Source organism: Humulus lupulus, chromosome 9 (genome assembly GCF_963169125.1).
Source record: "Humulus lupulus chromosome 9, drHumLupu1.1, whole genome shotgun sequence".
In the NCBI taxonomy this organism is placed as follows: domain Eukaryota; kingdom Viridiplantae; phylum Streptophyta; class Magnoliopsida; order Rosales; family Cannabaceae; genus Humulus; species Humulus lupulus.
Window position 1 is genome coordinate 27707845 of NC_084801.1, and position 72089 is coordinate 27779933.

At 35.6% G+C, this 72089-nt stretch overlaps 2 long non-coding RNA genes across 3 annotated transcripts; both read left to right on the forward strand.

Annotated features, from left to right (window-relative positions):
• The first annotated feature begins 36632 nt into the window (after positions 1-36632).
• On the forward strand, positions 36633-44931 carry LOC133801757 (uncharacterized). The gene is made up of 3 exons (XR_009876950.1): positions 36633-36724; positions 44026-44066; positions 44659-44931. It is a non-coding gene; the product is annotated as an uncharacterized LOC133801757 (long non-coding RNA).
• On the forward strand, positions 39191-42317 carry LOC133800724 (uncharacterized). Of its 2 annotated transcripts, none has more exons than XR_009876583.1 (4): positions 39191-39370; positions 39852-40019; positions 41485-41915; positions 42002-42317. It is a non-coding gene; the product is annotated as an uncharacterized LOC133800724 (long non-coding RNA). The 2 variants fall into 2 exon arrangements; XR_009876584.1 differs by having other exon boundaries at positions 41691-41915.
• Positions 44932-72089: the final 27158 nt, after the last annotated feature.

Consider the following 72089-nt stretch of genomic DNA (forward strand, 5'->3'; position numbering starts at 1 on the left):
GAAGCAGTAACGCTTATTAGACAGCATATGCTTGCTGCTCAAAGCCATCAGAAAAGCTATGCGGATACCAAGCGACGCGATGTGGAGTTCCAAGTTGGAGATCAAGTCTTCTTGAAGATATCTCCTATGAAAAGTGTCAAGCGGTTCGGAAAGAAGGGCAAGCTTAGTCCCCGATTCATAGGTCCTTTTAGATATTGGACAAAGTGGGAACAGTTGCGTATAGACTAGGCCTACCGCCAGCACTAGCCGATAGTCACAACATCTTCCACATCTTGATGCTACGCAAATATGTGTCAGATCCATCTCATGTCCTCAAATACGATACCATAGCGCTCCAGAAAGACTTAAGTTACGAGGAACGACCGGTTAGCATCCTAGATAGAGGGATGAAGTAGTTACGGTCTAAGAGCCTTCCTATAGTCAAAGTCCTATGGAGCAATAGTTCTGAATGCGAGGCAACGTGGGAGTTAGAGGAGGACATGCAAGGCTGGTATCCGGAGTTATGTGATAAGTAAATTTCGAGGACGAAATTCTTTTTAGTAGGGGAGAATTGTAGAGTCCAAGAACTTTACTTAGCTAAGATAGATAGTAGTATGATAGTATTAATAGCATTATCTTTGTTACTATGGATTTTTGGTTCAGACCGGGAATTATTTTGACACTCATAGTAGTATTTATAGATTTTCTAAGTTTAATCTATAGTTTAAGAATATTAAGTATAACCTAAGGTTTGATTAAAGTGACTGATATTAAGGATTATATTTATTATATTATAAGGTTTAGACATCAACCAATAGGATTTTAAACACATGTTATGAATGGTGATTAAGGATTAAGTATTTTTGGGGATTAAATCTAATAAGGAGTAAAGTTTGAATGTTATAGGGTCAGTCAGCAGCTTTGAGTACGTTGAGGGCTTAGTCAAGACTGTTTACTCCATTCAAACTTAGCTAAAAATGTGTAATTTCGTGTTTAAATATTCAACGTGTGCCGATATATCGCAGCACATAGATACGGAAAACACGAATCGATGCACGGTCGCCTCGGGCATACTGGCCCAGGCGATATATCGCCTACAGGGGGCGATATATCGCCTCCTTCAGCATATGTTCAATTGTTTTTGAATTCTTTTCCTTTCAGCCATTCAAACTTCTTCATAAGTCCAGCATCTTTTGAACGAGTCTTCAGCCTCTGCTGAACGATTATTCAAATGATTTTCACCTAAAAAGCCATTATTTTTATTCAAGTAAAATCAAGATCTTTTCATCTCCAAACTCTATAAATAGGACCTAGTACCCAGCCATTATTCACCTTTTGCTCTAAGTTCAGAAGTTGCTAGTGTTAAGTGAGTGTGAGAGTGTAAACACCTGGTTTGGGAAAACTATAAGCTTAAACATCATAAGCTTATCAAACACTTTGGGAAGTGAGTTCTATAGTATTTTGGTGGAGGTTAGATTGATCTTGCAAATCTTTGAGGTAACCAAAACTCTAGTTCCTTTCTGTATTATGTTTCCTTTCTCTTAGTCTTCTATTCAATTTCCTAACCTCATTCTTATTTTGGTTAGGGAATCCAAGTTCTTAAGCACTTAAGTTGTGGTAAGCATATTTTCTTTTAATGGTTTAGTCTTCCTATTCTCATTCATTTCATCTCCTTTCTTTAGACTCACTCTTGTTCATTATGGTTTTAGGAGTGTTCCAAAAAGTCCCAACTCAGTCCATTTTATCCCGGTAACTTTGGTAAGGAAAATAGGCTAGAATCAATATGTTATATGCTTATGTTATCTATATGTTTTATGTTATTAATGTGTTATGATATATGTATGTATGTTTGTAGGCTTGGGCATATGACCCATATGACTAACAAGACCCCAAATGGATTATGGGCATATGACCTACTTAGCTAGTAGGACCCCATTAATCCCATGGGCATATGCTTGTTTAGTCTATGGGACTCCAAGTAGTAATGGCCATTATAATAAGTGTATGTTATATGTATTATGTTAAGTCTTTATGTTTTCTTATGAAATTATGTATATGACTATGTGTTAGATTTTCCTTGCTAGGCATTAGGCTCACTCCTTTCTGTTTATGTGCAGGAAAATAAGCTTAGAGGCAGTAAGATTTGTGATGCTTGGAGGATGCGTATCGATGGTGAATGGATTCAAGGAGTCGAGAGTTCGATCATTCGAGGATGTAGTTTTGTTTTATGTCTTTTTACATGTATTTTCCGCACTATTTATGTAATGTCTTTTTATTTTAAATTATGTTTTGTTTTGAAGACAATGGGTACCCATATCCTACTTATGAAAGTAACTTTTGTTTTATATGTTTTCTAATAAAATTATGGTATTTTCGCAAATGTAAGTTTTAGTAAGAATTTGTATGTATAGTTTCATTAATGGTCCAAAAGTCTAGAGTAGTGGGTCATTACACTTGTTTAGTCTATGGGACCCCAAGTAATAATGGCCATTATAGTATGTGTATGTAATAAGTGTTATGTTATGTCTTTATGTTTATTATGAAATTTATGTACATGATGTATGTGTTAGATTTTCCTTGCTGGGCATTAGGCTCATTCCTTTTGTTTTATGTGCAGGAAAATAGCTTTAGAGGCGGTATGGTTCGTGGATGCTTGGGATTGTGTATCGGTGGTGATTGGATTCAAGGAGTCGAGAGTTTGATTTTCGAGGATGTAGTCTTGTGTTTTTTTTTTATGATCTTTACATGTATTTTCCGCACTTCTTATGTAATTCCTTTCATTTTAAATCATGTTTTGTTTTTAAAGACAATGGGATCCCATATCCTACTTATTTTATGAGAGTAACTTTTATTTCTACAAGTCTCTAATAAATTTATTGTATTTTCGCAAATGTAAGCTTTATTAAGGATTGTATGCATAGTTTCATTAATGGTCCAAAAGACTAGAGTAGTTGTGTCATTACAATTGGTATCAGAGCAAACGGTTCCTTTGCATGAAGTTCTCCTCGATACACAGGCTCAAAGCTCCGAATCTAACTGCCAAGTAAGTATTTAGTTTACAAGTTATTTTGCTTATGTGTATAGCTAACAACTTTAGTGTTTATGTTTTCAGTTAAGTATGAACGGAGCTTTAACCTACCAAGATATCCGAGCCATTAAGGCCTTAAAAAGAATAAGGGAGCCAAGAAACACCGTAGGAGCACTAGAAAGGATCACTCGAAGATTGCTCTTGTTTCACCAAGAGATAGGTGGCCTTCAAGAGGCTAAGCAAATAATGTTAAGATCAACGGAACAATATGTACTAATAATTAGGCTATTTAAAGATTTCCATCCTGTAATAGCAGCCTTAGAAGAAATATGGGAAAACATGAATGATGAGGATGAACTACCATTAGCGATGAGATATTATTTCCTCTTAGTTAGGTTCACCGCAAAATTCGAGTTTCAGTTCACAAATGAGCAAAAACATAGAATTCTCACAAACCTTCCTAGAGGGCATTTTGATGCTCATGACAATGATGATTATGAGGAGATAGATGATGATATGCTAGATGATGGATCGGATGTAGAAGATCCCGATTTTTAGAATAGTAGTTTTCATTGTTTGTTTTATTGCTTTCTTTATTTTATGATTGTAATAAGTGAAAACTAATTTTCCAAATGAATAACATGCTATTTTATTACCATGTATGAGTTTGATTCTATTTTTGCAATCATAATAAATAATAAATAAAATGAATAATGACTAAGTTCGGTGAGGGTGGATACAAATCAATGAACCAAATTTCCTTATTGAGAGTTAGGAGGCCTTAGTAGTGGGAACGATTTTACTGATCCCAACCCTCCCTCAATATGGTTAACTTTGGAACAAAGATAAGTTTCGAGCCTGAGAATTAAGTCATATAGGATGATTAGAAACACACTTAGAAAATAAAGATGACTTGTTTTTCTAAGTATAGGAACCCACTCTAATGATAAATAAAGACCTATGTAATTTTTTCATAAGAAGTCATAATAAATAGGTCCGAGATATGTTTGTTTTAGAATAAGTCTTTGCCTTAGAGCCTATTAGGTAAAGTTCTAACATGTTTCTTTCAACTGTTAGAACTCTGTTACAATGCCGTTCCGAAGATCTGCACGCACCAACGGAAATGCCTCCAACGTCGTTCCAGCAACCAATGAAGTCCCTCCAGTTCGCCGAAGGGGAGTGTGTGATACTACCCGCTGCAACGCGCCGGTACCGCCAGCTAACAACACCACGGAGATCGCCAGACTGCGGCAACAAGTCGAGGAACTTCTGCAGCAACAACGCCAACAGGCTCAAACTCAGCCTCAGCCGCAGCCGTAGCCATAGCAAATGGCCCCAGCACCCCAACAAGTTGGTCCATATGGGGGATGGCCTATGAAGAATTACGCGTCATATCCAGTACAGCACATGGACCCAGTGTATGAGAGGTTCCGCAAGCACCATGCTCCAAACTTCGAAGGGACTACAGACCCCTTTGAGGCAGAAGAGTGGCTAAGGAATGTGGAGCCGATTCTGACGTACATGAACCTCAGTAATGCGGATCGCATATCCTGCATCTCATCTTTACTCAAGAAGGATGGCAGGATATGGTGGGACTTGGTCCAGCAATCCCATGATGCTGCCACTATGACATGGACCCGATTTGTGGAGCTCTTCCACAAAAAGTACTACAACTCAGCTGTACTCGCGTCAAGAGTTGAGGAGTTTTCCAACCTGAAGCAAGGAAATTTATCAGTGGAGGAATATGCTCGTCAGTTCGACCGCTTAGAAAAGTTCGCCTCAAAGATGGTCCCAACTGATTTTCTGAGGGTGAACAAGTTTGTTAGAGGAATTCGCCCGAAGATTGAGATGGGGGTTAAGCTAGCAAACCCGGGAAACACTACATATGCCGACGTTCTGGAAATGGCAATCGAAGTAGAAAGGTTGCAGGCCAATGTAAGCAAAGAAGAAGCCAGTAAGTCGGAACCCAGACAGCATAATCAACCGCAAACCAGTCGGAGCAACAACCATAATGGCAACAATCAGTCTAGCAATAGCGGCAACAATCAGTCCAGCAACAACGGCAACGTCCAGAAAAGGCGGCATCCTGATAACAAGAAGTTCGACAGCGATAAAAGGGCATGACGAATAATGGGGGAAATAGGCCGGGCTACGTGGAATACCCGCCATGTTCTAGGTGTCAGAAGAAGCATCCTGGAGAATGCCGCGCCAACACCAAGGAGTGTTTCAACTGTGGTCAAGAAGGGCATCGTAAAAGAGACTGTCCTCAGCAAAAGCCAGAAGGGAAGAAGGACGAAAAGATGGTTCCTGCTAGGGTTTTTGCTTTAACCCAAGGAGAGGCTGATGCTAGCAACAAGGTGGTCACAGGTCAGGTTTCTATCCTCAATAACTTATGTCATGTATTATTTGATTCGGGAGCCACTCACTCGTATATCTCGTTAGGAATGATAGAAAAACTAGACAAACCTAGTGAAAGATTTAGAACTAGGTTTGTAACCGAGTTGCCTTCGGGCAAAGTAGTTCTATCATCACGAATAGTACGAGGCGTACCGATCAAGATTGAGGACATAGAACTAGAAGGAGACCTGATAGAGCTAGTGATCAAGGACTTCGATGTAATACTAGGCATGGATCGGCTAGCACGGCATGGCGCAACGATCGACAGCAAACGCAAGAAGGTGATGTTCGAGACTCCTGACGGCCAGAAACTGTGCTTCATGGGACAAGCTTCAGGACTACGCACCCCGTTAGTATCATCTCTCAAAGCTCAACGAATGATGGAGAAAGGATGTCATGCGTTCCTAGCTAGCATCACGAATGTGGAGAGGGAGACACCACTTAAGGTTGGAGATGTTCGAGTTATACAAGAATTTCTAGAAGTATTTCCCGATGACATGCCAGGATTGCCGCCAAATCGAGAAATAGACTTCACGATAGAATTAGTACCAGGCACCGAGCCTATCTCTAAGGCACCATACCAGATGGCACCTACGGAACTCAAGTAGTTAATGACGCAGATACAAGAACTCCTAGACTTGGGTTTTATTAGGCCAAGCCATTCACCATGGGGCGCTCCAGTACTATTCGTGAAGAAGAAGGACGGAAGTATGCGGATGTGCATAGACTATCGTGAGCTGAACAAAGTAACGATTAAGAACAAGTACCCGCTACCTCGGATCGACGATTTGTTTGATCAACTCCAAGGTGCGACGGTATTCTCAAAGATTGATTTACGGTCCGGGTACCATCAGCTCAAGGTAAAGGGAGAAGATATTCCTAAGATGGCCTTTAGGACTCGTTATGGACATTACGAGTTCTTGGTTATGTCTTTTGGTCTTACTAACACACCAGCCGCGTTTTTGGACTTAATGAATAGGGTCTTCAAAGACTACTTGGATAAATTCGTCATTGTGTTCATCGACGACATTTTAATTTACTCCAAGGATGAAGTAGAGCACGAGGAACATTTTAGGATGATTTTGACGCGACTGAAGGAACATCAACTCTACGCAAAGTTCAAGAAATGCGAGTTTTGGCTTTCGCAAGTGGCGTTCCTCGGACACATTATATCGAAAGATGGAGTTGCAGTAGATCCATCAAAGGTAGAGGCCGTGAAGGATTGGCCCAGACCAAAGAACGCATTTGAAGTAAGAAGCTTCATAGGGTTAGCAGGTTATTATAGGATGTTTGTAGAGGGCTTTTCAAAGATAGCCACTCCGCTCACCAACCTGACCCGGAAACAACAAAAGTTTAACTGGAACGATAAGTGTGAAGAAAGCTTCCAGTTGCTTAAAGATAAGCTTTGCTCAACACCAGTACTCAGTGTACCAACACCCAACGATAAGTTCGTTGTCTACTGCGATGCATCAAAGCTAGGATTGGGATGTGTGCTGATGCAAAATGACAAGGTGATAGCCTACGCCTCACGACAGTTGAAGGAGTATGAGCAACGCTATCCAACTCACGATATGGAGTTGGTAGCAGTGGTCTTTGCGTTAAAAATCTGGCGCCATTATCTTTACGGAGAACGGTGCGAGATTTATACGGACCACAATAGTTTAAAATACTTAGTTACGCAGAAGGAGCTCAACATGAGGCAGCGAAGGTGATTACGACTGCGAAATCATATACCACCCAGGGAAGGCAAACGTAGTGGCCGGTGCGCTTACTAGGAAAAGTTATGGGAACTTAGCAGCCTTATCCGGAATAGAAAAGCCGCTACAGCAGGAGCTTATCAGTGCCGGAATAGAAGTGGTTGTAGGCAAGCTGGCTAACTTGTCTATCCAATCGAATCAGCTAGAGGACATACGGATTGGTCAGAGACATGATGACTCGCTAGCAGCACATATGGATGCAGTCAGAGAAAGCAAGACTACAGATTTTTCAATATCTAGCCAAGGCTTATTGAGATATAAAGATCGGGTATGCGTGCCAAATAATCAAAGTATTAAGAAGACGATTCTAGAAGAAGCGCACAGTACCCCGTACTCAGTTCATCCAGGGTCTACCAAGATGACTCATGACATCAAGGCAATCTATTGATGGCCAGGGATGAAGAAGGACATAGCGGAGTATGTATCTAAGTGTCTGGTATGCTAGCAAGTGAAAGCAGAGCATCAGCGCCCTGCAGGTTTATTGCAACCACTTAGCATACCAGAATGGAAGTGGGACGACATAGCCATGGACTTCGTGACGGGTTTGCCAAAGACGAATAAGCAGCATGATTCCGCTTGGATAGTAATAGATAGACTAACCAAGTCGGCTCATTTTCTTCCTGTTAGAACTTCATACACGACAGACCAATATGCAGACATCTACATCCAAGAGATTGTACGATTACATGGAGTCCCCAAGACGATAATGTCAGATAGAGGATCGGTGTTTACATCGAGATTTTGGGGAAGTTTACAGCAAGCTATGGGTACTAAGTTAAGTCTTAGTACAGCTTTCCATCCTCAAACAGATGGGCAGTCCGAGCGTACGATTCAGATTTTAAAAGATATGCTACGCGAGTGTATACTTGATTTCGGAGGATCATGGAACAAGTACTTGCTGCTGATCGAGTTCTCGTACAACAACAGCTACCAATCAATGATCGGGATGGCACCTTATGAGTTGCTGTATGGAAGAAGGTGCCGATCATCGTTGCACTGGGACGAGGTAGGAGAAAGGCAACTTCTAGGGCCCGAAGCTGTTAGACAAGCACAAGAAGCAGTAACGCTTATTAGACAGCGTATGCTTGCTGCTCAAAGCCGTCAGAAAAGCTATGCGGATGCCAAGCGACGCGATGTGGAGTTCCAAGTCGGAGATCAAGTCTTCCTAAAGATATCTCCTATGAAAGGTGTCAAGCGGTTCGGGAAGAAAGGCAAGCTTAGTCCCCGATTCATAGGTCCTTTTGAGATATTGGACAAAGTGGGACCAGTTGCGTATAGACTAGCCCTACCGCCAGCACTAGCCGATAGTCACAATGTGTTCTACATTTCGATGCTACGCAAATATGTGTCAGACCCATCTCACGTCCTCAAGTACGATACGATAGCACTCCAGAAAGACTTAAGTTACGAGGAACGACCGATTAGCATCCTAGATAGAGGGATGAAGCATTTACGGTCCAAGATCTTTCCTATAGTCAAAGTCCTATGGAGTAATAGTTCTGAACGAGAGGCAACGTGGGAGTTGGAGGAGGACATGCAAATCCGGTATCCAGAGTTATTTGGTAAGTAAATTTCGAGGACGAAATTCTTTTTAGTAGGGGAGAATTGTAGAGTCCAAGAACTTTACTTAGCTAATTATTTAGTAGTACTATAGTATGTATAGTATTATCCTTGTAACTGTGGATTTTTGGTTTAGACCGGGAATAATTTGGACACTCATAGTAGTACTTATAGATTTTCTAAGTTTAACCTATAGTTTAAGAATATTAATTTTAACCTAAGGTTTGATTATATGACTGATATCAAGGATAATATTTATTATACTATAAGGTTTAGAGAAGGACCAATAGGATTTTAAGCACATGTTATGAATGGGTGATTAAGGATTAAGTATATTGACGATTAAATTTAATAAGGGTAAAAGTTTGAATGCTATAAGGTCAGTCAGCAACGTTGAATACGTTAAGGGCTTAGTCAAGGTTGTTTACTCCATTCAAACTTAGCTAAAAATGTGTAATTTCGTGTTTAAATAATCAGCATGTGCCGATATATCGCAACTATAGGGGGCGATATATCGCAACACGTAGATACGGAAAACACGACACGATGCATGACAGCCTCGGGCATACTGGCCCAGGCGATATATCGCCTACAGGGGGTGATATATCGCCTCCTTCAGTGTATTTTGAAACGTTTTGAAATCATTTTCTATTCAGCCATTCAACCTCTTGATAAGTCCAGCATCTTTTTGAACGAGTCTTCAGCCTCTACTGAATGATTATTCAAATTATTTTCACCTAAAAAGCTATTATTTTTATTCAAGTAAAATCAAGATCCTTTCATTCCTAAACTCTATAAATAGGACCTAGTACCCAGCCATTATTCATCTTTTGCTCTAAGTTCAGAGGCTGCAAGTGCTAAGTGAGTGTGAGAGTATAAACACCTAGGTTTGGGAATCATAAGCTTGATCATCATAAGCTTATCAAACACTTTGGGAAGTAAGGTTTTATAGTATTTCGGTTTGAGTGTAGATTAGTCTTACAAGTCTTCAAGGTAACCCAAAACTCTAGTTCAATTTTTTATTTGTTCTTTTAAGTTCTCATAGTCTTCTACTCAGCCTCTAACCTTAATCTTTATTTTGGTTAGGAAATCTAAGTTCTTGAGCACATAAGTTTTGGTAAGTATGTTTCTCAATGGTTTAGTCTTCCCATTCCTTTTCATCTCTTTTTCTTCATTAGACTCACTCTTTTTCATAATGATTATTAGGAGTTTTCCAAAGTCCCAACACTGTCCACATATCCCGGTAACTTTGGTAAGGAAAATAGGATAGAATCTATATGTTTTATGCTTATGTTATCTTATGTTTTATGTTATGAAATATGTTATAAAATATGTTATGAATATGTATGTTTGTAGGCTTGGGCATATGACCCATATGACTAACAAGACCCCAAATGGATTATGGGCATATGACCTACTTAGCTAGTAGGACCCCACTAATCTCATGGGCATATGACTTGTTTAGTCTATGGGACCCCAAGTAATAATGGCCATTATAGTATGTGTATGTAATAAGTGTTATGTTATGTCTTTATGTTTATTATGAAATTTATGTACATGATGTATGTGTTAGATTTTCCTTGCTGGGCATTAGGCTCATTCCTTTTGTTTTATGTGCAGGAAAATAGCTTTAGAGGCGGTAAGGTTCGTGGATGCTTGGGATTGTGTATCGGTGGTGATTGGATTCAAGGAGTCGAGAGTTTGATTTTCGAGGATGTAGTCTTGTGTTTTTTTTTTTATGATCTTTACATGTATTTTCCGCACTTCTTATGTAATTCCTTTCATTTTAAATCATGTTTTGTTTTTAAAGACAATGGGATCCCATATCCTACTTATTTTATGAGAGTAACTTTTATTTCTACAAGTTTCTAATAAATTTATGGTATTTTCGCAAATGTAAGCTTTGTTAAGGATTGTATGCATAGTTTCATTAATGGTCCAAAAGTCTGGAGTAGTTAGGTCATTACAGTTATAATATTATAATTTCATATTTTAATATAGGGTAATAATTTCAGATTATAATATAGGGTAATAATATAATTTCAAGTTTTAATATACAAATAAATATACTTTTGATTTAAAAACTTAAAATATGATTAAAAAAATAAATACCAATACACATGTGTAATTTTCTAATTACAACTTAAATAAATGAGTGTTTCCTAATATTTCTTCATTTAAAATTTATAGGTTATCTTTTCTAAAAAAAAAAATAATACTATTTGTTATTTTATTGATATTTTAGGTAACTTAAAAGAGCTTCCAAAATTTTAAACACTTTAAATGAACTAGATTGGTCGGCTAATTCGTGGTTTAATAGCATGTGGTTGACCTTTATTATATACTTACGCTGACAAATTCTTAATATTGGATTGGTAGCTAATTGGAAGAGGTATGTTGTATTTGATTTAGTTTTAAAAAAATTCAATATTTTACAATTTTGAATGATAATTGTATTACTTTAGTGGAGTTATAATATCATAGATATTCATCCGTAGTGAAGTAGGTTCTGAGAATTTTATGTGTTGCGGTGATAACGGAAGATTGAGAACTTGCATGGCTTAGTGAAGTAGGTTCTGATAATTTTGTGTGATGCGGTGATATATGGATAAAAACCTGTGTGCTGTTTGATTTGTTTGATATGTTGGTGTTGATTGTGACAGATGGCTAGGCTAGTAAATTAGGGGATATGCTGTCCGATTTTCTATAGATTTTTTTGTACTTAATTTTGTGTGGAAATATGAAAAAGATGACTGCCACAATGATATATTTGTGATCCTGATACTTAAGATTTGACTGTCTAATTAATAATTAAGTTGAATTTAAATTTTTCTACTAATCACAAAATTTGCTTAATCCGAGTCTCAAAAGAGCCGATTTAGAGTAACTATGTGATCACAAATTTTTGCTTTCAAGATTATAAGTGTAGGATAGGTATTTCTAGAATTTGAATCAAAATCCTCATATTTTCTCTCCCAAAATAGTAAAACAGGTTGCTGAATAAACCATGTCCGTGAAATTTTAGAATCATACATATAATATAACATTCTGAAAATTAATCTTAGAAAGATCCTTCAACGGTGTTTGTTCTGCCACCTATTGCGAACCTTTAACAAAGCTTATGTTGGTGATTGTGGCCTATTTTCTTTTGCTAAAGTTCATTAACCATTTTACACAGAAATTGATTTCTGGACCAATAAAATACAAAGCCCTTTTGCCCAAATATGAAACAGTAGGGTGATGATGTTTACCGACCCTGTTAGTGGAAGCTAGCTCTACCTCTAGCGTCTCAAGTCAATCAAGAAGTAAAGAACGCCCTAAACTAATACTTATAAAACATTCAGATAACATTGTTTATAAGAGAATACCACTCATTATCAAGGTCTCAGTGGAGACTTGCATAAAACCATGCAAGTTGGCGCCATTAGTTTTAAAAGAAAACATAAATTTTTATGCAAAGTTCAAAAGAAACAAAAATTAAATAACTAAGTCTCACTGATAATTTGGAAAGTCTCTTAAAACATAACATAATTTAAATGGCATTCTAAGATGATCGTTTTTCCGTCCATAGGATGCCCCACGCCATACACCCCACGACGACAGAACTCCTCACGTCACCACGCGTGCCATAAAGAAATCCTATTTGCTACCTGGAAGGGAAAGTAAGGGGTGAGCTAAAAGCCCAGTAAGGAAGTATAAACAATAAGCAAGTAAGGATACAACAAATACAAACACTAGCGTTCATCTAAAACATCATGGCATATCATAACATTATCGTAACATATCATCATAGCATATCATAATGTTTTCGTAACATATCATCATATCATATCATAACGTAATCGTAACATATCATCATATCACATTCATACAGCATACATGATGAGCATGGCCCGCTAGTTGTCCATGTCACCCTATGAGGTAAACAAGAGTCTCTGGTCCTTGAATAACCTCGGCGCGTCCGCCCTAGGAGTTACGTCTTTATATCCGTAGTAACTCGTTTGATGTGTCGCGTTCATCACGCTAACATCCATAAACATATCATATTCATACAAGCCAACATATCATCACATTATGGCATTCATAATTCATAACAATTCATTCATACAACAGTCTTACCATTCATAGCATAAAATCATAGAATCTATCTAACTTCCTTACCTCGGGTCCGAGCTAAGAAATTTCACAACCTCTCAATGAGCCTATACCATAACCAAAACAACATTTCTTAGGTTCATAAAATTACTATTTTGCCCTTCCATACAACTCATGTGTGCATGGGCCATGCACACATAACAATAGTTACACATAACATGCAATTATTCTTAACTACACATAAAGCCATAAAAGAATAATGCTCATTGCACCTATTTTACATGCATGATCTTCCTATAAAAACCACATAGTTAAATAATAAACATAATTTTGGACGTAAAAGTGGATTTGCATGTAACATGCATACGTGGGAACATTGCGTAATTGAGACGTTTTAAAAACGATAATTCTATATTTCTTACTTTTATCGTTTAAAAATTAATAGACATATAACATGCTTTATTTTTCTTAAAATTTCTAGGTTGATTAAATTTCTCAAAACATTATTTTATTTTATAAAATAATTTGATTTAGCTTAAAAATATGTGACAATTTCATTTATTATTCCCAAATTACAAAGAAGTAACAAAAAGCCTGGAATTAATTAAAATATCTATGATTAATATGTTTCTTTAGAAAAATAAATTTTAACATTGGTTAATTGTGTTACATAAATGATGTGAGAAAAAAATATAATTCTAAGTGTAGGAAAAAATATATTTTTATTTAAATTATTTAAGACTTAGTTTTATGTAACATAAATCCATATGTGACAATTAAATAATCATTTTTAACCTTTAAACCAAACTTTCAGCCACTACTTAATTTCTTTAAAAATCACAAATAAATAGAATCTAAATATTTTTTCTCAATCAAAATAAAGAAAAATCATAACTTATCAAAATATGCATTCATACCATATTAAAATACCATTTTCAATATTACCATAACTTAGGATAATAATTTTGTTTCAAAAACTCATCAAATTTATTTTAGTGAAACACACTTCACATTTTTTTACAAAAATTTCAGCAACCATTTTTATCTTTAAAAATCACCCTATTCAATTTAAAACCTTATATTTTTCTAAAAATACAATAAAAATTCTGTAGGTATTTATTTGAGTAAAATATCATTTTATTGGGACTTAAAATATTCTTTTTAATTTCATAAAATTAACATAACATCAAGGACATTACTTATGCATGCAAATCATTTTTTTTATCAAACTTTTACCCAATTATTTACAAAAAAATAGCAAGCTTAATTTCTCATGAAATCCATCTTTTATCTCAAAATTTCACATAAAATCATACATGCCCAAAATCTCATCATGCTCTTATTATAAACATAATTCTAAGAATATTACTAACATATTCACATGCAATCTTATAAAATCCCATTTTTTTCTATTCCATTGAATCTACACATGAAATCCAACAAAACACTAACAATAACAATAACATACATTAATTTCATGAACACCATATTCACATATGCCTTTATATTAACCTAACATGTTTCTATCATTATTTTCATGCATCTTATAATTTATTCATTCACAAAATCACATGCATCCTATCAAAATTTCATGGATCCAAATATCAAGATTGCCAATTATCATTTTACCCATTTTACATCCTAAAACATGGATCTAATATATTGAAAATCATACAACATCAAACAAAATATCAAGATAATCCTTAGGTATGCCTAGGCCGAAACCCCATATTTGCATTCATAATTACCACTAATCATAATACATAGAAAATCAACATCAAAACCCTTTTATACATTAAACCATGATACCCTTCATGCAAATCAAACAACTTTTATCAACAAGATATCAAGAACACAAAATACCCATTTTTCCTACCCAAAACATAAATCCCCTTTAACCATAATCCCTCTAATAATTTATTCATCAAAACCAATAATCACAAAATTTAGGGAGGGATTTCAATACCTCTTCTTGATAGAAAATCAAGAATCCAATCCAATCAAAAGTCCAATAATCTCCTTGCTCAAACCCTAGGGGTTGTATATTTTGAATAAAAAGATGGAGAAGAAGATGAACAAGGTTAGAGACAACCCAAACAAAATACTAGATTAATCATAAGGAAAACAACCAAAAACCTTACCCTAGCTTGAACCCTTTTTCTTCTTCTTCTTCTTCCTTTCTTCTTCTTCTCTCTAGAAAATATGGCAACCCTTCCTTCTCTCTAGCACGCCTCTCACTCTCTCTCTCTCTCTCTCTATCTTCTCTCTAGCTCACGGCCAAATCGCCTATCTTCTCCATATCCCCTTTTTAATCCCCATTTTCCCCATAAAGCCATTACTAAAAAGATGGCAATTTCCCTAATTAACTCATCCAATAAAGCCTAAAATCCTCTATAATAAAGATTGATTTATTTGAATTAAAATGGTCAAATTCTCTTACCCATAATAGCTATCTTCTTCCAATTTAACTTTATTTACCTTAGAAAAATAATGGAAAAATATCACTCCATTTCCCACTACACCACACGTCCACTTACTTGCCCCTTTTGAATTTTATTTATTTATTTTCCTATCAATTAAAATAAAACTACGCAAAAATATCAAATAAATGGCAATTATAAAATGGGTAGAAAATCCACACATGTGCACCCTATTACCATATACTTGCACACACTAAAACACTAGGGTGCATCACTATCTATCATGCACCTTAGTGCATTCAACCAAATCTCACATAATCACATCAATTGTCACACTTATATAAAATGTAACACTAATAGTAAAATAAATATGTTACACAATTATTCACTTATTAAAATAATTAACCAAACAAACAATTAACAAATTTAAATTCAAAAGATTATACCAAACAATTCTATCAATTAAATCAAACAAATCAAATAAAACAAACAACAACTAAATAAAATAAACAACATTTAATTAAAACAATTCATCACACTTAACATTTAAATAAAATAAAACACAAAATTTAAATAATCTAAAAAAAAAATATTTGGTGCACTACACAAGAATAATGCAACTTAACAATTAAGGAAAAAATAAATAAAAAGTAGCTATGCACTGCGTAAAGAATCCAATACCTTTCTTCACCCACCACTGTTGGTTTATATGATAAACCAAGATCCGGATGATTAATTCTTCACTTGCTAATTATGATAAATTCAAATAACAACCCTACTATTTTTTTTTAATAAAGTAAAAGGCAATTTGATAATAAATGAATGAGAATTGTTCATAATACAATTAATATTATTATTCTTATTTTTTGGAAAGGTGGATTTGATTAGATTCATATAGGCAAGAAATGACAAATCTTGGTTTGAATTTGATGATATATTATGGGGCCTTATCCTATCATTATTTAATATTTGATCATAAGTTAAAAAAGTTTATTTTGATGTGTGTATATAAATATATTTTCCCACCTCCATAGCACGTGTGCCAAGCAACACTCAATCAAAATCAATATAAGGGTCCTTTTGATGGTACAATTTTAGACCTCTCTCATGTCCCCATCTCTTTTTCAAATTCCCAAAAATTCAAAAAAATATATATTTATATATATATATGTATAATTACTTGAAATCTCATATTTGCTGACTAAAATTATGATGATTTAACTTTAATCTTATTGGAAATTTTTATGGTAAGGGCTTCAAAAAGAGTCTCTATCAATAATAATAATAATAATAATTAAAATTTAATTTAATTTAATTTTTTATTATTATTTGAAAAACCAATAGTGACAAAGTCATGTCATGTGAGTTCCTTTATATTTGGTAGTAATTGGAGTAGCCATTGACAAAGATGAGATTCCAAATTCCAACCACACACATGGTTATGTGAATCTAAAAATAATAATAATGTTTTTATGACATGTTTCAGGTTAATTTTGGTTATACACTCAAAAACATACTTATATATATAAAGTGTATTTTGCTTATGCTTTAATGGTTTTATACTTGTGTTTCACTACTTGTTTTTGGTGTATTTTGTGACTTGGTTTTGTTGTATTTTGTGACTGGATTTTAGTGTGTTTATGGTCTATTTTGCTGATGCTTTTGGTGTAGTTTGCTATTGTGCAATTGAGACTAACTGAGGTCTGTCAAAGATTGGAGTATGATCTTGTGATCTAGAGTTTTAATGGTATATTTTTCTATTGTTTTAATGGTATATTTTCTGTATTGTGTTACTCATTTTTTTGGTGTATTTTATAACAGGGTTTTGGTGTATTTTATTAACTAAGTTGAATGGAATAATATGGTAGATTAATGATCTATTTTGTTGTTGATTTTGGTGTAATTTTCTACTGTTTTGAAATACCTCTATGTACTGGATGAATAACATTTTATGAAATAGTACTATCTAACAAGAAATTGTTTGCTGCTTGACTATATGAATACCTATATAGATAGCTTAATTCTCGCATCTATTATATATATATTTATAATTGTTGTGTGTGTCTAATTATTTATAAGTTTGAATTATTATATAGATCTCCAAATTAATTGGATATACATTATCCGTAGATCTAGAGATGTATACTGATCAATTATGTGTGGGCCTCTCTTGTTTTTTTTATTTCTAGTGGTCAACATTTTAAGAACTTTTTATTTCCAGTGGAGAAACTTTTTATTAATTTAAGAACTTTTTTATAATGTGCAGATCTATATTGAGATGCATTTCTTTGGCGCAATACTAGACAACATTGGTTGTTGAAGTTTTTAAAATAAAGATATATTTCACTAACATTGTATGCATTTCTTGTTTAATATTTGGTGATGATAGAATTTGATTGTAGTATAAACTATTATGTAATATGATTTTGTAAGCCGAGTAGACTAAATATTGAAATTATATTTTTGAGTAATTAATAAACAATTATTTTGTTGTATTTTCTTTTGAAATTTTAGAAATCTAACATATATAATATATTTTGGACACTCAAAGGGATATATTTTTTCTAAATCAAAATGAAAATTGTAGCTGCATTTTAAAAAAAAAATACTTTTAAGGGCATGCAAAGCGAGTCCTAAAAAATTACTTAAATGCACTCTACCCGATTTTTTAGGACTCTGCGAGTCCTAAAAAATTACTTAAAGGCACTCAACCAGATTTTTTAGGACTCGCGCCCCGCGAGTCCTAAAAATTTTATTAGGACTCGTAATGCTACTCCTAAAACACCTTTTTTGAAGTAGTGTTAATTTGTTTAATATAAGATGTACATGAAAATAAACAAGATCATGTATACGTTTTCCCACCACTTACCTCTTTTGAGACACTGGAGGAGAGAGTAAGAGGGAGGACTGGAGGAGAGAGTGAGATGTGAAAGAGAGAGATATTGTAACGACCCAAATTCACTAATAAGGCTTAAGAGCCTTGATTAGTGTGCCGGGAGGGCATGATGAGAATTATGTGTGATGATTATGATTAAGATGCATGATTATGATTTTAAGCATGTTATATGACTATGTGAATTATACTATGTGATAATTATGATGTGTGAATCGTACCACGTGGGTGCCGTGATACTAGTGTGATGCACGTGCCGAGACGGTCCTAGAAAGCTAGATAGTGGTAACTGGTAATTTGGTAACCTGTGTAACTATTAGTAACTATAGAGAGTAACAAGTTTTATGGGGAAAGTGGTAGAATTGCAAAGCTGGTGAAAAGATAAGTGTACCCTTGAGGCTTAGTTAGAAAAGGATATTTGAGGAAGGTTAAAAAGGTCTTTTGGCAGTAATATAGAGTCTTTGGCTGAGGGAAAAAGATATGTACGATTTATTATGCTAAGTAAAGCTGAAGTTAAGTCTTGGAAGGCTAGAAAGGTCAAGAAGGAAAGAGAGAATCAAGAATCTAAGAGGCAAGGTGGGAGAGGAACTGATCTGAGTTCCTTGAGGCTAGAGAAGGGCTTAAGGAGGTGGAATCAAGCATATATCAAGGTTTATACTGAGGTAAGGGATTGATCCCTGTTTTGTTAAGTTTTGAATTTGGTTTTTGAAAGGAATTGAGAAATAGCCATGGTTTTTCTTGTGTGGGATTCAGCTGGTTTGTTAAGGTGGAACTTAGCTCAAGCTTGGATTGGAGGAAGCTCAAGTCGAATTTCTGATAAAGGTAAGGGTATTAAGTGTATTTGCAATTTCATGGCTGTTATGGTTTAAGGAATTAGGGGACTGGATTGTGCTTTCTTAACTTTCAGTTTAAGTGTTAAAGTTTGAATTTAGGTGTGAATTCTGTGGATAAATGTGTAGATGAGTTGGGTTATAGTGTTTATAAGTTGTTGGTTGGTCTATGTGGGGTTTCAAACAGGTTTTGGGGCTTGGGTATGAAGTTGGGATGATTAGGAGTGAGTTAGGCTTGGGAAAAACGCGAAGGGAAACCCAGAAATCTGGGTCTGCGATGGTGTGCCGTGGCACAGCTTTTGCTTGCCGCGGCCTAGGGGTCTCTGGAGGTGGGTGCCGCGGCACAAGGAATGTGGTGCCGCGGCACAAGGCTAATTTCAGGGTGTCACATTATGCAATTTTTGGCCTCTGCTCCGGGGGTTCGGGAGATGTCTCCGGGGTGTTGTTCTAAGGTTTTGGGGGTTCCGAGAGTGTGGATTGGGTTCCGGGAAGGTAGTCTTGGATTGGTTAATGACAAAGAATATTGTATTTTTGTTGTGATTAGGACTTTGGAGAGGCTCGAGGTAGAGGACCGTGCTCGCGGCTTCGTGGCATCGGAAACCGGGGAATTGAAAGGTAAGAAAGCTGCACCTGAGTATGTGGTTAGGTTGGGACTAAGTGTTCCCTATGTTGGTATGTATTGTTATGTGAGTGTGATTAACCATGTGGTCACGATGGGACTAAGTGTTCCCAATATTTGTATATCATGTCGTGAGATGGTGTTATTACGCCATGGGACATGCGATTACCGGCCTAAGGGTGTCGGAATCAATATTTGCGCATTGAGGCGCAGCTCGGCCACTGGGAGCTGAGGCAGCTTATTTATCACTGAGCTTGGTTAAGCTGGCCAGAGTCAGTGAGTATTACACTGGGGGCGGCCCTATTGAGCCGAAGACAGTGTGCTAAATAGAGGGTGCGACTAAGGGCGCCAACCCTGAATGTTATTTGATGGGTATGACAATCTATTGGTTATGAACGTGAATATTGTGCTATGAATATAGTTAATTGACTGTCTGAATGACAACTGTTATTGCTGATTGGATAAATGTATGAAATGTTGAATTCTCGGTTGGGCATTGTGAAATATTTGTTAAGTGTTGCTGATCTTACTATGTTATCATGCTTTCTTGCTGGGCCTTGGCTCACGGGTGCTACGTGGTGCAGGTTAAGGCAAGGGCAGGCTGGACCAAGCCCGAGGTGGAGAGCTCCAAGGTGAAATGTACATAGCTAGCTGTTCGATCACCACGATCGAGGAGTGGACCAGGACAAGGACTACCTAACTGCTCGTTTTTGCCTTAGTATGGCCAGTCAATGTATTTAATCTTTGTAACTTTTTTAAATGGCTTTTAGACTGTCGTTTTTGGGATCCCATGTTGATAAACAATGCTTAGTAATGAAAATATAACTTTTGAGACCAAAACACTTTTAACCCTAGTTCCTCCACTGTTTCAGTAACACGATTTTACTTAAATGACTTGATTAGCAAGTCTGGCACCTTATAAACACACAGTGTAACGGTCTTGGCTATCCAGGGCGTTACAGATATGTTCTAAGGAGCAGATAAATGAGGGAAAATAGAAAAGGTTTTGACCAAAAATATTTGGTAAAAGGCGTGTATAGTTGGCGCCTCTCCTAGAAGGCATATAGCTAATAAATTTATAAAATACAAAATAATAAAGATATTACAACTAATAAATTTATAGAAATCTTAAAATTATTATACAATACTTAATTGTTCAATAAAATAATTTGTTTCCAATTAGTACTGATTTTATAAATACTTTAAAGAAATTAAATTTAAGTATTATATTGTTTATATCATAATTAATTTAAATTTTATTATAAAAATTATTACAAATACAAAAGTTAATAATAATAAAAATTCATAAAAAAATCTAATTTTAAACATTTTTAATTAATACATAACTGTTGATGCGGTTCTTCGCCAACAGATAATTAATAGAATAAGAGAGTGGAATTAGTGCTAAGTAATGAACCGTAACAGACAAATGATCTTAAAATAAAATGGTGACACGAATATCTTTTTAGGTGGTTCGAAGGTTAAAATCCTTCTACTCCACCAGCCAATATTATTGGTACCTTTCTGGTATTCTTTACAGGGTGTTTCTTTACACAATAGAATCCAACCCTTTGCAACTCCCAGGGTCTCCATATTTATAGGAGAGGGCACCTGGGGGTTGGCAAGGGGGGCCATCCCGTGACCTTCTTATCCATCATGTCACTTTCTGTGACATTCATGATTAATTCGTAAAACCTGACAAATGAAGTGTGGTCTAATCAATAGGTAAAAGGGATAATGGGCCGCACGGCCCATCCCAGTCGTGGGTGCCTGAACACGCACGTTTATGCTGCGTGTCCGAGAATTCAGGGATATATCAGACACGTGATGTCTGATATATGCACGTTTACATTGTGTGGTTGACTTTATAAGGGGTCATAGTTGCCAACTCAAGCTCGTACCTCAAGCTAGATGTCTTTTTAGCCCGCGGTGTCCGTACTTCTGATCCGACTCCTTAGTAACCTTAGTAAGCCTTTGGTTACCTCGAGCTAAAGAGGTGGGATCTGGCAACGACAGCTCTAGGTACACGGCATCCACGTGGCTGATATATAATTATGCCATTTCTCAGCTCGCTAATAGTCCGTGGATAATTAGGGCGTACATTTGCCCCCCAAGCCTCTGCTCGTGCACATGATGTGACCTGGGGCCACAGTGGGGGCTTTTAGGCTTCTTTGTGGACTCTTCACATCCCGCCCATTACTCAGGCGTCGAATATGTGGAGCATCATGGTTGGTGACGGTACGTCTTCCAAGAACCGCATTAAATGGCCTAGCCTATACCCGGCCGTCGTTTCGCCTTTCGAGTAGTGATCCTTGTATCCTACATCAATGCAATCCAATGGCCCTCCTCATTTGGCCTCTTACGTATATAAAAGGGGTGGCCATGTTTCGCATGGACCACCCGTTTATTTGAAAGTTTTCTCATTTCTTCATCTTCTCAGTCTCAAAAAAAAAACCCTCTCTTTCTTCCGGTTACTGTTCCCAGCGTTCTAGAAGTTCAGGCACAAGAGCTCCTTTGAGGCTTTGGCACCAGCCATTTCAGCAGGACTCCAACCCAGACGACCCTTTCAGCCTCATCACAGCAAAACATTCTGTAAGTTCTCCACTTGTGCATGCTTTAAATTTCTCCTTCACTGTTGCTTAGGTAAATTGTTTCTGTAGCCGCATGCAGTATTTTGCTGGTTTTTTGTGGGTATGATATGTGTAGGTTTTTATTCTAGGGCATTGACCGTAGAAAAAACCATTTAGGGGTACGACTTAAAGGGTACACCCTCTGGGGAAATTTTGTGGGTAGAGTTTTCGTATGCCTGTTTGAAATAACCACCTTTTAGGGTGCAAAACCGGGTAGCTTAGGGGACACGCTTCAAAGGCGGTTTTGCACTGTTTGCCTACTGAAACTTTCCTTCCAAGGAAAACTTTTACCCTGACCCTCCTAACGCATGAATTCCGAGTAATCGGGGATCCGCTGGGAGCACAGGTGCGTGTTCATAGAACCACTCAGCCCATGTAAAGGAAACACTTCGCGTCAAATTCTTTCTTATGCTTAGGTCGCCCTTTCTAAATTTTCTTCTTTTGTTCGTTAGGCGACCAGATGGGACCAATGAAGCACGCCCCCAAGAAGACTGCTGGCAGCTCGTCTTCTCAGCAAGCCAAAGGAAATGAGGTGGTCACAGACTCTCCAATCCTCGTTTTCGGTCCAGCCGTGGAGCAGGAGCTCGAGGTGGGGCCCGACGCTTTTTTCGAGGCCTTGAGGATCATCTCGAAGGTCACCTCCCAGGGGAAAGTGAATAAGATATTCCTTTCCCACAATATTGAGATTGGCAGGGGCGCCCTAAACGCCCCACCTCCCCTAGAAGGCAAGTGGAGCTGCGCACCGCTCGATGAAGAATACGCCGCTTGGAGCGACGAGCATCTCAAGGCTGGGACCTTCCTTCCGCTGGACTAGTACTTCGTGAATTTTCTTAATTACATGAAGCTGGCTCCTTTCCAGCTCCCCCCTAACTCATATCGCTTGTTAGCGGGGCTGAAATACCTATTCCTGAAGCAGGAATGGGAGGTCCCCACACCGGCAGGGGCGAGGCGATGGGTTATACTATCTAAACCGTTTTCCAAACACGGCTGCGGTCATCGAGCTGCCCATCCATCCTAATGACTTAAAGACCAGTTATTTATGTCCAAGGGGTTTCGCAACTGCGAACACCACTATTTCAACCGCCCTCATAAGTATCTTCTACTCTTAGCTCATAAGTTGATTACTGACTAGCTTCTTTTATTAGTTCCTGATCTAGAACCCATCATGCAGCCATTTTCGCAAGGACGGCCAAGTCCTTGACCCTCGGGGGTCAATACGAGACATTGGCGGGGCTGCCCCCTAGCGAAAAGGACTATCGCCAGCTCGTGTCCGACGAGAAGATGCTGGCATGCAAGCTAATCTCTCCAGGCCAGACTTTGTCCTTGAGGAGACCACGGGGCCCTCCTCCAGCTCGTTAGATGGCGTCCATCCTCGAGGAGGAGGCCGCAGGAGAGGAAGAGGATGAGGAGGACGAGGTGCCCCTCGTGCGGCAGAAGCAGGCACTGGAGGTCGCCCAAGAAATAGACCTGGACAGGGCCTGGTCCGGAGCAGCAGCCGGCCCCTCCGGGCAAGGTAATCCTTATATGTTTAGGGACTTAGATAGGGCCACCGCAGACCCTCTACTAGCTAGGTTCAATCCCAGCCAGCCCGTTCATCGCCATCGAAATGACCCGGACCGTGACATAACCTTACTCCAATGCGTCGACCAGCTCGTGCCGGGGCATGACATGAGCCGCCCTAGGGGTACTATAGTTGTAGATAATACCCTAGCCTTTAGGTCGGTCTTTTTTTAGGAGTATAGGACCAATCTTAGGTCGTGGCCCTCCCTCTTGGAGGGTGTAGTAGCTCCGGGTATTAGGCAGTACGTAGAAGAGTCTAGTCCTGAGCCAGATTCGGACCCAGAGCCTCTTCCAGGCCACGAGGTCATTATCTTAGACTCCCCTGCTACAGCTTTGGGGCCAGTGGTCATGACCATAGATTCCTCCTCTAGCTCGGAGGGTAGGATCCCTCAATACATGAGTTCTGTTTTCCCTTTTATTTTCATTTCTTTATACAAACATTTTTACATGTATATTAATTCTTTGTCTTTGCTTGTACAGAGGATATGTCTCAGCCCAGGAGCAACGATTTGAGAGTTATGTTCCCTGGAGGGAACCCCTCCTCCAGGGCCTCTGGGCCCATGGTAAAAAAGCTCCGGCTGGTGAAGAAAGCCATCGGGACTACTTCCAAGTCCCCTGCGAAGGGGAAAACCCAGGCCCTGGCAGCTCAGGAGAAAGTGCCTCCACCCCCTCTTGCAATGAAGATGTCCCCGCCTCCTCCACAAGCTCCCGATTATGTTCGGGAAACTGAGGTGCCCCCCGGGACCTTGTCGACCACAACCCCTGAGGTGCGCGTTCCGGTGAATCCTCGGGCTTTGGAGAAGATCCCCGATGTCTTTCGGGGAACGATCTACGAGACGGCGAGCTACACCATGGACCATTATTACAATGCCGCCGAGAGGGACCTGCGGGCGATCGAGACAAAGAGCCTGGAGAACGTGATGGATCTTCGCTGGGGATGGCTCTCACGGTAAGTTGGCCTTGCCATTTGTATTCCTTGCTCGTATGCATCACATGTTTGTTGTTTTTTTTTCTTTTAAGGCAGTTGCCTTATTATCTTTTGGTCTTGCAGGGTGCCTTGGCTCTCCACCAGAGCATATCCCGATCTAGGGCCAGGCTCGAGGACATGAGGGGCGAGCATCAGACTGCTTTGGCCACCCTTAAGATTGCCCAAAAGCAGGAATAGGATGCCAAGGATGCCCTGTCGACCGTTCAGGCTGAGCTGGACGCATCTCGACCTAAGCTACAAGAGGCCGGGGCTACCAAGGCCGCGCTAGCCGCTGTGAGGGCTGAGCTCGAGGATTCCAGGGCCGCTCGCGCCGTGATGGACACCGTGAAAGCTGAGGCCAAGGCCGCCCTGGCAACGGAGAGGGAAGCTTCCAGCTCCTCCATGGAAGCTACGCTGTACCACTGCTGGGTCTTCAACCCGGATGGTGACTTCTCCTTTCTGGGGGCGGACGCATGGGAGTCCTTTCTGGAGAAGTTCAAAGCTCATCTTCAGCAAGAGGCGCCCTCCGAGACCGGGGAGACTTCCACAGCCACCGAGCAGGAGGGCGAGGTGGTGACCTCATCAGAGCAGCCTGGCGGGGCCTAGGACTTCTCTTCTCTTTTTACCATTCAAACATTTTTTTTAACTTTGTATTGTGAGGTTTTCTAACCTCGAGACAGTTGGTTTTATCAAATTTATTCTTAATTGATTTACATCCTTTTTCCTCTATCTCATTTCTCTTTTAATACTCTTAGTTTCTGTTGGTGCTGTGATTGACTTTTTATGCTTTTCTAGGAAAAAACATGCTAATCAATTTCGAACCAACTTCTAAGATAAGTCCTGGTTGTATCCTGGACATTAAATTAAAAACTAAGTTCGCGTTAATTTTTTATTAATATCTCGTGCTTTTAAAGAAAAACAACGATCAATCAATTTTAATTAACTTCTAAGTTTTAGGACCTGGTTATATCCAGGACGTTAATTTGAAAACTTAGTGTGCATTCATTTTTTATTAATATCTCGTGCTTTTTAAGAAAAACAACGATCAATCAATTTGAATTAACTTTTATGTTTTAGGACTTGGTTACATCCAGGACGTTAATTTGAAAACTTAGTTCGCGTTAATTCTTGATTAATATCTTGTGCCTTTTAAGAAAAACACCGATCAATCAATTTGAATTAACTGCCAAGTTATAGGATGACCCGGTTATATCCAGGATACGACTTAGTTCGCGTTAATCCTTTATCAATATCTCGTGCTTTTTAAGAAAAACAACGATCAATCAATTTGAATTAACTTCTAAGTCTTTAAGATGACCTGGTTGTATCCAGGCACCGTATGCCCCCCAAGTAATTAGGAAAGGGTCTTTCGTGGTTACTTGAGATTACATCCACAAATATACACAATAATGAAAAAATATTTAATTCTCATTGCTCAATAAACAAAAGATGGCCCTTCTGATTAAGCCTTACAAGGGTATCACTGATAATATTTCTTCAAATGGATTGCGTTCCAAGTTCGTGGGACTGCTTCTCCATTAAGCCGAGCTAACTTGTATGTTCCTTCCTTTATGACCTCGATTATTTGATATGTCCCTTCCCAGTTCGGTCCCAATACTCCGTCTTTGGGATCCTTATTGGCTAAGAAGATTCTCCTGAGGACCAGGTCGCCAATGCTAAAGGCACATTTTCTGACCTTTGAGTTGAAATAACGAGTGATCTTTTGCTGATAATGCGCGAGCTGGAGCTGTGAATCTTCTCATCTTTCATCAATCAGGTCGAGGGATGCGCAGAGCAATTCATGATTGCGGTCCTGGTCATACGCCTGGACTCTATGCGAGGCTACCTTTACCTCGACAGGAAGGACCGCCTCACTCCCGAAAGCTAGGGAGAAAGGAGTATGACCTGTCGGAGTTCGATGCGAGGTCCGGTATGCCCACAGTACCTGGGGGAGCAATTCTGGCCAGACCCCCTTGGCTTCATCCAGTCTCTTCTTAAGGCTCGCCTTTAGCGTCTTATTGACGGCCTCGACCTGCCCATTTTCCTGGGGATAGGCCACGGAGGAGAAGCTCTTCACAATGTCGTGCCTCTCACAGGATTCGGTGAAGAGGTCGTTGTCGAACTACGTTCCATTGTCTAATACGATCTTTTTTGGCAGCCCAAACCGACAGATAATGCTTTTGACAACGAAGTCGAGGACTCTCTTTTAAGTGATTGTTGCCAAGGGTTCAGCCTCTGCCCATTTGGTGAAGTAGTCGATAGCCACCACTGCGTAATGGACCCCGCCCTTTCCAGTAGGGAGGGCGCAAACCAAGTCGATTCCCCAGACGGGGAATGGCCACAGGGACGAGATCATCTTCAACTCGACTAGTTGAGCTCGGGAAACTGTGGCAAATCGCTCGCACTTGTCACATTTCTTGACGTAAGAGATCGAGTCCTTCGACAGAGTGGGCCAGTAATATTCTTGCCTTAAGACCTTCAGGGCCAAGCTTTGTCCCCCAGTGTGATCTCCGCAAAAGCCCTCATGCACTTCTTGTAAAATGGTCTTTGCTTCACCTGGCAGAACACACCGTAAGAGGGGTAGAGAGTACCCACGCCGGTGTAGCATCCCATCTATCACTGTATACCTTGGAGCCTGGTAAAGTATCCGCCTTGCGTCGCTACGCCCTTCAGGTAACTTTCCTTCGATGATATATTCGAAGATGGGGGTCATCCAGGTCGGCCTGGCGTCGATCATCTCGACCTCCGCCGCAACTTCTATGCTTGGTTTCTCCAAGAACTCTACCGGTACCAACCCCAAAGTCTCTGTCTCCCCGGAGGTAGCGAGCTTTGCGAGGGCGTCTGCGTTGGCATTCTGCTCCCGAGGTATTTTCTCGATTGAGCCCCATTTAAATGCAGACAGCTCGACTTTTACCTTGGCTAGGTAAGCAGCTATCCTGGTTCCCCATGCTTGGTATTCTCCTAGCACTTGGTTTACCACGAGCTGGGAATCACTGAAACACTGAACGGAGCTGGCCTTCAGCTCATGGGCCACCCTTAGCCCGGCCAGTAAAGCTTCATATTCAGCCTTGTTGTTGGATGCTTTGAACCCGAATCTCAACGCTGAGTGGAATCTATGTCCTTCTGGGATATCAAAATGATTCCAGCTCTGGAGCCATTCTCATTAGATGAGCCATCTATGAAGACCTTCCATGATGCTTGGACCGAGGTGGCCTGGGGTTAATCTTCGACAGGATCTTCTCAAAATCCTGTGCATTCTGCCACAAAATCAGCCAGGGCCTGCCTTTTTATTGCAGTTAGCGGAGTGTACAAAATCTTGAACTGGCTGAGCACAATAGCCCACTTCAACAAACGTCCCGATGCTTCAGGTTTTTGCAAAACTTGCCTTAAAGGTTGATCGGTTATGACATGTATTGAGTGGGACTGGAAATACGGCCTGAGCTTTCAGGAGGCCATGATAAGACAAAATTCCATCTTCTCCATCAACGAGTATCGGGACTCAGCCCCGAGAAGCCTCTTGCTGATGTAATAGACTGGCTTTTGAACCTGGTCTTCTTCTTGGACCAATACGGCACTAGCTGCATCTTCTGTGACAGCTAGGTAAAGGAAAAGAGGCTATCGTGCCATTGGTTTGGACAATACGGGCGGCTCGGCTAGATGTTCTTTCAGGTCGAGGAAGGCACGTTCGCACTCCTCTGTCCATTCGAACTTCTTATTCCCCTGGAGCAGGTTGTAGAATGGCAGGCACTTGTCGGTGGATTTAGAAATAAACTGATTGAGGGCCGCCACCCTTCCTGTTAGGCCTTGAACGTCCTTTCGCGACCGATGTGAGGGAAGCTCGAGCAACGACCTGATCTTATCGGGGTTTGCCTCGATTCCTTCGGTGTTGACAATGAAACCCAGGAATTTTCCAGATGCGACCCCGAAAATGCACTTCTGCAGGTTAAGCCTCATGCCGTAGTCTCTCAGTATCTTGAAGCATTCTCCCAGGTCGGAAACATGGTTATCGACAACCTTCAACTTGACCAGCATGTCGTCGACGTACACTTCCATGTTTTTCCCGATCTGGTTGGAAAACATCTTGTTCACCAATCTTTGGTATGTAGCCCCGGCGTTCTTCAGCCTGAACGGCATGACCTTGTAACAATAGACGTTAGTTGGAGTCATGAAGCTAGTGTGCTCCTGATTCGCTGGGTTCATGGCGATCTGATTATAGCCCGAGTATGAATCCATAAAGGACATGAGCTCGTGCCCCGCCATGGCGTCTACCAATTGGTCGATCCTTGGCAAGGGAAAATAATCTTTGGGGCAAGCTTTGTTCAGATCAGAGAAGTCGATGCAGGTCCACCATTTCCTGTTGGGATTCGGGACCAACACAGGATTAGCGACCCAGACCGGGAACTTAGCTTCGCGGATAAAGCCGCACTTTTTGAGCCGGGCTACTTCCTCTTCTAGGGCTTCAGCTTGGGTTGTTCCTAGGCGCCTCTGTTTCTGGGATTTTGCTGGAACGCTCTTATCCAAATGGATGGTGTGCATGATGACACTTGGGCTGATTCCCACCATGTCCTCATGAGACCATGCGAACACATCCAGGTTCTCATGCAGGAACTTGATCAGCTCCGCCTTCCTCTCGCCACAGAGGTTTTTCCTGAGCTTAACCATCCGCAAGGGATTCTATGCATCGATACTTACCTCCTCGAGCTCTTCTATAGCTTGGAGCTCGGACTTATCCTCTCCTACTCTGGGGTCAATATCATCACTTAAGATGATATTTTCCCCTTCGGCACTCTGAGGTTTTTCAATCTTAGGATTAGGCAAAGGTTCTTGAGATTCCTCGTTTCCACTCTGGACGGTCATCGTTAACTGCCCGGTTTTTACTTTTCCCTTCATGGAAATGATGTAGCATTCCCTGGCAGCAAGTTGATCACCATGGACCGTGCATATCCCCGTGGAAGCAGGGAACTTCAGCACGAGGTGGCGGATGGAGGTAACGGCTTCAAACGCTATAAGCGTAGGTCGACCCAAAATGGCATTGTACGCGGCGGGACAATCGATGACCACAAACTTGAGGAGTTTCGAGACTGTCTGAGGTCCCTCTCCCAAGGTGATCACCAGCTTGATCGTTCCTATTGCCGCCGATCCTTCTCTAGAAAATCCATAAAGCATCATGGAGGTTGCTTTCAGCTCGGTGACAGACAAACCCATCTTCTCCAGCATGGACCGGAACCGTAGGTTTACCGAGCTCCCATTATCGACCAGAACTCTCCTAACTCTCTGATTAGCGAGCTGCACTGCTATGACCAGAGGGTAGATGCCTCTCCAATCGCTACTGCTTTGGTAGATGCTGCTAAGGGACAAACTCCACTTCGTTATGAGCTTTAAGTTCGTTTACATATCTCTTTTGGGCACCTCTGCTCGTGCCAGCCAAATGAGGACCTCCAGAGATCATGGAGATCTCTCCTCCTATCACGGGAGGAGGGACGTCCTGATCTACCCGAGACCCGGGCTGACTGACTGGGACTTCCAGAGCTGGATGGCCTGCGGAACTCTATTCCGTGCATACTGAGCCAAAGGTCCGACGTTGATGAGAGTTTCAATCTCATCCTTCAGGTGCCTACAATCATCGGTATTGTGGCCAATGTCGTTGTGGAACCGACAGAACCTGGAAGGGTCTCGCTTTCCCTTCTAGTGCTTTAATGGCTCCGGCTTCTTCTAGGGGAGGCGAGCAGAATTTGCTAGGAAGATGTTCTCCCTAGAGTGGGTGAGCTCCGTATAAGTCGCATAGACCGGCTTAAATTTTTCTACGGACTTGTTCTTCTTTGGGCCATGCTGGTTGCCCTCGCTGCTCCTCTTTCTCTTGCCTCCACCAAACTGGTTATTCTGCGTAACGGTCTGGGTCGCTGTCATGACCTCCGCTCCCACTCCAGCGGGCTGTTCAGGGACCTGGCAGGTTCCTGTGGCTGAGGCTTGCGCCTCCTCCAAGTTGATCCATCCCTGGGCCCTATTTAGGAATTCATTTACGGTGCTGACTCCCTTCCTTTGTATCTCATTCCAGAGTCCCCCCCCCCCCCCCGATGAGGATTCCCGTTCTCAAAGCCATGAGCTTTGAGCTGTCATCTGCGTCTCTGGCCCGAGCAGCGACGTTCGCGAATCTGCTCAGGTAAGCCTTCAAAGGCTCATCGGGTTGCTGTCTTACATTTGCCAGGGTATCGGCCTTGACGCGGGCAGCCTGGGAAGCTCGGAATGCTCTCTTGAAGTCAGTAGAGAAAGTTTTCCATGAGTTGATTGACTATTTTTTACTCTGTTTGAACCACTGTCTGGCCGGCCCAGTCAAGGTGGAGGGAAATATTAAACATCTCAGCTCGGGGCCAATGTTGTGGGCCATCATCAAGGTATTGAACATACCCAGATGATCTGACGGATCCCCGTCTCCGTTGAATTTGGACAAGTTCGGCATATGGAATCCAGGTGGATACGCAGTTGCTGCTATGCTGGGGGAAAAGAGCTCAAGTTCATCCCCTGAATCATATTCGTCTTTTTCTTCTTCTGATAGGAGCTTCCTCATCAGCTCCTCCATCTGAGCCAGGCGCTCAAGGGTTTTGTCCTGATTTCCTTGGTTGTTCGGGGGCTGTTCAACAGCTCTGGATCCATTGTACACATTTGGCGGGTTATTGTCCCTCCTATCTTGAGATAGGTTAAATGGGACATTCCTGCTGTCGTGTACCTCGAACAGGTCTTCCCTTTGGCGAGCACGGTTGCCGTTTCTCGCCGGGTCTCCTCTTTGAGAGTTTAGACGATCTCAGAGGTCGTCCCTCGGGGCGGCTTGAGGACTTTGCGTCGAGCTCAAGTGTTGGTGCAGGTCTCCGCCAGAAAGGTCACTTCGACGGCTTCCGGTCCAATATCTCCCATTTGAGAAGCTTGGAGCCCGCCTTTGGGGATGAGGATTCGGGACTTCTCTGGGTGCCCTGCTACGATGGGAAGGCCCTGCAGAAGGTGGATTTCTCCTACTGCTCCCATAATCTGGAATATCTCGGACTGGTCGAGGAGGAGACAGATATCTTATTGGTGAAGGAGGATGCCTGACCGGGGATGCAATCCTGGTCCCGTCAGGGCGGATTAGGTTAGGTCGGGGCCGCTCAGCTCTACCAACCTCTGGGTCTTGCGCTCAGCGGTCTGAGCGGGGTGCAGGACAGCTGGCCGGGACGGGCTATCGCTATGATCCCTCCCCGGATCTCCTTCGCGAATTCCCTCGAGCTCTCCTGGGCGAACTCGAGGGTGGAAGTGAGCTGGGAGTTGAAGTTCGGACCAATCGGCTATACTGTTGCTCGGCCCTAGGTTGTTCTTCAAAAGTGGTCTCCCGATTGTGCGATGTGGGAGTAGAGTTTGACGTCGGGGGTCTGGTCGACCGACTAGGCCTAGACCGATTACCCCGGTGGGACTTATGAGTCTCTCCTTGCCTCTTTTCGACGTTATCATCGGTTGTAAGAGGCGGTAGTCGGGCCAAAACCTCTTGAATTTGCTAGTTAGCTTTCGCCAGCTGACTCCTTAGCTGTGCATTCTCCATTTCTACCGCCGTATAGAAATCTGGGTTCGGATTAGGTGGCCGGGGAGCCGAACTTCCAGTGTCATCTTGGCCTATTGGCTGCTTGCCCGATCGCTATTGAACCTCATGGTTCTGATCATCGGAGAAGGCGGCATGATGGGCCTCCTGCCCATCATGTTGGTCTACCTCGTTACCATGTCTTGAGCGAGTGACCACCATGGTTGGGTATTTGTGATAGCACCAATCTAACAAGCTCTCAATGAAAGCACCAAACTATTGACGCAGTTCTTCGCCAACAGATAATTAATAGAATAAGAGAGTGGGATTAGTGCTAAGTAATGAACCGTAACAGATTAATGATCTTAAAATAAAATGGTGACACGAATATCTTTTTAGGTGGTTCGACGGTTAAAATCCTTCTACTCCACCAGCCAGTATTATTGGTACCATTCTGGTATTCTTTACAGGGTGTTTCTTTACACAATAGAATCCAACCCTTTGCAACTCCTAGGGTCTCCATATTTATAGGAGAGGGCACCTGGGGGTTGGCAAGGGGGGCCATCCCGTGCCCTTCTTACCCATCATGTCACTTTCTGTGACATTCATGATTAATTCGTAAAACCTGACAAATGAAGTGTGGTCTAATCAATAGGTAAGGGGGGTAATGGGCCGCACAGCCCATCCTAGTCGTGGGTGCCTAAACAGACACGTTTATCCTGCGTGTCCGAGAATTTAGGGATATATCAGACACGTGATGTCTGATATATGCACGTTTACATTGCGTGGTTGACTTTTTAGGGGTCACAGTTGCCAACTCAAGCTCGTACCTCGAGCTGGATGTCTTCTTAGCCCGCGGCGTCCGTACTTCTGACCCGACTCCTTAGTAACATTAGTAAGCCTTTGGTTACCTCGAGCTAAAGAGGTGGGACCTGGTAACGGCAGCTCCGGGTACATGGCATCCACGTGGCTGATATATAATTATGTCATTTCTCAGCTCGCTAATAGCCTGTGGATAATTATGGCGTACAATAACTTTTATAAATATATTTATATAATTTAGTTTATTTTTAATTAAAATTATATTATTTATTAATTATATTTTTAGATGTTTTATTTTAATTTTGGTGACATTTTATAACTGTTGGTATTGAGCTTTTATTGTCAATAGCGACAACTTTTAACTGTCGGGAGTTGCAAGGGAAAAAATTAAATCCCACACAACCGACTAAATATATACAACCACACAACTGACAGGAGCTGCAAGGGAAAAAATCAAACAAAATAAATAAATATATGTAGATATATATATATATATTTATATGAGAGTGAGAGATTGAGAGTGAGTGAGAGACACTGAGAGTAAGAGAGAGCAGAAACTAAATATTTATATATACCTGAAAGTGAAGGGAGGCACGAGGAAAATAACAGTGTAGATGAACCAAAGCATGAGGGAGGAAAGTGAAGGGAGGTAGTTAGAGACAGGAGATCGACCCAGCTGCCCAAGAAAAATGAAAAAAAACACAGTGAGGAAAAATATATTTACATAATTTAGTTTATTTTTAAATTATATTTCGTTCGCTATATTTTTATAAATATATTTTTAGGTTTTTATATTTATAAAAAATATATTTAAATATAATAAATAATTTATTAATAGCTAATATTAAATATTATTAAAATGTTACATAAATTAATTAAATAATTTATTTTTAAATAAAATAAATTTAGTATTATAAATTATTAATTACTACTTTGACAAGTTTTATTTCAATATTAATTAACTTTTTACATAAATAATTGATATTAGTTTTAAAAGAAAAAAAAATAAAATTAATACTATAACATCAAAATAAGTATCATTAATGCATTTTTATTTAATTTTTTTTATTAAATATATAATAACTAATTGAATTAATAATTAATATTACAAATTATTAAAAAATTAGACAATTATTTGAATAATTTATTTGAAAAAACTTATTTTTTAACTAATAGCTATTTTATTCTATTTACAAATTTTTTATGAATATATTTATATCATGTATTAAATTATATTAAAAAAATATAAATTTTTCCGTAGTTGATTAAAAAAATTGTATTTGATGAGACAATAGTTTTCGCAGAAATGTCATATCGTGTTAAAAGTAGATATGCTACGACAGTCTCACCAGAACTATCGTCTCATGTAAGTTTTAATTTACATGACATAACAGTTCAAGGGCTATTGTTGTCTCATGTCTATTTTTTTGTCACGAGACAACAGTTCTACAAAAATTGTTGTCTCTCCTGTGTTGCCTAAATACAGTTTTGTAGTAGTGTTCGCTATAATAGCACCAACAAGAAATTGTTCCTGCAAAACAATATTAAGGGTAGATAGTTTATTGATAATAATTTGTAATTCATGAATTTGGGGTAGAAGGAGCTTCACATCATAAAACTTAAATTCCATATATTGAGTAATAAAGAATTTCTTTGTACCTTCTTCTTCCATTTTGTACTTTTTCTCCATTACATCCCAAATATCCTTTCTGGTCTTTGTGTTGGTGTAGATGTCATACAACCGGTCCGAGTGAGCACTGAGAATGAGACCCCTATAAATTATTTCATCTTCTTCACGTTTCTTCCTTTCTTTGATGACTTCTTGACAGTCATCTTCTTTGGAGGGTTCTATGGTCTTTAGTTTCTTATCTAGGACATAAAATACCTTAAGATTATTTAGCAAACACCTAATCTAATTTTACCAGCACACCATGTTTGTTCCATCAAATCTATCCAATATAACAAAGACTTGTGTCACAAATTTTAAAGCCGAAATTTAAGATGATTCTTCCATGATGATGTATCTCAGATTATAGAGATCATGATTGTTGGGAGAGAGTGAGATTATACCACCACTATAATAAGAATCTACATATAATAACATTTGACAGAGTCGAATAAAAGAGAGATAGAATAATGCAAACCCTAGTTATAGAACAAACTTTAGGATATTATTGCAAGCTTCAAATCAAGACTTATACATGAGATGTATCATTGTCAAATTTTTCTATTTCCTAGCCCTTAATGGATGCTTGAGGCTTTTTCCAGTTGGAAAGGTAATTTGGATTGAACAAACGTTGAAATTAACAAAGACAACCACATTCTTTATGAATTTCTTTCGAAAACTTATGATCTTGAAAGCTATAGAGAGATAGAGGTTAGAGAGAGAATTGAAAGAGTGAACAAGTCTATCAACTCTAAGACAACCCTTTCATAGTTTACGCACCGTCATTAACTCTAAACAATAGGAGTAGAGATTTAGAACACATCATTTGGGGCTTAAAATAAGTATCTATACAGACACATCAAGTGACACATCGCCTGCTGCATTTTGTCAAGCCCTATGGCATTAGGTGACGCATCGAAGGCGACACAACGCCATATTGGTAGTTCTAACTTCTCAAAAGTGACCTTAAATACCTCCAAATGTTCCTAAATGTTTTGAGCATCCTTAAATACCTCAATGTATCACTTTGGACCAAAAAGAACAATTTTTAAATGTCCACAATAAAAAGTCAAATTTCACATCTTCACTATGTGAAACTATTTTGAGTTTTACACTTAGCTTGTGTAAGACAACTTTTATTTTGTATTTTAACCAATCCTAACAGATGTTGTACCTAATTTTCAAATAGTATAATTGGCTTAAGCTATGTAGCGCACCAATTTTAATTTTTTTAGTTATTAACATTTTGTGTTTTATTTTATTTAAGTGTTAAGTGTGGTGAATTATTTGGTTTAAATGTTTGTTTATTTTATTTAATTGTTAAAATTGTTGGTAGAATTTTTGTGAAATTAATTGTTAAATGATATGTATTTATTTTTTATTTTTCTTAAAATGTGATTTTTGAGTTTTGGTTGTATACACTAAGGTGCATGATAGGTAGTGATGCACCCTAGCGATTTAGTGTGTGCTAGTGCATGGTAGTATGGTACACATGTGTAGAATTTTCTACACACTTTGAAGTTGCCTTTTATTGAGTTTATTAGAATTAATTTATAAAAAATAAAATAAAATAAATGGAAGGGGAAACCATGGTGGACATGTGGCTTAGAGTGGGAAAGGAAGAGGTTTATTTCTATATATTTTATTATTCAAATAAATTAAAAATAAGGTGATAATGTTATTTTGGGAAAGAAAGTGATCATTTTTTATCTCCTATCAATTGTGATAAAAACAAATAATGAAAATTAAAAGAAAATAAATAAAAAATAGGAAACTTATACCTTTTTCTTTTAATTGGGTCATTATGGGGTAATTAGGATAAATAGGGAATGGAAAAATGGAAGAGCATTATGTTCTTGTGGCTGCCATGTGTTAGAGAGAGAGAGAGAGTGGCATGACCTAGAGAGAGAAGGAGAAGAAGAAAGAAAGGAAGAAGAAGAAGAAGAAGGGATCAAGCTAGGGTATGGCTCTTGTTTTGCTTTATGATTTCTTCTTTTAATTCTAGTATATTGATTAGGGTTGTTTCTAACTTTTGGTGTTCATCTTCTTCTACATCTTGATATTAAAAAAAAAAAATACACCCCTAGGGTTTGAGCAAGGAGGTGCTTCTAGATTTGGTTCTTGATTTCTATCAGGAGAGGTATTGAAAGTGGATTTGTGTTTTGGGTAAGATAATAGGTTTTTTAGTGTTCTTGTTATTTTGTTGGTGATGTGTTATTTGATCATGTATGAAGGGGTTTTGGTATTGATTTGCTATTGTATGATGATTAGTGATCATTTATGATTTTATACATGAAGATTTCGGCCTAAGCATGTCAAAGGATCCCCTCTATATTTTGTTTTATGTTTTTATGATTTTCAATATGTTAGATCCATGTTCTAGGACTTCTTAATTTGGGTGTAATAATAATTTGGAATCTTGATAATTGGATCCATGAAATTTGGTAAGATGTATATGATATTATGTATCAATAAATTATGGTATGCATGAAAAATGATATAGAAACATGTTAGGTTTAATATGAAGGCATATGTGGATATTGATGTTTATGTTATTGATGTATGTTGTTATTATTGTTTTGTTGGATTTCATGTCTGAACTCATTGGAAATAGAATAAGATTTTGTAAGGTTGTAATTGAATATGCACTACTACAATTTGGACATCAGTCATCGGCCATGAGAGGTCGGTTCCGCTTAAACCGACTTAACACATGTTCATAAGTCAGTTTATACAGAACCGACTTATCATGTATGTCAAAGGTAAGCATGAGATGTCGATTGCGTGGGAACCGACCTACCATGTGGACATGGTAGGTCGGTTCTGTGTGAACCGACCTTCCATGCTTGTAGAAGACATAATAGGTCGGTTCCTGCAAAGTCGACCTACCATGTTGTCATGGTAAGTCAGTTCTATGTGGACCGACCTACCATGTACTACCTTGGTGACATGGTAGGTCGCTACTATGTGAACCGACTTATCATATCACATTATAAGAATTTTAAAATATATTAATTTATTTAAACTATAAATATATATATATGTGTAAGCTATTAGTGTATGAAATAAATGTAAGAAATTTATATTTATTAATATTACATTATAATGTTTTGAAGTATAGATAATAAATAAATGGATTAAATAAAATTAATATATTTTAAAATTTTAATAATGTAAAAATAAATTACACTATCTTTAATAATATATTTGTATAATGAGATAGAATCGAACTAACATGTCCTTTAAAAAAATATTTAAGATACTATTCTTTTATCAAATTTTTATTTATTTATTTTAAATTGTAAATGTTATTAAATTAAAATATTTTTTATTTATAAAATATAATTATATTGTAATTTTAACAAATATAAATTTTACATTATTTAAATTTTGAATATATTAATTTATTTAAACAATACAAATATATAATTATTTCAGTATGAAATAAGTATAAAACAATATACTTATTAATATTACATATATTATAATTTTTTAAATATAAATAAATTAATAAATTATTTGTAATTAAAACAAATAAATTTAATTTTTTATAAACAAGAAAATATTTTAATTTAATAGTATTTATTAATTAAAATAAAAAAACTTTATAAAATAATTTACAGTATCTCTTTAATAATTTTTTAGATGACATGGTAGGTCGGTTGTGTGGGAAATGACTTCTCATGTGACATGGTAGATCGGTTGTGTGGGAACAGACCCACCATGTCATTATAAAAATATATTATTAAAGATACTCTAATTTTTTTTAGATTATTGGAATTTTAAAATATATTAATTTATTTAAAAAATACATATATATGTATATAATTTATTTGGGTGTAGAATAAGTATTAAAAAAATATATACTTATTAATATTATATATATTATAATTTTTGAAATATTAATAAATTATTAATAATTAAAAAAATTAATTTAATTTTTATAAATAAGAAAATATTTTAATTTAATAGTATTTATAATGTAAAATAAAAAAACTTTATAAAATAATTTAGAGTATCTCTTTAATAATTTTTTAGATGACATGATAGGTCGGTTGTGTGGGAAATAACTTCTCATGTGACATGGTAGGTCGGTTGTGTGGGAAATGACTTCTCATGTGACATGGCAGGTCGGTTGTGTGGGAACAGACTTATCATATAAGCATCATAGAATAAATTAAAATTTTAATTAAATTATACATTTAAAAATTTAAAAATTAAATTGAATAAATACATATTTATAAATATTAGAAAAAATTAAATTAAATAAGTTGGAGATTTATAATTTTAAAATAAAATATCAATATATTAAAATTATATATTTTTTTATTTTAACATCATAGGTCGGTTCTAGAACAGATTTATCTTGTTGCATCATAGGTCAGTTGCTAATGGACTGACTTATCATGTTAAAATTAGGGCACATAAAATAAAAGCCTAAATAAATTTGAAGTACCCGCGCACAATTATCTTCTTCACTGTACACCTCGCGTGAGAGTCTTCTTCTTCATTCCGCCAGCGACCCAAACGACAGCAGCTCTCCCTCCTCAACTCCGATCACGACAGCGACATCCTCCTTCCATCGTTCACCAGCGGTCTCTGGTCAGGTAAGTCGTTTAACACAAGTCTATTTAATATATATATATATATATATATCGGGGTCGATCTCTGGGTGTTGATGAAGAACAGATTGTCCAGATGAGGCCTTCCCTCACATCAAGATCGTCTTCCAATATTCCTGATGAGAAACCATGAACTTAAAAATAATATGTAGTAATAAAATTATATTTATTTATAAAAAATGAAAAAACAATTATGATGCGAAAGAGAAGGAAAAGTAGTAAAGAAGTAGTTGTGCAAAGTTGTCAATTCAGTATGTACGCAATGTTGACTATTCTTTCTGCGAATGGCTCAGCATCTATGATAGACATTTGTGCTGACTATGACAAAGTCAGAGGGTTTCTGGCAAGGTCCCTACTCCCTTTCTTGACTCAAGAAATCAATGAGAAAAATGATTTTTTTTTTATTTTTAATTTTTAATTTGTATTTATGTTTATTTAATCACAATAATATTAATTTTGTTTGCAGGGTCTGTTTAAGATTCTATCTCTGACTTGGACAGTTGAGCTTGATGAAGATCATAGATCTGAAAATTTTGGTATAGGAACATTGTTGAATGTTTTATTGGCTGATTCAGAAATTGGCAAGGCTTTTGGTGGAGTTGAACAGATACTAGTAGCTGCTACACCTATTAAGGTGACATTTTTTCAAATGACTTCTGTTTTTGTTTTCAAAAATTTAAAAATAAAAAAAAGTTGGAAGTTTTCACAATAGTTGCTGAACTTATAACGAAACCATATACAATATATATATATAGATAGGAGAAATATTGGCAGAATTAATTGATAGTGATATACCCCCTTTAACTTCACATCATCAAGATCTTATGTTGAAAAATAATCAGTGTGATAAAGGGTAAGGCATTATTATTAGAGCAACGTCAGATTACAATAGTAAATTGAATGCTTTATATTTAGATTAACATAGGGCCCATATATGAGAAAGCAAAACAAAATATTGAGACTAATTTAAAATCACTTAAAGCACTATTATCGAAAATTGTAAATTTGACTAAACTATGGTAGTTTCAAAGCTATATATCATAAAGGAGATCCCTTCTGTAACAAAAGTTACTTTTTTCAATAGAAAAGATTTTATAGAATTCAGAGTAGAACTTTTGGTTTGGATAATATGGAAATAACAAAACAAGATGACAAAACCAACTTTGAAATTGCTGAAAGAAGAATCACTTTGAAATCGCTGGTTTGTCTTTGATGATATATAGTTAGAAGCTTATGAGCTCATATAGATATAGCAATCAATTAGACTTCATCTTTTTGTTTTCATTCTTCTCTGTTTTACTCTCACTACTTTAAAGATGGTATCAATGTAGACAATAATACCATATTCTTTCCTCTAGGACCATTTCTTAATCACTTTCTAATAGTACAGAATGGGAATTGAAAATAACTACATAATCTCTTAGTTCTACATGTATAAACTTTGTCGTTAATCAATGTAGATAAACTACCATATTATCACCTCTGATAAAATCCTTCAGAGGCCTTGTTTTACAAATCATAGTGTAAAATAGAGGAAAATGAATGAAATGAGAAGTTTTATTATTGATTGATGAAGAATATTACAAAGAGATGTATATATTGCTACAACATGTAACAAATAGTAATCAAAAGTAATAAAACTAACTAATTGAAAGCTAAGACTAACAACTAGCTGAAGTCACTTGGATTTTAAAGGAATTGTAGATCACCCAAAGTAGAGTTCCTAAGATGTGGGATGACAATCTTAGCTTTCTTTTTATATATAATAGATTATATATATATATATACAGTCTGACGATACTTAACTAATGTATCATTAATCGTAATGTTCCTGCAGGCTCTAGTTAATTATTTTTCTTGATTATTGTTAATTGCAAGAGGTACGTATGTTCTTTTATTAGAGGAGTTTGAATATCTTAAACATTCATCCAGAGTGAAGTAGGTTCTGAGATTAAAATTGTGTGTTGCGGTGATAATGGAATGTTGAGAACTTGTGTGTTTTAGTGAAGTAGGTTATGGGAAATTTATTTGTGTGCTGTGGAGATATAAGGAAGAAACTTATTGTGTGTTGTTTGAATTGTTTGATTCTTTGTTGACAGATGGTTAGGTCACTATTATAAGGAAAATGTTGCTCGAATTCATCTAGAATTATGGTTTGTTTTCTTATATTTAAATTATGTTGTGCTTGCATTGTTCTTCTTTGATTGGTATTGGGAAGCTCTGTCAAAATTTAAGTTAAAAAGATAGTATATTAATAGGAATATGACAACGCTAAAAATTTGTTATGGGAATTTTCTACATGCAGGAGGATTTTAGTCGAATTTTAGGGAAACCTTTGTCGAATTTTTTTCTAGGAAATGGACAAGAGTTTGATAACAAAGAACATGCTTTCAAAAGAGTATGAAGAGGGAGTTGACAACTTTATTTTCCTCGTCAACCATTACAATCAGTACAATGTAGATTCTATGTTATGAGGATGATGAAAGACTTCGTGACAAAGGAGTTTTCAATGCGATGGCTAACTAGTAACGTAAGTGAAAATATTCATTATTAAAGTTCTAGCTTTAACTCAAGATTAAGTATATTAATTCAACTCATGCAATGAATTATTTTTAGTGTGGCGGGAAGAACTCTTACACAAAGGATGAGATCAATGAAGTACGTGAAGAATGGGCACAATGCGTCATGAATTTGATTAGTACTACATAGGTCTAGTCACTTTTGTTAACTTAGACTTTTAAGGAGATACACTTACAATGTTAACTTAGACTTTCTTGAAGATATACATACTTTTGTTGTCTAACTATAGTTTACAATGCTTATATGAGTAATTTTGTAATTAACTTTAGACTCGTTATTTTGGATACTTAGTTCAAATTCTAGTATTTTATATTACTATGATATCTATTTTGTTTTGTTCGGTTTGTTTGTATAAAAAGCAAGATTTGTTTTGGGTATAATACATTTTTTAATAAAAAAAACACCATTGGATGTCTACACCATAAGTCGGTTGGGAACCAACTTATCATGTTTTACACCAGAGGTCGGTGTGCCACACTGACCTACCATGATTTTCACCAAAGGTCGGTTTCTGACCGACCTACCATGTCTTACACCAGAGGTCGGTATATAACCGACCTACCATGTCTTACACCAGAGGTCGGTGTGCAACCGACCTACCATGTCTTACACCATAGGTCGGTTTGGCGCCAACTGACCTACCGTGTTTTTACATCATAAGTCACTGCATGGGAAGTCGGTTCCTAACCGACTTATGAACTTTCAGAAGTCGGTTTTTAACCGACTTATCATGTAATTTTTGTAGTAGTGATGTGTTAGTTATTTTTCCTTGAATTATTTGTATAATAAGAGCATGTTAGGATTTGTCATTTGTTTGTGCTAATTAGACATGTATGAATTTGTATGAATTTTGAGAGGCATGAGATAAAAGATAAAATTCATGATGATTTATGCTTGCTGATTTTGTGATTAAATGGTGGAAAAGTTGATGAAATAATGATGTGCATGCATAAGAAATGTCTCTAATGATATGTGGTATTTGTGGGAATAAAATAGTGTTTTAATTTATACTTAAAATGATATTTTTTTGCACAATTAATTACCTTCAGTTTTTTTTTTTTATATATTTTGATGAAAATATGAGTTTTAAAAAAAAGGGAATGGTGATTTTATGATAAATTTGATTGCTGGAATTTTTGTTGAAAAATGTAAAGTGTTTTCAATAAAAGGAATTTGATTAGTATTTTGAAATAAAGTAATATCCTAAACTATGGTAAAATTAAAAAGTGGTATTTTTTAATATAATATGAGTGGTTATTTTACTAGTTATGATTTTTCTTTAATTTGATTAAGAAAAATGTTGAATTTAATTCACTTGTGATTTTTAAATGATGACAGAAAGTTTAGTTTAATAAGTTTAAAATAATTATTTGATTTTCACATATGAATTTATGTTACACAAAATTAAGTCTTAAAATAATTCAAGCAAAATATATTTTTCCCACACCTAAAATTTATATATATTTTTTTTCTCACATCAATTATGTAATTCTATTAACTTAAATTAAATTGTTATTTTCTAAGGAAACGTGATAATTTTAAGTATTTGAAATAATTTCAAGCCTTTGTTATTTCTTTGTAATTTGAAAATAATAAATGGTTTTATTATATATTTTTAATGGCTAAATAAAATTATTTTTATGAAATAAAAATAATGTCTTGGGAGATTTAATCAACCTAGTAATTTTAAGAAGATAAACAATGGTAAACAAAACATGCTACAAGTTTATTAATTTGAATACGAAAGAAGTAAGACACGTAAAATTATCATTTTAAACACCATATTTACGCAACGTTCCCACGTATGTATGTTGCATGCAAATTCACTTTTACGTCAAAAATTATGTCTATTATGCAACCATGTAGTCTTTATAGAAAAATCATGCATGCAATATAAGTAGAATGTGCATTATTCTCTTATGACCTTATGTATAACTATGCATATTTGTATGTTGTGAGTAACTCTCACCGTGTGTGCATGGCCCCTGCACACATGAGTTATATGAATGGGCAAGATAGTGTCTATGTGAAGCTAAGGAATGTTATTTTGATTATGGTAGGCTCGTTGAGAAGTTGTCATTTTACTTAGCTTGGACTTGAGGTAAGGAAGTTAGATGGAATTTTGCTTGTTATGCTATGAATGATAAGATTGTTTGTATGAATGAAAGTGTTATGATGCCTTGCGCTATGAATTATGAAATTCTTTGATATGAGGATATGTTGGATTGTATGTTGTATGCTATGAATGGATGTTAGCGTGATGAACGCAACACATCAAAAAGGGGTTGTTAAGGATATGAAGACGTAACCCGAGTTACTAAGGATATGAAGACGTAGCTCAAAGGGCGGATGCGTCGAGGTTTTTCACGGACCAGAGATCTTGTTTACCTCAAAGGGTGATATGGACAAGTTAGCAGGCCCTGTTCATAAGGAAATGTTGATGATGATGTTATAATGTGTTGTTATGATGATGTTATGATGTGTGCTTATGATGATGTTATGATGTTTATGATATGATGATGATGTTATGTTGATGTGAATAGGTTTATATTTATGATATTGACGCCATGTTAATGATGATGCTATGATATATAAAGATGAATGTAGGTGTTTGTGATTTGTTGTATCTTACTTGCTTGTTGTTTGTACGTCCTTACTGGGCTTTTAGCTCACTCCCTTACTTTCCCTTCCAGGTAGCAAATATGTTTCTCTATGGCACGTGTGGTGATGTGGGGAGTTCTATCATCATAGTGTGTATGGCGTGGGGGCATCCTATGGACGAGAAACGATCAATTAAAAACGTCATTTATCTTTTAATAATGTTATGTTTAATGGGATTTTTCAAACTTATCAGTGGAACTTGAACTTTTGGTTGTTTTAGAACTTTGCATGAAAACTGCTATTTTCTTTTAAAACTATTGGGCTCAACTTGTATGTTTTCAGCAAGACCTCACTGGGATTTTATATTAAGTAGCTTTTCTCTCATAAACTTATGAACATGTGAATGTTTTACAAAGCACTAGAGTAGGGCATTTTACAAGCTATCAGCTTGTATATAGCTCAGGATGTGGATAAAATTGTCAAACGGTATTAAAAAATCGTCAAAATTTTATTAAACAGAAGCTTGGGTCGTAACAACTCAATATATAATATTTTCAAAGATGATTTAGTAATGATATATAGAGTTAGTTAGAGGTCGTTCTTGCTTGAGAATGGAATCAAGTAGGAGTGTTCATTATATTAAAGCATGCATAATTTAGAAGAGGCAGTTCAGGTAATAAAACTCGAACATTGGTGGTCAGCTCGAATGCACATTTAACTTAACCATATTTCAAAAAAATCTTATGGTTATACGGTTCTAGTTTTTGAAGAACAACTTAGATATTATATTTATAATGAAAGTATAGATATTTGCATTTCAAATCAATTGATGTATCTATCTATTTTCGTGGGTGAAGAATTTGAGCCAGATCCATTATAAATAGGACTAGTTATTATCACTTTTTTTTTTTCTATGGACAATCATTGTAATGAAACTTTCAGAAAATAGTTTTATAGTTGTAACTCAGAACATTTAATAATAATAACTTGCGAATTAGTTAGATTTAATTACTAAACTACGTAAAAAAATTCCTTCTTTTTTTGTTCATCATTTTACTATTTTTTAGTGCTTAATTCTCTAGAATACAATGGACGAAATTATGTGTCTGCAAAGATCAAAAGTTTCAAATATATTTAAAATAATAAGATTAGGGATTAATTTGCTAATATGCACAAAGTATAGTCATTAAATTGTAGTTTATTCTTTTTATTAAGGTTTTCAACACATTTTCAATAAAGTTAGTTCTAGGGAGGTATTTGCATCAAAACAGAAAGTGTAAGGACCGATTTGCTGAAACAAATTTATAGGGCCTGACTTACTGAAACACAGTTTAGGCACTATTTGTACAAATAAGCCTTGTTTAGACACCGAAAATTGTTCACGGGTCGAGAACACTGAGAGTCTCACTGGTAGGGCTTAAAGTGAAGCTCCTATAGGAGAATTACCCCTATATATTTATTTAATGTGTCATCACTTGCTTACTCATTATGTCCTATGTTAGGTTAATGTGTAGTCAACTACAAACCACTTCCTCATTCAACATTTTTTTTACTATAAAACCGATGGACTACTAGAAAGATGTGATGGTGTTAAGATTTTGGTAAATATTGAACAAATAGAAAAAAACTACTCAATTTGAATATGTTAACTAGAAAATAATAATTGTATTTTGATTACTAATTATATTTTCAATTAATATAAACAATGTAATGGGAATTTTTATAGACTAATAGTATATTTTATTTTGGTAACAAATTAAGAAGATATTTTCAGCAACAAAAATTTAATAGTTTTCAAATATTACAAGTCATACTAAATTAAAATAAAGAAACCTATTAATTATTGAAATGAAAAAATAATTTGGTTAAATACTTTCAAAACGTAAGGTTGACTAAAGAACTTTGGTTTATAAAAGTTTAAATGGAACTTAAAGTAGAGAAATATTGTACTGTTATTTTATTTAAGATACAAACTAAGAGGTTTTGATCATAATACTACCCAATAAATAGGATTTTATATATTTTTAGGTTTACTTCCCAACTTTGTAAAGCTTGATTATTGATCTTTGACTTTAAATGGATCTAATAATATGAAGTATTACACTATGATGTTGTATAAGGATGAAATTAAGAGTATTCAACAAGAAAATAATACAAATCACACTAATCCAAATTTATTATTTCTACTACTAATATATTATGATATTCTGTCTAATGACTTATCGTCCAATATAAATATGAGAATAGGAGATTGAATACATTAAAAACACTATTCACAATAACATTACACAAATAAGTACTAACATTGTAATTGGATTCCTAATTTAGTTACTTAGTTACTAAATTTATTTGTTTGACTATCCCAATTTTGACTTCTTCATCTAATTTATCATAACTATATCTACTAATGACTTATTGGTAAATATACAACTGAGAATAGGACATTGAATGCATTAATAAGACTATTGACACCAACCCTATATAAATAAGCTACTGACTTAAAAATTTGGTTACACAGTTACCAAATTTTTTAGTATGAATACAACTAGTTTGAATTTTGTTACTAATATGTTATAATTATGTTTACTAATGACTTATAGCTCAATATAAGCATTAGAATAGGAGTTTGAATGCATTGATAACACTATTGATACCAACCCTACACAAATAAGCTACTTTGAAATTGTATTCCTAATTTGGTCCCTTAGTTACCGAATTAGCCAGGCTAAATATTGCAATTTTTTCTTCTACTATACTAATATGTTATAATTATATCCATTAATGGATTATAGTCCAATGTAAGCATAGAACCTACTAACTTGAGGATTGAATCCTTAATTTTGTTACTTATTTCCAAAATTAGTTATTATTATTCTTAAAATAAATAATAATTTTCATCTCTTGATAATGTTATTAATTTTTTTTATTAAAATTAATTAAGAGACATATATTTCTAAATGTTATCTGTATCTCTCTTTATGTACCTTTGCTTTATTCTCTAATCGGTTCATTTCTTTCTTTTATAAAAAAAATTTACAATCTTTCTAAAGAAACCCATTTTTTGTAATGTCCTAGATAACCAAGACCGTTATACTGTGTGTTTATAAAGGTGCAAGACTTGCTACTAAAGTCATTTAGTTAAAAATGTGACACTAAAAGAATAATCGAACTATGGTTAAAATATTTTGGTCATAATTGATAAATTTCATTTAAATAAACATTTGATACATGGGATCCCAAAAAAAGGGTTAAAGAACAGTTTACAAAATTTTAAAGGTTATGTACAACCATAAGCCACTCTAATGGCAAAATAGTAATTTAAGGTTCTCTTGTCCCTGTATCATCCCTCAGCCGAATATGTACATTCCGCCCCCAGAGCTCTCCAATTCAGGGTCGGTCCAGCTTACCCTTGCCTTTACCTGCACCACGTAGCACCCGTGAGCCAAGGCCCAGCAAGAAAACCTTAATACAGAGCATAACCAATAACAGTAATCAAATAATTCACAAAACATTAACAAGATATTTAGTAAACCATAGCGTTCACATAATCAGTGATCAATCAACAAATCAATAATCTATCATCTAGGTAATCGACATGCCATAAACATCAGATTAATAACAGTTAACACATCATACAATACCCAGGTTCGGCACCCTTAGGCCGATCCCTATGTTTATCCCACTGACTTTGACTCACTTAGGCCGAGCTCAGTGATTACATTGCTAACCTCAGCTACCAATGGACGAGCCGCGTCCTATGCGCAAATAATAATTCCGCCACTCTTAGGCCGTTTATTTCATGCTCACATAGCATAACACAATCATACAATATTGTATACAAATATAGGGAACCCTAGTCCTAACATAGCCACACAAACGGGTGCAGTTTTCTTACCTTTCGTCTAAGCACAAGCAGATACGCAAGCAAGCACGACCCCCGAGAACGATCCTCTCCCGAGCCTAAGCGGCAACCTAGTCACAACCCACAATAACATTCTCACCATCATTCAATTCCATGATAGAGCCCCAAGACCAATTCCATGCTCTCAAGACCTCCAATTTCCTCAAATTTAATTGCTAAAACATCCCCCTGAGCCCCTGGGCTTAAGCCCTAAAAATACAAAAATTCAAGGGCCCTAAAATTGGCCTAGCGCCACAGCTCACAGGCGCCGTGCTGCACAACCAGGCCCCCCTTGCCTTGGTTCATCCCAGCGCTGCGGCATGGAATAACAGGGCCACGGCACTCCTTCAGGAACCCAGAAAAACTAGGTTTTTCCACCGTTTTTCCCCGAGCCAAAGCTCTCAAATCTTGCCCGAAACTTGTTTAAAAGTCCCAAATGAGCTTAAAACCACAAATAACACATAATAGACAGTACCAACACCTCAAAAGCTTAACCCAAACTGTTACTCAGTTCAAAACCCAATCATAGATTTAAAATTCTACATAAACTTAAACCACTATTAAATTTACCAAGAAAGCAGAACAGAGCCATACCTCAAAGAAGAATCATGTCCTCCAAGTTGTTCCACCTCAATACTGGCTTCAATTCCTCGAGCTCATTTCCTTTCCTTCCCTAGATTCATCAAAACTTCCTAGTGTCCAAGAGATAGAGGGAAAAACCAGAGAGAAAGTTAAGGGTGTTGAAAATGTTCTATTCCTTCCACTATCTTCTGAACTAAGTGCAACCCCTCCTTAGGCTGGGAATGACCAATTTACCCTCAGCCAATTACCCATTCTCTAAAACTCATAAGGGTAAATGAGTCTTTTACCCCTCTTTTTTCCGCTAACCATAACTACTGCCTTGCAAATTCCCGTGATCTCTAATTCCCTTAAATGATTACCAAATAATTTCTCATTACTCGATAACGCCCGGTAATGAGCTAAATAACCAGAGTACCCCTAGGTTCACTCTGAACTGGGTATTTGACCTTGCTGTGACTTTTTTCTAACTGGCTCACTAGGATCGCCTCATGCCGATTAAGCCAAATATATCCACATAATAATGTGGTCTCAATCATAACACATACATATATTCAAATATGCCCTCAACGGGCCAAAATTATGAAAATGTCATTCTATGCTAAACAGCGCCCACATGCATATTAATACTCGTAAACATGTATTTCACATATCCATATAATCATATCATCATGCATACCACATAATCATGCATTTAATCATTTAAATCATGCATTAACCAAATATTCCCTCCCGGCACGCTAATCATGGCACTTAAGCCTTATTAGTGATTTTGGGTCGTTACAACTATCCCCTCCTACTGAGAATTTTTTCCTCGAAATTTAACAGAATAATTCGGGATACTGATCCCGCATTGCTGACTCAAACTCCAGGTCGCTTCCTGGACCCTGCTATTCCTCCATAATACTTTAACTAGAGGAATCGTCTTGTTCCGTAGAACCTTATCTTTCCGATTTAAGATATGAATCGGTTGATCTTCATAAGACAATTATGTCTGCAATTCCAAGTCTTCATACTTCAACACATGCGTAGTATCTGAAACATACTTCTGAAGCATAGAAACATGGAATACGTCATGAACTCCCGACAATGACTATGGCAAAGCTAACCTGTATGCCACCTATCCGATCCTCTCCAGGATCTCAAAAGGTCCAATGAATCTAGGGCTCAGCTTGCCCTTCTTTCCAAACCTTCTCACCCCTCGCAGTGGTGAAACTCGCAGAAACACATGGTCCCCAACATGGAACTCCACATCCCTACGCTTAGGATCAGTGTAGCTTTTATGTCTACTTTGTGAAGCAAGTATTTTAGCTTGGATCTTCTCAATAGCTTCATTAGTCTTCTTAACCATGTCTGGTCCCAAATACTTCCTCTCACCCATCTCAGCCCAATGAATGGGCGATCTACATCTCCTCCCATATAACATCTCATATGGAGCCACTCCAATCGTTGCTTGATAACTGTTGTTGTATGAAAACTCAATCAACTGGAGATACTTACTTCACGATCCTTAACAATCGATCACACATGCCCTAAGCATATCCTCCAACACCTGAATCATCCTCTCAGACTATCCATCAGTCTGAGGATGAAAGGCCATGCTGAACTTCAACTGCGTCCCCATAGCCTTCTACAAACTACCCCAAAACTTGGAGGTAAAGATGGGATCCCGGTCTGACATTATAGACTTAGGAACCCTGTGGAGACATACGATCTCCCTCACATACAACTCTGCATACCGATCCACCATATAAATCCTCTTCACTGGAAGAAAATGAGATGATTTGGTGTATCTATCCACTATCACCCACACTGACTCATGAAGCCCCACTGTCCTGGGTATACCTCCCACAAAGTCCATCGTAATATCCTCCCATTTCCACTCGGGAATACCGAAGGGCTGAAGCAACCCCGCTGGTCACTGATGCTCAGCCTTCACCTACTAACAGGTCAAACACCTGGCCACATACTCCACCACATCCTTCTTTATCCCAGGTCGCCAATACAACGCCCGTAGATCCTAATACATCTTCGTGGTGCCTGGATGAAGTGATTATGGCGTAGTATGAGATTCATCTAATATCTTCCGTCTAATCCCCACATCAGTCGGAACACAAATCCGACCCTGATACCGTAGCAAACCAACCTCAGAAATAGAATAGTCTTTCGGTACTCCCGCTAAGACATTCTCTCTAACCTCCTGTAACTGTGCATCTACCAACTGACCCTCCTTAATCTACTCTAGTAGGGTCGACTGCAAAGTAATATTGGCCAACCGGCCCACCACCAACTCTGTCCTTGCTCTGGTCATCTCATTAGTCAATTCTCTCAAAATCTGAGTAAAACTAAATAACTACCCCGAGCCTCTCCGGCTCAAAGCATCTGCCACTAAATTGGCTTTCCCTAGGTGGTAAAGAATATCACACATAGTCTTTTACCAACTCCAGCCAATGCCTCTGCCTCATGTTCAGGTCCCTCTGGGTCAAGAAGTACTTCAGACTCTTGTGATCAGTGTATATCTCATACTTTTCCCCATACAGATAATGTCGCCACACCTTCAATGCAAATACCACCGCTGCCAATTCTAAATCATGGGTAGGATATCGCTGCTCATACTCCTTCAGCTGTCGTGATGCATAATCTATAACCTCCCCGTTCTGCATCAACACACAACCCAAACTCAAACTCGACACATCACAATATACCACAAAATTTCCTTCCCCCAAAGAAAGACTAGCATAAGTGCAGTAATAAGTCCCTGCTTCAATTCATGAAAACTTTTCTCACACTTGTCTGACCAGACGAACATCAAATTCTTCTGTGTCAATTCTCTCATCGGTGCAACAATCTTCGAGAACCCTTCCACAAACCGTCTGTAGTAACCTGTTAACCCAAGAAAACTCCGAACCTCTGAGGCATTCCTTGGCCTCGGCCAATCTCTCACTTCCTCCACCTTAGAAGGGTCCACCTTAATCCCATCTTCACCAACTATATGTCCAAGGAATGTCACTTCTGGTAGACAAAACTCACACTTCTTAAATTTAGCGTACAATTGGTGTTATCTTAATCTCTGCAAGACCTGTCGAAGATGTTGCTCATGCTTTGCCTCTAAACTAGAGTACACTGAGATTTCGTCAATAAAGACAATTACAAACTGGTCCAAGAAGTCCTTGAACACCTATTCATTAGGTCCATGAAGGTAGCTAGGACATTGGTCAAACCAAATGACATGACCACAAACTCATAGTGCCCATACCTCGTTTGGAAGGTCGTCTTCAGTATATCCTCGTCCTTGATCCTCAGCTGGTGATAACCAGATCAAAGATCAATCTTTGAGAATACCATCTTTCCCTGAAGCTAATCAAACAAGTCGTCAATCCTTAGTAGAGGGTACTTGTTCTTGATAGTCAACTTGTTCAAGTCTCTATAGTCTATACACATCCTCAGAGTCTTGTCCTTCATCTTTACAAACAAAACTGGAGCACCCCATGGCAAGTAGCTAGGCCTGATAAATCCTAATTCTAGAATTTCTCGCAGCTGTATCTTCAATTCCTTAAGTTTTGTAGATGCCATTCTATATGGTGCCCTAGACACTGGCTCTGCCCCCAGTGCCAACTTAATGACGAACTGAATCTCCCTTTGCAGGGGCAACCCTAATAAATCCTCAAGGAATACATCCAAGAATTCACGAACCAATCTAGTCTCCCCCAGCCCTATTGGAAAAACTCTAGTAGTATCCACTACACTAGACAAGAAGCCTATACATCCTCCGTGTAATAGGTCCTTGGCTCTCAACGCTTATATCATGGGTATGCGGGGTCCCCATACCGCACCCATGAACACAAAGGGTTCCTCTCCCTCTGGCTCAAAGGTCACCATCTTCTTTCTACAATCAATATTAGCTCTGTATCTAGCCAGCCAATCCATCCCTAAAATCATATCAAAGTCTTCCATACCTAACTTAATCAAGTCTACTAATAGCTCTCTACCATCAACCATCACTTGCAGTGCTCTAATCCATCTCCTAGAAACTACCAGTTCCCCTGTAGGCAATAAAGTCCCGAACCCTGCAGTACAATACTCATTAGGTCTACACAACCTATCAATCACCTTCTAGAAACAAATGAATGTGTAGCACCAGAGTCAATCAATACAGTAAAAGGAGAGCCAGCGCTAGAAAGTTGGCCTGTCACCACCGAGGGACTAGCCTCGGCCTCTGCCTGTGTCAAGGTGAACACTCGAGCTGGAGTCAAGCTACGCACCTTCCCTATTTCCCCTTTCTTCACTATTGGGCAGTCCTTTTTGAGGTGTCCCACCACCCTACACACATAATAGGCCTTGGCTCGACATTCCCCTGGATGGTGTGTTCTGCACCTCGTGCACTCTGGGTAGCTCCTCCATGTGTCACCGCCTCCCTGACGGCCACCCTGAACACCTCGACCCCTCCTATCATGACCAGCAACGGTCGGAGTGTCATGGGTCTTCCTCTTCAGATCACTGGGACCTCCGCCCCTACTATATCCTGAATATGGAAGCACCGCCCTGCGGACCTCCCGTCTCGCAGCATTCTCCCTCCAGATCTTGTTCTCCACTTCCTCAGCGGTAAGTGCCTTCTTAACAACCTAGGCGTAGGTCGTCCCCCCAGGTATTGTTGTAATTCTCACATCTCGGGCTTTCATAGCATTAAGCCCTCTGATAAATCTGTCCTGCATAGCTGCATCAGTAGGCACAAGATCTTATGCAAACTTCGCAAGTCTATCGAACTTCAGAGCATACTCTGTAATTGTCATGTTGCCCTATATCAACCCCACCAATTCATTCACCTTCGCTGCCCTAACGACAACGTTGTAAAACGTCTGACTAAACAAATCCTTGAATCCATCACAACCCAAAGTAGTAACATCTCTAGTATGTGATGCCACTTCCCACCAAATGCGGGCATCCTCTCTCAGCATATATGTGGCACAGGCCACCCTGTCACGACCATCTACCCTCATGAAGTCCAGGATAGCGATAATCATACTCATCCATTGTTCGCCCTTCAGTGGATCTGGTCCATCCTTGAAGGTTGGAGGATGCTACCTCCTAAAGCTCTCATACAACAACTCCCACCTAATCCCAACCTCCAATGGCTGAACAACTGGTGCCACTAGAGGTGGCACAATAGATGCAACATTCCTTGATGGAGCCTGCTGTCTCAAAAGAAGAATATGCTCTTCCTGGTTGTGAAGCCAGGCTTGCATGTCTGCCATAATCATTTGCAAGTTCTCAGGGACTGGCGGAGGGTTCTGGCCCTGGTCACCATCCCTATCCTCAAACCCAGTGGTGGCTATTCGTATAGATTGCCTTGGATGCATAGCTATCCAAGTTAATTTGCAATCAATGACTCGGCGATCAGACTATGATGAAAGGGTAACAATCTTTCCACGAATCACCATTGAAACACAATAAATCACAAGAAATCAAGATATAACAGTTTATCCAAATATTTATCCACATGCTACAATAATGCTAATAAGCATGCATTAATATCATCACACAACAGTAAAGGGCTAGACCCTATCAGTATCTCATGCTCCCTATTAATCAAACATATAACACTATTCTTAGTTCTTTCCAAACATTTAAGCATATAAACACGATTATACAATTACCAAACCCTGATTCGAGCTTGTCTTTAGCGGCGAATGTACATGTACAGCTAGTCTTCACGAACCCTTAAGCCTAGACCGCTCTGATACCAAGTTGTAATGCCCTAGATAACCAAGACTATTACACTGTGTGTTTATAAAGGTGCAAGACTTGCTACTCAAGTCATTTAGTTAAAAATGTGACATTAAAACCGTAATCGAACTAGGGTTCAAAGATTTTGGTCATAAAAGATAAATTTCATTTAAATAAACATTTGATACATGGGATCCCCAAAACAGTGTTAAAGAACAGTTTACAAAATTTCAAAGGTTATTACTACAACAATTTTGACTATATGTTACAGTAAAAAAGTTACATAAATGAAGAAGCGTTATTAATGGGCAAATGAAAAAAAAAACACGAAGAATTAATTATTTTTTTAACAAGTGTTACACCTATATGTTTAGGCGCCAAATGAAAAAGAAACAAGGTGCCATATGAAAATTTGGTCTAATTCGAGAAGAAAAGAAAAAAAGTGAACAACCACAGAAATTTCTCTAATCCCTCATCATCTCTCATTGAATCCCTAAACCTAAACTATCCAAACCAGCTCCCTAAATCAGTGTCGCCTCCTCTGCCTCTCTCTCTCACTTAGTTTCCTCAGCCCTCTCTCTCTCATGCGAGTCACGCCAGTAATGCGAGTCATGCTGGTACTCTCTAATCAATTTTGTTGAGTTGCTGAAACACACCATGACCGTGCCACCTTCCCTGTCATTCTTTCTCTCTGATATCTCTCCCGCTGGAAGCAAGAACCTAGGCAAGAACACTTGGACCTCTGCTTTTCTATGGGGTATTTTGTTTTTGTTTTTTTATCATTTAGATTTCAATTAATATCATTTAATCAATGTATATATATCTTTATATGTAGTTTTGTACATTGTGTTGTTGTTATCACTTCCTTCTCTCGCACCTTTACTCTCTAGTCTCTCCAGCCCTTCCTTCCCTCACCACCGTTGACGTCATCAGGCCATTGATGGCTGAAGGATGATCCCTTGAAGCACACCACGACATCCTCCCTTTTTCTTTCTCTCTGCCTCAACTCTTAAGTGACAAGCAAGAACAAGGGCCCAGATGTGGTTCTCTATTTTTCTCTATCTTCCTCTTCATGTGTGTCTCATTCTGAGGTAGAGTTTTATTTTTAGTTATATATATATAACTAATTAAACTATGTATACATATGTTCGTTTGACTAATTAACCTTAGTTTTTTAACATAAAATTCAATGTTAAGGTCTACCGATTGAATGATGATGGAAAATGGGATGATCAAGGTTGGGCATGTTAATCTTGACAATTTGGAGGTTTGTTCTTTACCTTGTGTAAAGAACGCCCTAGACTAATACTTACAAAACATTCGCATAACATAATTTATAAAAGAATACCATCCATTATTAAAGTCTCAGGGGGACTTATTTAAAATCATGCAAGTTGGCGCCATAAGTTTAAAATAAAACATAGGTTTTTATGCAAAGTTCAAAGAAAACCAAATAATTTAAATAACAGAGTCCCACTGATAATTTAGGAAAGTCTCTTAAAAAAAACAAAAACATAATTTAAATGGCGTTCTACGTTGATCGTTTTATCGTCCATAGGATTGCCCCACGCCATACACCCCATGATGAAAGAACTCCTCACGTCACCACGCGTGCCATAGAGAAAACCTATTTGCTACCTGGAAGGAAAGTAAGGGGGGTGAGCTAAAAGCCCAGTAAAGTAGTACAAACAAATAAGCAAGTAAGAAAACAACAAAAAACCAAACACTAACGTTCATCTAACACATCATGGTATATCATAACATAAACGTAACGTTTCATCATATCATAACATAAATGTGACATATCATCATATCATAACATCAATGTGACATATCATCATATCATAACATAAATGTGACATATCATCATATCACAAACATACAGCATACATGATGAGCATGGAACGCTAGTTGTCCATGTCACCCTATGAGGTAAACAGGAGATCACTGGTCCTTGAATAACCTCGGCGCGTCCGCCCTAGGAGTCACGTCTCAATGTCCTTAGTAACTCGTTCGATGTATCTGACATCGAAATCTGTTTGATGTATCTAACATCGTATTCTGTTTGATGTATCTAACATCCATACACATATCACATTCAACATATCATCATATTATGGCATTCATAATTTCATAACAGTTCATTCATATAACAGCCTTACCATTCATAGCATAAAATCATAAAATCTATCTAACTTCCTTACCTCAGGTCCAAGCTAAGAATTTCACAATCTTTCAACGAGCCTATATCATAATCAAAATAACATTTCTTAGGTTCATAAAATTACTATTTTGCCCTTCCATACAACTCATGTGTGCATGGGCCATGCACTCATGATAACAGTTACACTAAACATGCAATTATCGCCAAAAAGAATAATGCTGGTTCTACCCATTTTACTAACATGATTGTTTTATAAAAATCACATAGTTGAATAATAATCATGATTTTGGACGTAAAAGTAGATTTGCATATAATATGCATACGTGGGAACATTGCGTAATAAAGACATTTTCAAAAACGATAATTCTACATTTCTTTTATTATTTTAAAATCAATAGACATATTACATGCTTTATTTTTCTTAAAATTTCTAAGTTGATTAAATTTCTCAAAAGTTTATTTTATTTTATAAATTTATTTTATTTTAGCTCAAAATAAAATATGTGACATTTTCATTAAATAAATATTAATTTACCAAGAATTACCCAACAAGCTTGGATTTAATTAAAATACCTATTTTAATATGTTTATTTAGAAAAATATATTTTGTCATTGTGTTACATAAATGATGTGAAAAATATATTTTAAGTGTGGAAAAAAATACATTTTGATTTAATTTATTTAAGACTTAGTTTTTTAAGTAGCAAAAATCCATATGTGACAATTTAATAACAATTGTTAACCTTTTTTAAAACAACTTTCAGCCACCAATTATTTTATTCAAAAATCACAAATAAATAGAGTCTAAATATTTTTCTTAATCAAAATAAATGAAAAATCATTACTTATCAAAATATGCATTCATACCATTAAAAATATCATTTTTCAATATTACCATAACTTAGGAAAAATAATTTATTCCAAAAATTAATCAAATTCATTTTTAGTGAAATTTACTTCATATTTTATTACAAAATTCCAGCAACTATTATTATCATTAAAAATCATCATATTCAAGTTTATAAACCCATATTTTCCCAAAACTCAATAAAAATTCTGTAGGAAATTAATTGAGTAAAATATCATAACATGAGACTTAAAATCCTCTTTTAATTTCATAAAAATTAACATATTCATCAAGAACATTATTTATGCATGCAACTCATCTTTTTATCAACTTTTACCCAATTATTTACAAAAAAAACAGCAAGCTTAATTCTTTATAAAACTCAACTTTAGTCTCAAAAATTACATAAAATCATATATGCTTAAAATCTCATTATACTCTTATAATATGCATGATTCTAATATCACTAACATATTCACATGAATCCTTTTAAAAACCATTTGTTGCAGTTCCATGAAAACCAACAAAACACTATCAATAAAATAACATATAGTAATTTATAAGCACCATATTCACATATGCCTTATATTAACCTAACATGTTTCTATCATTATTTTCATGCATCTTATAATTTAATCATTCAAAATATAACATGCATCTAACAAATTTCATGATCAAGATATCAAGATTGCCATTTATTCTCTTACCCATGTAATATAGGTCCTAAAACATGGATCTAATATATTGTAAATCACACAACATATCAAGAACACCCTTGGGTGTACCTAGGCCGAAATCACCAAACATGCACTCATATCTTATCACAATTTTTTTATGCATAGCAAAATCAACATCACAACCCTTTAACACAAATCATACTCTCACAATATCCAAATCCTATGCATCAATCCTACCAAAATCAACCATTAGCATTATTAACAAAACCTCATAGACAACCCACCAAAAAACAAATATAAGGGCTAAGAAAAGGCCATTACCTCTCTTGATTGTAAAATCAAGAACACAAAAGATCAATACCCAAACTCCACACCCTTGTTCAAGCCTAGGTTTTTTTTTATTGGAAAACCACCATGAGGAGAAGGAAGAACCCAAACACACACAAAAATAACACAAATCAATATCATATTATCAAATAAGGAGATTATGCAAAAGAGAAAACAAGAAGACATACTCTAGGAGGGGCTCCTCCTCACCTTCTCCTTCCTTCTTCCTTTCTTTCTTCCTCTCTCTCTCTCTCTCTACACGCCACTCTCTCTCTCTCTCTCTCTAGGTCACGGCAGCCACACACAAGAGCAATGACTCTTCTCTCCTTTCATAACCCTTTTATCAAAAATCCTCCCATAAAGTCTCCCCTAACACAATAAGGTAAGTTTCCATTTCCCATTTATTTTCTCTTAATTCCTCTTTATTTTAAAAAGATATAAAGGAACAAAATGATCATGCCTATCCCCAAAATAATTATGGTCTTCAATTTTTTATTTTTATCATTTTAAGGAAATCCTTCCTTTCCCACTAGGTCACACGCCCAAACACCCTATTTCCCTTTTCTTTTCCTTTTTTTTTTATAAATAATTAACCCAATAAAATCTAAAATAAGGAAACATAAAATGTGTAGAAAATCTACACATGTGCACCATGCTACCATGCACTAGCACACACTAAATCACTAGGGTGCATTACTTTCTATCATGCACCTTAGTGCATTCCACCATAGCTCACATAATTACCTCATTTGTCACTCTTAATTAAAATGTAACACTAAAAGTAAAATAGCATGTTACACAATTTTTCACTTATTAAAATTAATTAACCAAACAATTCTAACAATTTAATAAAATAATAAACAATCAAATAAAACAAATAATCAACCAAATAAAATAACAACACTTAAATAAAACAATTCATCACAATTAACATTTAAATCAAATAAATCACAAAATTTAAATAATCTAAAAAAAAATTTTTGGTGCACTACACCTTGATCCATCCTTATGCACATTTAGTGTTAAAGAATTTTACAAACCCTTTCAAATAGAATTTTTTGGTGGTTGCTATATATTGTTTGTATTATGACTGAATGTGAATATAATTTAGTCATTATTGCACAACGAAGAGAAGAGCTTGGTTTACTTGTTTGTGATGGCATTATTTTTGCATTGTATTACTGCAGATGGCATTTTTTGAAAGCAAGGTATTTTTTGAAAACATCTTTGGTGCATTTTGCTATTGGTTTAATGGCATAGAATATGTATTTTGCTATTGGCTTTGGTGTATTTTGTTACTAGTTTGTGTTGTTTTTATACTGCTACTGTTTGTCTATTTTGCTGCTACTGTTGGTCTATTTTTTTAAATTTGGTAATTTAATCGTGCAAAATTACATAGGTCCAATTACTTTCACAATTTCCTTGTTTCCTAGTAGTGCATACAATGGAATAATACCAAGTTCTGATTATATTACTAAGTTATTGGGAAATCAGTAGGAATATGTTTGCTCTTATAAACTCTAGTTAAGATTAAGTTGCATTGATTTGTATTTCCTTATTTTAATTTGTATTACTACAGGGGATGTTATTGTTTATTACTTCTAAGAGAAAATATTATCATGAAGGTTATATATTTTACCTATTTATATTTAAACTATCTTTTGTACATTTAATACCAGTAAAGGACATATAGCTGTTTTTTTTATTATTTGAAAAGAAAAACTTTGCTTGATTATGTTTGTAGTGTATCAAGCCTTTGCCTTGTTTTCTGAAGAAAGTTATGAAACACTTTATGTCTTCATTGCTCCCTACTATCTGAAAAACTAATGTCTTAATGGCAACAAGTTGTTTGACAAGTTTGATTTTATTTGCACTGTATTCTCTTTTCTTATTTATAGCTTTGGTAAGTTATAGTTTATATGATAGTTATGGGATTGGCTTTGCATTCACTTGTTATATTATTTATTTATTTTAGTTTTCATGTTGCAGTTGTTCCCAAGCTTTGTTTGAATCTTCAATTTGTTTTCTATTATGCTTATTTATATTTCGATATTTCATTGCTAGTTGATTTTCTGGCATGCTTGGGTTGTCATATTGGCTTGCCTTGTCCATGGGGTTGACCATTTATTGGGTCTCTCATTTGGTTTCTGTTTAGTTTTTCCTCATTTGTGGCCATGTGGTTGCTCTGCTTTTTATTTACTATGAAATTTTTCTGTAATAAAAGAATGGTCTGTTTGGTTGAATTCATGCATTCAACTTTTGATTGAGTATAAAAACTGTCTTGAGATAGAGAAATAGATCATATACTATGTTATGCAGATATTCTATTTACTAGAATAGAATCTTTGATCATGTTTTTTTATTTTTTTTATTTGTCATATGTCTAACAAGTTTTTCCCACTATTGATATATGTACAAGTATGCAAATTTGTAGGTTGAGTATGAGCTATCTAATAAAGAAGTAGTTATGTCAAAGATAAAATACAATCTATTAAATTCACTAAACTAACATACATACAATTTAAATTTACAATGCACCTAAAGCCAGCACAAGAAAGATGAGCAATCAATGAAATGATATTTCAGTATATGATTGCAATTGAGTATGCTGACTTGAGAAACTAAAACTATCTTCCTTTGGAATTTGATTATACTTATATTGTCAATCTTCTTTATTCTCTTTCCATAATGGAGGTATAGCTATTGTTTATCTATTTATTAATTCTTCTATTAACATTCATTCAATTTTTTGTCTCTTATTTATAGGTCAGGAAATCAATCAAAGAGAGATTGCCTTAATTCTCTCTAATGATGATGTTGAGGAGTCATCAATCTTCGTTCTGTAGCTTTAAATAGATTATATGGTAAAGCATTTCACTCTTATTCCTTAATGAAAAAACCATATGTATCTTGTTTTGAGTGTTTATTTTATATTTGTGATCCTAAAATCTGTATTTATAGTTATTTTAATAGATTGGATATGGTTTAGGTGATAGCTTTTAGGGTTGGGTGCCGACCTAGTTGGGATGCTTTTCTACTGACTTGATGCTAGCTCCTTTGTTCTTATTTTTACTAAGAATATATATCTAGATTGATTTCCAACATAATATAATATAAAAATTAAGAGTTTGATTTATTTTTTCTTAACACATTTTCTTACATTATCTCAATTAATTTGTCTATTGATGTTGATAGTTTATAAATTGGTATGTAATTTTACTTTCATTTTAGTGGCTTCATTGGATTTTAAATTTGGAAGGAAACTTTATTTCCAACATTTTGCAAGAGGTATCCTCTCTTACTTTTATTTTTGTTATAATATTATGCAAATGTTAGAAGAGTTTGAATATCTTAGATATTCATCCATAGTGAAGTAGGCCCTGAGACTATTATTGTGTGTTGCAGTGATAACGGAAGGTTGAGAACATGTGTGTCTTAGTGAAGTAGGATCTGAGAAATTTGTGTGCTGCGGCGAGATAAGGAAGAAAACTTGTGTGTTGTTTGAATATTTTGAATCGATAATGGTAGATGGTTGGTTAATAATATGGGAGGAATGTTTTATGATTTTATGTATAATTATCTATTATTATCTTATAATTAACTTGTGTTTGGTTGATTGGTTTGGTTATTGGTAGATTAATTAGATTGTTAAAATCATACACTTGTATGTTTATTTATTTTGATTTTTCTTTTAATTTTTCATAGACACATAAGAAAAATTATGAATGTAATTCTACTTTCATTTTAGTGGCTCAATTAAATTTCAAATTGGAAGGAAACTTTATTTGAAATTATTTGATGCTTGAGTAATTAATTTTCAATTATATTGATGGACTAATTTGATGATTTTTACTATATACTAGCCATTTTAACTTTACATGAAAACTACCATGTAACTAAGATTTTGAAATTTCTAGTTTTATTTTTTCATTTCTCAAATTGATTGCCTTGTTGTAAATTCCTTAATCATGTAAATCAACTTTCATATTTATCATCTTCTTTTTAGTTCTCTTTCAAAATTGGAAGGGTATTCTGCAACTCTTGTTTTTTGTTTGAACTTTTTTTTTTTCCATGTATAGGCTTGGCTGTTCTTTTTATAGTTTAGTGTAAAACGCCCTAATTTAATACTTTGTAAAATATTTGCACACTCATGAATTTATAGGAGAAAAACCACTTATTATAAAAATTTCAGTGGGGCCTTGCTAAAACATGCAAGTTGGGCCCAATAGTTTAAAAAGAAAATAATAGTTTTCATGCACATTTTTAAAACAAAAATAATTAAAGTTCAAGTCCCACTGATAAGTTCTGAAAGTTAAATATAACATAACATTGTTCTTTAGAAAGTGGTGTTTTAAAATGATCATTTCTCGTCCATAGGATGCCCCCACGCCATAAACACTCTGACGTCGGAACCTCCCACATTACCACGCGTGCCACAAAGAAATCTTATTTGCTACCTGGAAGGGAAAGTAAGGGGGTGAGCTAAAAGCCCAGTAAGAAAGTACAAATAATACACAAGTAAACACAACAAAACATATTCACATTCATTCATCATTGCATATCATACTTAACTTCATCATCATACGTCATCATCATAAACATCATTATTATTAACATTATCATCATAAACGTTATCATCATAAACATCATCATCATAAACATTATCATCATAACATCATCTTCATAAACATTAGCATCATAAACATCATCATATCTTTGTGAACATGGTCCGCTGTCTTGTCCATGTCACATCTCGAGGTAAACAGGATCTCTGGTCCTTGAATAACCTCGACGCGTCTACCCTATGAGTTACGTCTTTATATCCTTAGTAACCCCTTTGTTGTGTCACGTTCAACACACTAACAACCATTACATATAACTCAGGTTACATCTTAGATCCTTAGTAACCCCTTTGTCGTGTCACGTTCAACATGCTAACAACCATTACATATCATACAACATACAGAAATACATACAATCAAGTCATATAAAAGCCAAGGAAAAATACATGATTCCTTACATTCATCATCAGATCGTAATAGCATCATATCACATGGTACATTTTCATAAATATCATTTATCCTTGAACAAGCCAATCTTACCATTCATAGCATAAACAAATAGAATTCTATCTAACTTCCTTACCTCAGGTCCAAGCTAAGTAAAATGACAACTTCTCAACAAGCCTATACCATAATCAAGATAACATTCCTTAGCATCACATAAACTCTATTTTGCCCACTCATATAACTCATGTGTGCATGGGTCACCTATGGTGAGAGTTATTCACAACATCCAAACAATGCATATTTACACATAAGGTCATAAAAGAATAATGCACATTCTAACTGTATTGCATGCATTGTCTCGTTATAAAAACTATATGGTTGCATAATAGACATATTTTTTAACGTAAAAGTGAATTTGTATGTGCGACATGCATACGTGGGAACGTTGCGTAAACGTGGCATTTAAAACAAGAATTCTACGTGTCTTACTTGTATTGTTGTGGAAATATTAAAATTGTAACATGCTTTGATTACCATTATTTATCCCTTTAAAATTTTCAAGTTGATTAATCTTCCAAAAGCATTATTTTATTTCATAAAAATAATTTAATCAACCATTTAAAAAAAATTATTATTCCATTAATCACTTTTAATTTTCATAAAATAATAAAGACTAACAATTATGTAAAATACTTATAATTTAACATGTTTTACTAGAAATAACCTTATAATTTCAATTATCAAATTTATAAATTTAATGTGAGAAAAATCTATTTTAGATGTGGAAAAATATATTTTTACTTGTGTTATTTTTTTTAAGACAAATTTAAAATAGAATAAATTCATATGTGAGAAATCCAATGATTATTTTTATAAATATTTAATTAAACTTTAAGCCATAATTTAATTTACTTAAAATTCCCAAGTGAACTAAATTCAACTTTTTTCTTAATTAAATAAAGAAAAATCGTAACTATTTAAATGAACACTCATGTTATATTAAAAATACCACTTTTAATATTTCCATAGTTTAGGGTATTAAGTTATTTTAAGATACTCACCAAATTTATTTTATTAAAAATACAACTTCACATTTTTTACAAAAATTCTAGCAACAAATTATATCATTAAAATCACAATTTTCATTTTTTTAAAACTCATATTTTCATCAAAATATAAAAAAAAAAATCTATAGGTAATTATTTGTGCAAAAATATAATTTTAAGTGTGAATTAAAACACCATTTTATTCTCATAAATACAACATATCATTAGAGTCATTTCTTATGCATGCATATCATTATTTCACCAAACTTATTCACCAATTATTCACAAAATCTGCAAGCATAAATCATCGTGAAATTCATCTTTAATTGATGTTTCTCAAAACCCAATCCATAATCTTCATGAAATCACCAATATATCAATTTATAAAATTCAAGACAATCATTTCTTTTATTCAAATTAACCTCGCATGTTCCTAACATGTATAAGTGACACAAAAATAAAAACATCACAACATGCATCACACCCTATAGGCCGAAACCCATGCACCACCATTCCCACATATAACAATTTATCCCCAAACTCATAGGCATGTTTACCAACAATTTCAACAAACTTATGAACCCTAATAAAAATACAAGATCACATAATTCCAACATGTTTTCCAAGAGTAAGATAAAATAATGATTCAACAACAACAATAATACGTTTGCATGAATCCATCATCATCCTTATATTCTTATCAAAATAACCATGAAACATAACCATAAGAATTTTAGATTCTATGTATGACCAAAATCTCTAATCATGCTTGCCTATACACACCACACGCCCATGCCCAAAACTCCTATGCATCAAACAAAACAACCCTTAATCCCAACATCAATAATATCAATCAACACAACATAGTATCCTACCCAAAACTCAAACCCAATTTCAGCCATGATCTTTCCAAATAACAACATAAAATAACAAAAACCAATGATTTGAAGGGGGGAAAATTCAATACCTCTCTTGATAGAAAATCAAGAGCCCAACTAGAACCACCTCATTGCTCAAAGTCTTAGGGTTTTCGAACACCATAGAGCCAAAGAAAGAAAACACCATTATTCTAAGATTGAAGAAGAAGGATATTCTTAAACAAAGATTTAAAAAAAAAAAACACAATAGATGAACACATTACCTAGAGCTTTGAAACCCTTTTCCTTTCTCCTTCTCCTTCTTTCTCACATTACTCTCTCTATACTAGTATATGGGGCTGGCTGTTTTGTGTGGTATAATGGAATAACAAAGCCTATAGTTATCCTATTAAATCCCCATATTCCCTCGTAATGACAATAGCCTTTTCTTATTTCTTTTCACACATAAGATGGGAAGTTCTTAATATATTTTAACTAAGTATCTTGACATCTACATGGTCAAATATATCACACCATAATATCACACACACACCCACGGCAAAGGCAAAACCAAAAAGGAAGGAAATAAAATAATAAAAAAATAACATCAAATCAATTAAATGAAATTTATTCCAATAACATTGACCTTTCTTAAATAAGAATGTCAAAACAAAATTACGGAGAAAAAAAAAATATCATATTCCCTCTCAACTCACGCCTACTCTCTTTCTCCTTTTACTCTAGTTTTCCATTGCCACCATGCACGTCAAAGACTCTCATTTCCCTTTCTTTTTTTTTTTATTTATTAATTCCAAATAAAGGAATCTACAAGTGTGTAGAAATTTGTACACATGTGCACCATGCTACCATGCACTAGTACACACTTAATAATTAGGGTGCATTACTACCTACCATGCACCTTAGTGCATTCAACAAAAATTCAATTAATCTCATTTTTAAAAATTAAAACAAATAAATAACACTAGCAAATAAATTCACAAAATTCTACCAAACAATTCTAACAATTTAATATAAATTAAACAAATAAATTAATTAATTCACAACACCTAACAATTAAATAAAATAAAATACAAAAACTTTAATAACTAAAAAAAAATTGGTGCATTAAAAATAGACTCCCGATGTTTTATTTTGTGATTTCTATTGTCTTCTCTTTGGAGTCTATTTTTAAAATTTTGAATGTTTCATTATTTTTAAGTTTAAAAATTAAAGAATATTATATTTTGTCATCTCTTTCTTCGTAACTATTCTAATATCAGCAAACCCATAACTTATTTCTTGATGGCCTCACCTTTTTCTTCATCATTTTCTTCATTTTATCCTCTTTGAAGCTTATCTCTTAGTGTAAACTCATTGATCTAATTTTTTTATAACATCTTTATCTCTAAATATTATTTTTAATATTTGTGGCTGCTTATCTGTTTAATGGTTATTTGTATATATATATATATATATTGATTTTCATAGAAATTTAGGAATAGAAAGAAATAATAATTTTAAAAATATAAACTAAATTATGTAAATATATATTTATAAAAATTATGTATTTATTAAAAACTTTTAAAACTATATTTTTTTTTCTAAATTTTTGATTTACTTTTGTATTTATAATAATTTTTATATCAAAATTTAAATTTATTATTCTTTAACATATTTATAAAATTAACTATATAATTATTTAACATATTTATAAAATTTGTATTAGTTAAAATAGGGTTGTTTTATTAATTGGAAAAATATTGTAAAAAAATTAATGAATAGTATAATTTTAAAAATAAACTAAATTATGTAAATATATATTTATAAAAATTATGTATTTATTAAAAAAATTTAAAACTAGATTTTTTTTTGTTTCTAAATTTTTCATATTATTAGTGTTTGTATTTATAATAATTTTTATATCAAAATTTAAATTTATTATTATATAACATATTTATAAAATTAATTATATTATTAACTATATTATTCTTTAACAAATTTATAAATTTTGTATTAGTTAAAAAAGAATTGTTTTATTAATTGAAAAAATATTGTAACAAAATTAATGAATAGTATAATCTAAAAATAAACTAAATTATGTAAATATATATATTTATAAAAATTATTAAAAACTTTTAAAACTAGATTTTTTTGTTTCTAAATTTTTCATATTATTATCTTTTGTATTTATATAATAATTTTTATATCATAATTTAAATTTATTATTCTTTAACATATTTATAAATTAAATTAACTATATTATTCTTTAATACATTTATAAAATTTGTATTAGTAAAAGAAGAGTTGTTTTATTAATTGGAAAAATATTGTAAAAAAGTTAATATATAAATTTATTAGTTATAACTTTTTTTATTAATATATATATGTTTAAATATTTTTTTTTATAAAAACGTATTGGAGCAATGCGGACAGTTAAAATATGTCGTTGTTGGGAAAATGATTTTTCTGTTAAGGGGCAATGCCGACACCTATAAGCTGTCGCTATTGGAGGCAATAGTGAAAGCTTATAGGTGTCGGCATTCCCATTAAAAAAAATTATGCTGCTAAATTTTTTTCCCCCAAACCTCAATTTTTCCCTCTTCCTTCTTTCTTTCTTTTCCCTCTTCTTCTTTCTTTCTTCCAGCCGAAATAGCCTCCACCTTCCAGCCGCCGAAACAGTCTCCACCTTCCAGCTGAAAACGTTCAGCCTCCACCAGCCAGCCCACCACGACGCCATCGACTACGTGTATCACCTTCGTCGACTCCAAGTAGGAAATGTCGTGTTCATTTCCTCTCTTTCTTGTTTGGTGGATACAAGTAGTGGAAGCGTATATGTAGCAAGCAAAGGTGAGTAGCCGTTCTGATCTGATGCTATCTCTTGCATTTGCCATTTTAAAATAATCTCATCAGCAGCTCACGACCTTTATCTTTCTCTATATATTCAGCTGCAATAAATCAGCTCACTAAAAATCTGGCTTGTGAATGGGCCATAGACAACATCAGAACCAATTCTGTTGCACCTTGGTACACCAAAACCTCACTTGTAGAACATGTAATATGTTTTTTCCTGCCCAAATTCATCTAAATGCTTTCTTATTTTTTTTTTTTTTAAATTTCACCTCTTATTTGTTTGCTACTGATTATTTTATACACATGAAACATAAATTTTGGATGTTTTTTTTATTTGGAAGTACTGAAAGTTATAGAATTCCTCTTAACTTATTTCCTTCTTACAGTTGCTTAAAAACAAGGAGTTCATGGAAGAGGTAACCAATAGAGGTAACAAGGATTTAATATTTGTTATTTTGGTATTAAGATTTATGTTTTATGTATGTTTAATTGTAGTTTTGACTTATTATTTGATTTCTTTGTGTAGATTTAAAGATTTCAAAGTTTAAAATTATAAAATCTCAAAATTTATGGTCTAAATTTGTGGTTGTAAATTAAAAGTTAGGTTAGATTTTGAGTTGCACACAAAGTGTTTGATAAAATGCTTGAGAAGTTTCTTAATGCATTTTTATTGTTTTGTATATATATATATTCTTACCATTATTATTACTTTGTAGCTATTATATAAATATATAATATTTGTTTCATCAAAGTCGCCTCCTTTGAAAAAATTGTCTAAATTTGTTCGTTACTAGTCAGATTCTTAATAAAACTCTCTAAGATTACCACTAGCTAGCTAGTCAACATAACTATACTCAAAGCACTTATAATGATGCATGGACAGATGTACATGTATATATCATGAGTCATGATGAGTCATTATATATATATTTGTGTGTGTATACCCTTTAACTTTTTTATGCATCTCTTTAATCTCCAAAGACTTTTGACAGAGAGACAACAAGTAAAATATGGCTTTTTCTCATCACTATTTTTCATTTCATGAGAAGCATGCAATGTGTGGTCTGATATTGAAAGTATTTTATCTTCCAATAACAATTAAAAGAAGTAAATGGAGCCAAATTTAGTTAAAGGATAGACTGCAACCCATTCAATTATTCATCATGCCTTACTGTTCTTGTGACTTACTCATTTCTTCCTATCTTCTTGGAATCTAAATAAATTTCATGAGAATATAGAACAGTTGAAGGTAAGTATCTAGGGGATATAACACATTACTTTAGAACAATTACTAGGAACATTAATTTGGCTCTTAAATATATATATATTGTTACCATTATTATTGTTTTGTAGCTATTGTATAAATATATCATCTCACTTAGCTTGGTAGCTTAGTATTATTATCTTAGAAAGTAAATGTTGACAAGGATTTAAGCATAAACTTATTACTCTTTTATTTATTTTATTTCATGTTTTTGAAAGGCTCTTTGGGATAAAACTCTTGATCTCAGATTTTTGCTTCAGAAAGAAATCTAAAGTTCAAATAGATAATCTCAGGTATGTTTTAATGGTTAAAACTTATTAATTTGGATTTTAATTGTTTAAACATATTCAGAGGTATATTATTTTATTCTTTTTAAAATTATACAAGTGTATGTTAGTGTAAAGAACGCCCTAGACTAATACTTACAAAACATTCGTACAACATAGCTTATAAAAGAATACCGTCCATTACTAAAGTCTCAGGGGACTTATTTAAAATCATGCAAGTTGGCGCCATAAGTTTAAAATAAAACATAGGTTTTTATGCAAAGTTCAAGAAAACCAAATAATTTAAATAACAGAGTCCCACTAAAAATTTTAGGAAAAAGTCTCTTAAAAACAAAACATAATAAAAATGGCGTTCTACGTTGATCGTTTTATCGTCCATAGGATTGCCCCACGCCATACACCCCATGATGAAGAACTCCCCACGTCACCACGCGTGCCATAGAGAAAACCTATTTTCTACCTAGAAGGAAAGTAAGGGGGTGAGCTAAAAGCCCAGTAAGGAAGTACAAGCAAGTAAGCAAGTAAGAAAAACAACAAACAACCAAACACTAACATTCATCTAAAACATCATGGTCTATCATAACATAATCGTAACATTTCATCTTATCATAACATAAATGTGACATATCAACATATCATAGCATAAATGTGACATATCAACATATCATAACATAAATGTGACATATCATCATATCATAACATAAGTATATCAGCATATCATAACATAAATGTGACATATCATCATATCATAACATAAACGTGACATATCAACATATCATAACATACATGTGACATATCATCATATCACAACATACAGCATACATGATGAGCATGGAACGCTAGTTGTCCATGTCACCCTATGAGGTAAACAGGAGATCACTGGTCCTTGAATAACCTCGGCGCGCCCGCCCTAGGAGTTACGTTTCAATGTCCTTAGTAACTCGGTCGATGTATCTGACATCGAAATCTGTTTGATGTATCTAACATCGTATTCTGTTTGATGTATCTAACATCCATACACATTTCACATTCAATCATATCATCACATTAAGGCATTCATAATTGCATAACAGTTCATTCATATAACAGCCTTACCATTCATAGCATAGAAACATAAAATCTATCTAACTTCCTTACCTCAGGTCCAAGCTAAGAATTTCACAATCTTTCAACGAGCCTATATCATAATCAAAATAACATTTCTTAGGTTCATAAAATTACTATTTTGCCCTTCCATACAACTCATGTGTGCATGGGCCATGCACTCATGATAACAGTTACACTAAAACATGCAATTATCGCCAAAAAGAATAATGCTCGTTCTACCCATTTTACTAACATGTTTGCTTTATAAAAATTACATAGTTGAATAATAATCATGATTTTGGACGTAAAAGTTGATTTGCATGTAACATGCATACGTGGGAACGTTGCGTAATAAAGACGTTTTCAAAAACGGTAACTCTACATTTCTTGCTTCTATTGTTTGAAAATCAATGGCCATATTACATGCTTTCTTTAAAATTTCTAAGTTGATTAAATTTCTTAAAACTGTATTTTATTTTAGCTCAAAATAAAATATGTGACATTTTCATTAAACAAATATTAATTTACCAAGAATTAACCAACAAGCTTGGGTTTAATTAAAATACCTATTTTAACATGTTTCTTTAGAAAAATATATTTTATTATTGTGTTACAAAAATGATGTGAAAAATATATTTTAAGTGTGGAAAAATTATATTTTGATTTAATTTATTTAAGACTTAGTTTTTAAGTAGTAAAAACCCATATGTGACAATTTAATAACAATTGTTAACTTTTTAAAACAAACTTTCAGCCACTATTTATTTTATTCAAAAATCACAAATAAATAGAGTCTAAATATTTTTCTCAATCAAAATAAAGAAAATCATTATTTATCAAAATATGCATTCATACCATTAAAATATCAATTTTCAATATTACCATAACTTAGGAAAAATAATTTA